We start from the raw sequence: 72089 nt of genomic DNA, 5'->3' as shown, positions 1-72089 counted from the left end.
AGTGGGAGTGCGCCCTAAGACACGTGCCTCATTGTAACAGAGGACACTGTGAGTGAGTTCAGATCCCAAACCTGCAGAAGCAGCCGTGTTAACTTCCATACGCTCACAGTGAAGCCGGCTGCAGACACACACCGCTGACAATCAGACGGACGTGCGGCGTACAAACACAGGCTGCCCACTCCTACTCCTGTCATTTCCTTGTGAGGAAACCCACAAAACAGAAACAATTTCTGTGCTTTTCTCTCGAAAGAGAAAGAAGTGACGACATTAAAGTTCTCCTGACACAGACCTCCGTAACGTCCTGAAGTCATGAACCAACTGTTGAAGATGATTGTTTTTGATGCTTTCGCTGAGTCCGTTCACTTCCAGCAGCTTCCTGTCGGCTCATATCTTTTAATCAAAACTGACTCAAAGCTGTTGATGACAGGAGAGATTTGCTTTTATACCTTATGAAGCTTTTGTTTCCACTCCAGGCGACACACCAAACTCTAACCGACGCGCCGCAGCGGAGAGATGGATTGTTACTGTATCTCAAGTTAATCAAGTGCTTTTTAAGGGTGAATATCGACTTCGAGGAGGTCGCCGCACCTTCAGTGAATCCCCCGAGGAAACGTTTCAGAGTAAACAAACATAACGGGGGCAGTTATCAGACTGAACCAGAGGGCGCGTCGGCAGCAGAAGATACCGCCGAATCGATCCCAAACATTTGCCTCGCTCACCATCTCCTGATCCTTTCCTCTCCGTCTGCTCCCCGAGGAGATCTAACAGGATTATATTTGGTTTATATTTGCTTCAGCGCTCGGGCTCTGCCGGTTTATTGATCGGCGTGCTGCAGTTTCTCTGGCTTTCACAGTGTTTACACCATTTTATGACGAGATTCACTGATTCAAACTTATTCTGAATGTGAAAATTGTTCGCGTTAATGAAACCGATGTCGTCAACCAGGAAGTGCAAGAGAACACCAGAAAACGATTTTAACCAAAAACAATTGCTTTAACCAACACAAGGTGACGGTTAAGCATTTTTACCTGGGCCTCGGCGAATGCTTCTTGCTGCCTATACGTCATCACGCCGTAACACGTCACACGCATTGATGACGTCATGGCGATGCGTGGCTTTGTTTCCAGATCTTTCCGTAGACCTCGGAGTTTTTGTGCGTCTTGTCGACTGTTTTTGAATCTTTTCATCGACCAAATCTGCAGTAAACACTCCACCTCCGCATCACACCAACGTGAACCTTTCACCGCCATTGTTTGAAATGTCCGCGCATGGTCCCTCCTTCTTTTTTCTACGTCCCAACAGGCGCACAGGAAATGACCTCAGAACCGCCGTAGGCCTCGTGCTCGTACACGTGCGCACGTTCGTGCTCGTACACGTGCAAACGTGCTTTACTAAAGCCCACCTCTCCCAAACTGGCCTTGGCCAGCAAGCGTGCCGCTCCTAGACGTGGTACGGTTGTCAAGGAACCAGACTTTAGCCGTGAAACCTGTGTGGGCACAGTACGGAGGCACAGTGGGAGTTTTTAATTATTATTATTAATCCATGACAGATAATCACTGGAACCAGAAAGGAATTGTTCCATTTCAATAGACACCAATTCTTCTGAGCACAGGTCACTCAACAGATCCTCTCACTCAAGCTGCGTCTCACTCGAGTCTTTTATATCCGATAATAGATGCACAAACACCAGGTTGATGCCCAATAAAACACCACTACTTTACAACATATCCTAGTTTTACTGTTTCTGAAGGCACGTTTTCTCCGTAGTTGCTTTGTAGTTATTGATCTGTATTGTGTTTCTCCTCGTTCCTGTAGGTTTTCTTAGGGGAAACATTTATTCATCGTCACCCGGGCAGACAGTTTGGCTTCTTTGCTGCTCGACGCTTTGAAATGCTTCAATCAGACGTAACTTGTAAAGACAGTAGACACACGAGCGTGACGCTGACGTGACGTCTGCGGTCTAGACGCGGGGTTTAGAGGCAGCCCTGCTCACGATGACGTGGGTTAAATGTGAATTATACCCAGACTCCTTCATCCTCTTCTCCTCTTCTTCCTGTCATCCCTCCACCTCACTTTCTGCATCTAATTCCTGTCGTCTTTAAGGTACAGTTTTCCTCCGAACCCCTCTCTCCTTCCATCTCTTTCCGTGCTCTCCCTCCTTCCTCTCCTCTGATTTGTAATTAATCCCCTCCTCTGCCTACGCCTATCTCTGGAGGGATTTGTGAGGAATCCTTTAATTACCTCGTGCTTACCAAAACCACTTAAAAACTAAACTTTTTACCCCCGATAACGACCTCGACTAATAGGAGCGTACCTCAGAGGGAAGTCTGGAAGGACATTTGGATTTATGCACTTCACACTGAAGCGTGAGCGTCAGTTAACATTAGCTGTCTGACGTTTAAGGCTTCGAACTCTCCCGGGAAGTAAAGCATTCACAAAACTTCACATTCTTCTCTCATCTGTGGGGTTTTTCGTCTGTTTGAATAATTTACGGCTTGAATGGAACAAGCTTAAAGAAAAGAAGGGATACGTGTGTATTTAAAGGGTAATGATGCAGCAGGTGCACCAATCACCGCAGTCATGCTGACTGACATTTCACCGCAGTGATTTGCACCCACAGAACGCAGGCTGGTGGATTATGACCCACCCAGAGGATTATGCATTCACACGAATACACACTACCATTATCTCAGACACCGGGGGGGGGGGGGGGGGGGTTCACAGCTTGTGGGGGTGAGGAGGGTGTTCATGTCAGAAATATGTCAGCCTGATGAGAGTGTAACAAGTGTCAAATCACTGATATGCTCCCACTACATAAGCCTTCTAGATCACTATGGTCGCACTCACACTGTCCGTCCGTCCCGTGCCCAAACAGGTTTTACGGGTAAAGTCTGGTTCGTTTGACCAGTGTGAGTGCAACCGTACCGCGCCTAGCTGCGACCAGCTTGCCGTCCACGGCCCGTTTGGGAGAGGTGGGCTTTTGTAAAGCACGTTTGCACATGTACGAGCACGAGCGTGCGCACGTGTACGAGCACGAGCGTGCGCACGTGTACGAGCACGAGGCCTACGGTGGTTCTGAGGTCATTTCCTGTGCGCCTGTTGGGACATAGAAAAAAGAAGGAGGGACCATGCGCGGACATTTAAAACAATGGCGGTGAAAGGTTCACGTTGGTGTGATGCGGAGGTGGAGTGTTTACTGCAGATTTGGTCACAAAAGCCACGCATCGCCATGACGTCATCAATGCGTGTGACGTGTTACGGCGTGATGACGTATAGGCAGCAAGAAGCATTCTCCGAGGCCCAGGTAGTGTGAGTACAAACGGGCCTGGAGGGGGGACAAGGACCCTAAAGCACGGGGCACGGGACGGAGGCACAGTGGGAGGGCGCCCTTTACAGCACTTACACCCCTGATGCAAGCTGTGTCTCACTGTGAGAGAAACTGGAAGTTATTTTATTTATGGATCAAATATGCTACGTTTTTAAAAGTTGTCACACAGAAATTAAAACATTTTCATTCATTAAGATGCATCAATATATACTTTTTCTAATTGCATCGTATAACTCTGAATCAGAAGGGAATTGTGACGTGGATCCGGCTGTTCAGTCTGACCTAACACCCTTTCAAAATAAGAGTTCCGGGTCCAAACGATTCATTGAAACAAAACAGACAACAGCGGCTGAACATGGGATTACCTAGGATCACCTCTTTCATCAGTTAGACTCTTTTTCATTGATAATGGGGCACTGCGGCGTTGTAGAAATACGTGTCTCGGACCCAGAAATCATATTTTGAAAGGGCGTAACGTCACGCCTTAACAGCGGGATAGAGATTCACACCCTAGCGCCACCATGAGGTCGACATTTTTGCTCTGGAATTAAATATCTCAAAATATTAGATTAATGCATCTCCACTTTTCAAATGTCCCTACTTTCCACAGTGTCCTCTGAAGGTAATCACCTCCCTGTGGTCCTTACAAAGATAGAAAGAAAGAGCACACACACACACACACACACACACACACACACACACACACACACACACACACACACACACACACACCTGTTGCTTAATGACCACTGACATAAAAGGATTAATCAACTGATGTTCAGATGAAAGCTTACTATATAATTACTGTTACGGTGTGTGTGTGTGTGTGTGTGTGTGTGCGTGTGTGTGTGTGTGAACAGCTCTTGGCCTGTGCTATTTTAAACAGCAGAAGACAGATGGGGCAAAGATAAATTGGATGGTTGGACAGAACTCGCTGTGGGCGAATCAGATAAGTACAATATATGACTCTCTCTCTCTGTCTCTCTCTCCCTCTGTCTCTCTCTGTCTCTCTCTCTCTCTCTCTCTCTGTCTCTCTCTCTCTCTCTCTGTCTCTCTCTCTCTCTCTCTCTCTCTCTCTCTTTCTCTCTCTCTCTCTCTCTCTCTCCTCCCAAATTTTCATCATCAGTTCCAGCTTTGTTCGTGTGCTGCTCCAAATTAAATTGAAAATGACTCATTGCTAATGAAGCAAAGCAGAAGCAGGTTATTCTTATAGTTATAGTTATATAAATATATATATATATATATATATATATATATATATATATTTATAGTTATATAGTTATAATTAAGGACATTGTGGTGTTTTTGATGCAGAGGAAAATGTAGAAACTGTCAGTGACTCAGTCCTTTTGTGCTGAATAAACTCCAGTCACAGCTGTAAACACAAATTAAGAGAGAGACGGTTTGATCGTCACTAAAATGAGACAACGAACCGTTTCCACCAGAGCAGATATTTGGGCTTTAGCTGGAAACAATGCTAGTTAGCTAACGTAGCATCCAGACTCCTGGGACTGATCTAACGTCATTCATTCATTCATTCATTTTCAACCTCTTGTCCCTGTCGGGGTCGCGGGGGGGGCTGGAGCCGATCCCAGCTGACATCGGGCGTGAGGCGGGGTCCACCCTGGACAGGACGCCAGTCTATCACAGGACACATAGAGACGAACAGAGACAGACAACCATTCACACCTACGGGTGATTTAGAGTCATCAATGAACCGAACACCTGCACGTCTTTGGACTGTGGGAGGAAACCGGAGAACCCGGAGAAAACCCACGCAGACACGGGGACAACATGCAAACTCCACACAGAAGGGCCCCAGCAGGGATGCGAACCTTGAACCTTCTTGCTGTGAGGCGACAGTGCTAACCACGACACCATCGTATAGCCACTATATTGTAAAATAGCAAAGGCGTTTAAATCTTTAAATCGTGCAACACACCAGCCTTTAAAGTAAACATTAACATTAACCACCACACCAAACAATTCAACAAACAGCGGATCCATACAGCGTAGCTAACCGTTCAGCCACCAAATCTGTCTCTTGAGAGCGGCTGAACCTTTCCTCAACCTTTCCCTGTAACACAGACGATGCTTCAACTTAGTCAAATGTCATAAAACTGCTGCTTCTCTGGAGAGTCGATGTGTTGACCAAGGAGAAGGAGAAGCCAAGAGATAAAACTACATATACGAGAGAGACGACTGAAGCATCGTGTGTTATTAAACCGCTCTATAAATGTGCAGAATAAGGGGGTGAATGTTGGATAAACAGGTTTTAGAGTGACCATGTTTCTGCAGTATTTCCCGGCTTCTCCCGCTAACCCACTTTATTTAGTGGATGTAAATGTGTGTGGTGCCGTTGCCTCGGGAGCGATGCTGGTTCAGGGACATCAAAGACCTCGGGGCTGAAACAGGAGCGCTGCGCTGTGAAGACGGCCAGTGATTCAGCAAAAACCGAAAAGGCTGAATAATGATTCTAGAAGTTTTTCTCATCATCCCTGCCCGTTAAACCCATAACTCCAGTTTGCTGAGTTTTAATTGAGGTCATCAGTACACGAGGTAACCCCCGGCTACAGACGTGATTTGAAATGAGAGGTTGATTAGATCGAGCAATTGTATATTTATCTATACGACGATTCACCATGACGTCACAACAGTAATAAATGGTCTCCGATGGCACCACTAGTAAACAAACCCTCCGTGTCATTTGACCCCATTGAGAAAACAGAGTAAATGGCTTCAATGACTGGGTGAGCTGCACTGAAGTGGAAGTAGAATTCATTTACACACTTCTATGGGCGCACTCACACTGTCCTTCCGCACCGGGCCAAAACAGGTTTTTCAGCTAAAGCCTAGTGCGTTTGACCAGTGTGAGTGCAACCACTCCGTGCATAACTGCGGCCAGCTGGCCGTCCACAGCCCGTCTGAGAGAGGTGGGCTTTAGTAAAGCACGTTTGCACGTGTATGAGCACGAGCGTGCGCACGTGTACGAGCGCGAGGCCTACAGCGGTTCTGAGGTAATTTCCTGTGCGCCTGTTGGGACGTAGAAAAAAGAAGGAGGGACCATGCGCGGACATTTCAAACAATGGCGGTGAAAGGTTCACGTTGGTGTGATGCGGAGGTGGAGTGTTTACTGCAGATTTGGTCGATGAAAAGATTCAAAAACAGTCGACAAGACGCACAAAAACTCAGAGGTCTACGGAAAGATCTGGAAACAAAGCCACGCATCGCCATGACGTCATCAATGCGTGTGACGTGTTACGGCGTGATGACGTATAGGCAGCAAGAAGCATTCTCCGAGGCCCAGGTAGTGTGAGTACAAACGGGCCTGGAGGGGGGGACAAGGACCCTAAAGCACGGGGCGCGGGACGGAGGCACAGTGTGAGTGCGCCCTAAGGGTCTACAAGTGAAATTTCATATTAGTTAATGGGCATTTACATGTCTAATTAGTAAACGAAAGTGACGTTGATGAGAGAAAGCAGTCAGAACGTTTGGGCGACGCTCGGCCTGAGCGGCTCAGGTGGGGGTTTACATTCAAAATGGAAATTAAGAAGACTTTAAGCTTTAGTTTGGAGCTGTTAAAGCACGCGCTTTTATTGTGAAGGACTGAAGTTTGGTCTCGGATGCTTGGACAACATTGACGTTAATGTGGACAACCAGCAGCTCCCAGTGTTTACGGTGGCGAGGAGATTGGGGGGTCCGACTGGGGTCGAGGTTCACTAACTACGTTGTTGCTGCTTTGGTTTGTGTGTAGGGACTCTTCTCATGCTGCCGCAGAGGTTTGCTGTTATTTTCAGCAGCATTAGTGGTTAAAAAAGACCTTTGAATGCCTTCACCGTACTGCCCCAACTAATCACTATTAGCCACGTCCGACTGTTAGCTAATCTAATGGATTTCTCCGTCTCGGTGGCTTATTGGATGCATGTAAAAGACCTTCGGATGATTTTGCACCGTAAACAATGACCAATGCTAGGGAGAGGACCCTCTTGGGGAGCCGTCCATCGTTATATACAGTCTGTGGTAAAGACTCTTATTACTGTATGCTTAAACATGTAAAAAGTCCCGTTGGCGGTTAGAACCAGCACTATTTTGACCACATCTCCATGGTACGAAATGTTGCCTCACGTTTTCCCTGTGTACACGACGATGTACCGTATTTGTTGTTTACTCTGGAGGACCCGTTTGAGCCTTTGGTGTACAGAATATGAAATAATAACAGCAGAAATGAAGTTCTTTACCCATAAATTGTCTTAATTTATCCACTTGAATGAATAAAACTCTTACACACGTGGAAAATGTTCTTTTTACTTTAATTCAAAAACAAGGAGACAAAAAAAAACCTGTTTCACAGTCGACATAGAAAAGAAACAAGACCGTCAACATCGAACATCAAATTCCAAAGTAGACACTAGTTTTAAAAACACACACACACACACACACACACACACACCTCCAGACTAAGTTGTTGGTGGATGCAAAGTCAGGTCAGCAGAAAGGTGCGGATGGTGTTCACGTCACTGCAACAGCAACAGAACGACACACAGAGAGCGGCGACACCATCTGATACAGATCCTTTAAAAGACCTGCAGGGCGACAAAGACCAGATGGTTCTTACTCACACCGCTACGGAGCAAAGTCAGCTTCTGTTGCTTTCAGATCCTGGGTTTAACTTCTGTGGTTTTGTGGATAATTATAATAATAATAATAGTAATTCCTGGGGTTGGGGCCAATCAGTTTGTTTACAGTATGATACAAAAGAGCAGCGACACGAGCAGCAAGTGTTTAAACCTAAATGATACGTTCATCTCTCAGAGTGCGCCCCCTTGCGTTCAACGTAGGAACTGCCGCTCTTTACAGGTGAATCGAAACGCCACCGAGATGGGGGAAAAGTTCATGTTTTTCAGTCATAATGCATAATTTATCGTACCAGATAATAATTAATTCCATAAATGAATGTAATAAAAGAACTCTCCACTTCAACTTCGCTTCGATTTAGGTGTTGTTGTCTATGCTAAACATGTCTTTTAGAAAAATACTCAAATCCACAATGTGTTAAACTAGCTGGACTAGTTAATTTGTCAACACACGGAGCAACAGGACTGACTGAAATAGCCTCTAAGTTACTACTTCCAAAATCTGCTGCAAACATTGGACTTTTCTGACGTACTCGAGACAAATTTTGGACCGAAAAAACCCCAAAAAACATCCCCTTGATTGTGTTCATGTTGTCTGTTCTCTCTTTGGAAAGAGGGCGTTCGTGGCTCTGTCGACAGATAACAAAGCACTAAAGATCAAAGATTAACACGTTATATCTGGTGTGTTTAACGTAGAAAAGGAACAGAGGTGTAAAAAGGATAAAGGTTGAGGTCTTATGGGCGTTTCATGTTAAACTAATAAGTGATTAGAGATGCAGAAGTCTGGAACCAGCCTGCAATTTTCTGTTGTTGATTGATTAAATGGGAAAATGAAATATATAAATGTTTAGTGTGCCAGTCCCAGCTGTAAACAACCCCCGGTTTTACCAAAAGTAGTGAGAGAGACAACATGTTGGTACGACATCCCGGTCTGTGCGCTGTAAACATCCATGAGACGGTGCAGCGGTGCACAAACACAGACCTGTTAAAGTCCAAAATAGATTTTGTTTACTGTCGCTCCACTTGGATATTTGAGCTTCGCTGCGCAGAACGTTGTCTGAGCAGTTTGTTTTTCCATCCACCTGCTGAAGGGGGAGCGTCTCTCTGTGCTCACGTGTGCTTAAATCTGAGTTTAAGACACGAGAGCACAGTTTGTGACATCACAATTAGTGTAGGTTTCAGATTCACCTCCAACTGGTTTTAATCGTTTGACCCAGCTTGTCGCCACATTTCCAGAACTCTTTAAATTCCATAATGGAGAGAAATAAGGCCTGAAAATACAGCTCAGATCATCAAATAACGAACCCAGCATGCTCTCATTCCCAGGGCGCCGTTTTGTCACAGTCCTTGGCGTTTGATGGATGAAACGAACACTGAAAACCAATCAGATTAGATCAGAATTAAATGCAATGAACTAAATGGTAAATGGACCCGGGTTTCTTGCCTTTCCCATCTTCTAACCAGTCAAAGCACTTTCATAGAGCACGCCACGTTCATCCATTTACACGCCAGCCTGTTCGGCAGGAAGAAAATGTTGGCATTGTGTGTTTCTGCCAAATACAGATACGTTAATATTTAATGTTTTTGGCGACCTTTAACTCCCCGTAACATGCCGGGCTTTCAACTGACTCCAATGTAAAATTATCAAAGCTCTGGATCTACCGGTCAATCTTCGCTCCTACCCTCACCTGTGGTCATGAAAGCTGGGTCAGGACCCAAAGAACCAGGTCGCGGGTACAAGCGGCCGAAATGTGTTTCCTCAGGAGGGGTCTGGAGTCTCCCTTAGAGAGAGGGGGAGAAGTTCAGCATCCGTGAGGAACTCGGAGTAGAGCCGCTGCTCCTTTGCGTTGAAAGGAGCCAGTTGAGGTGGTTCAGGATCATCTGGTAAGGATGAACCCTGGGCGCCTCCCTAGGGAGGTGTTCCAGGCACGTCCAGCTGGGAGAAGGCCTCGGGGAAGACCCAGGACCAGGTGGAGAGATTAGATCTCCACACTGGCCTGGGAATGCCTCAGGATCCCCCAGTTAGAGCTGGTTAATGTGGCCCGGGAAAGGGAAGTTTGGGGTCCCCTGCTAAAGCTGCTGCCCCCTACGACCCGACCCCGGATAAGATGAGATGAGATGAGATGAGATGAGATATCACACGTTCAGAGCAAGTGCTCCAGAAGTCAGGTGACGTTGTATGGAGGTCGGGGCTCATGGTTGGGACAATCACACACATGACTTACACCCAGGAGACCACGGTTCGTGTCCCGTTGGTGTCCCATCCTATGTGACAGTTAAACTTTATTAACAGATTTTTTTTATCCCAAACTACGATCTTTTCCTGAACTGTGTTGTTTTGAAGCCTAAACCTAAGTCACAGTGGGGAACATGAAGACTTCATGGAAGCTACAGAGAAGGGCGTGTTCTTTCTACAGGAAGTGGCTGTTCATTGGAGGAACCGTGCGACCAGGGGGCGGAGGAGTCAACTCGTGAATGAATTAGAACCAGTACGGGAGTGATTGACAGTCCAAAGCCTGAACCAAGGACCACCTCATCAACATCCTGAACCAATCACAACAACACAATGAACTTTATTGCTGTATAAATGCGTTGTGAAGGCGGGGCTCTGGGCTCTTTCTGGACCATCGGTCGCAGCAACAGCTTGGATAAAAGCAGGAGGACTGGGATTTCGGATCCCACAGAGACCCCCTTTGGCCAAGCAGAAGGTTCTTTGCTGTTTTTATAATAAAGGCTTTAAAATATAAGAAGTAGTCTGGATTTCCTTGAGTAAGAACACGACATAACATAAACAGTTTTGGTTTGAATCGTGTGTTTAAGAAGTGTCCGTGAAACCTTGATATTTAAGATACTGCTGGTTTGTAGAAACCTACTATGCCAACGTTTTTTTCTGGCGACTGGCTTGCACACACACATTAAGAGTCTCGCCAGGATCTAATCTAATCCTCATCCATACATCGATGGCACAACCTTCAGCAGCACTTTGGTTCAGTGTTAAGTCCAAGGACACTTCGATCCTCTGATCAGTGGAGCACCTGCTCTACCTCCTAAGTCTCCAGGGCCTCAGCCTCCCAAAGTTCATGTAGGGAGGAGGTGGGAGTGCATGGACGAGTCAAACGGACACAGGACTTTCACCCAGGAGACCGCCGTTCATGCCCTGCAGGAACGTTACAAACGCACTTATTTGGACCCCACCCACAATCTTGTTCTGACTCTAACCAGGTGGTGTTGTCGCCTAAACCTAATCACAGAGCAGTGACCATAGTGGAGCGTTAGTGTTTTACACGCAGGGCTCAGGAGTGCGTTGACAAGTGCCCTGACAAAAGTGCTGTATGTGATGAGTCGTGATGAGGACGGCCTGCAGCACCAGACTCTTCTGTCTCATTATGTAAACACGGGTTGTGACTCAGCAGGTAGAAGAAGAAAATGCATCACGACTAAATGTTGCTGTTCGGCTAAAAGCAGCCACCTGCTGAGCTAATATTTCTCTCCCTTCATTACTGTTGTTCGTGAGCCATTACCTCCTGTTTCACCTGCTGCTGCTGGAAATAACAGCTGTGGGTGACGATAAATAACCTCCCCACTGCTCAATTTGGCTGAAATTTTTTTTTTCTCCCACTAACAAGAAAGCGTACAGCAGTCATCTTTCATGGACTCTTAATAGACCCGGAGCTCGGCATCAACGTGAAGACTTAAGACGTTTGTATGATTTATGATAAACCTCTCACATGCTGGATCCTGTAAATGGAAAAGTAACATGTTGGCAGTGAACTTCTACCCATCATTTAGAGGAAACATCAGAGAACATAATCTTCATTACGTTCCACTTCTACTCCACATTCATTTACACCTCTGTCCGTCTTGTTGCCTTCGGTCGGCAATGTTCTCTCATTATGGTATTTGTGGAGAGATCGATGGACGCACAGGAACCACTTTCCCTGCTCTTATGAAAGACACATCTATAAAACTGTTGATATGAAACAAGGTCCATTATCCGACCTGTCGGGGTCGCTGGGTCGCTCAAATCATTCATTCATCTTCAGCCTCTTGTCCCTGTTGGGGTCGCGGGGGGCTGGAGCCGATCCCAGCTGACATCGGGCGTGAGGCGGGGTACACCCTGGACAGGACGCCAGTCTATCACAGGACACATAGAGACGAACAGAGACAGACAACCATTCACACCTACGGGTGATTTAGAGTCACCAATGAACCGAACACCTGCACGTCTTTGGACTGTGGGAGGAAACCGGAGAACCCGGAGAAAACCCACGCAGACACGGGGACAACATGCAAACTCCACACAGAAGGGCCCCACTGCCCCATGCTAACCACCACACCACCGTGTTGTCATTATTATTATTCGTATGATAAATTTTGTATTTGAAATCTTTAATGCAGGACTTTTTCGATGCAGCTGCCCCACGGCTGAAGCTGGATCATATAAATATTTGGAGGAGTTTTATTAACAAATCAGTACCGATAAAACTGCACATTTTAATGTTAATTGTGCCCGCTGAGTTTGAAAGAACAAGAGGCCTCAGTCATCCCACCATCTACGAGATAAAAAGGTCTTCTTCACACGAGCATTGAAGCGTTTATGTGCATATGAGGAAGTTTTAACTTTAAACTTTTCAGGAGCGTACCCATCAGACCCTTATCCTTAAAAGGGTCCTATGTTCTGTCTGTTATTTTTTCCACATCAGTTTGATGTTCCACAATTCCACGGCAAATAGGCTCATGTAGACTCTAACCCTTGGACCAGTCCCAGCCTGGTCCTGGTCCTGGTCCAGTCTCAGCCTGGTCCTGGTCCTGGTCCAGTCCCAGCCTGGTCCTGGTCCAGTCTCAGCCTGGTCCTGGTCCTGGTCCAGTCCCAGCCTGGTCAGATGCGTACATGAACTGATGAAGCCTCTTGGATGAGAGGTGAAACGTCTTCCTGACAAATAACCAAGTCCAGTTGCTTTGGACTGAAACTGCTTTGAAGAGAACGACGACCTGGACAAATGAGAACATTCACAGGCCTAACCCTACCCCCCCAACCCCAACAAGATGCGGATTTCAATCAGCGAAGGCCGAGGCTTATGCGCCCGGGGAACACACAGGGATGACCCCAGCTTTTCTAATGTGAATCTCCAAAATGTTCATGAAAAAACATTTATGTAAAGACGACTCGTAACGCGCCAACGAACGCGGCAATCCTCAAGTAAAGGAAGTGAAGATGAAGACTGCTAGCAAACAAACAAAACTTAATAAGATAATGATATAAAAGTTCAAATCTAACCGTACAAGAAACCTGTACAGGGCGTCTTTGATTCATGTAAATTTGATGAGTGAGCGCAGAGCGAATTTGTGCTGCGTCCACTCAACTTTTTCCTTCGATTTTGCCGTCAAACAGCTTTTATAATTCAGCCTGAAGCACTTTAAGGGCGCACTCACACTGTCCTTCCGCACCGCTCCCCGTGCTTTAGGGTACTTGTCCCCCCCTCCAGGCCCGTTTGTACTCACACTACCTGGGCCTCGGAGAATGCTTCTTGCTGCCTATACGTCATCACGCCGTAACACGTCACACGCATTGATGACGTCATGGCGATGCGTGGCTTTGTTTCCAAATCTTTCCGTAGAGCTCGGAGTTTTTGTGCGTCTTGTCGACTGTTTTTGAAACTTTTCATCGACCAAATCTGCAGTAAACACTCCACCTCCGCATCACACCAACGTGAACCTTTCACCGCCATTGTTGTTGTTGTTAAATGTCCGCGCATGGTCCCTCCTTCTTTTTTCTATGTCCGAACAGGCGCACATAAACGACGTCAGAACTGCCGTAGGCATCGTGCTCGTAGACGTGCGCACCCTCATGCTCGTACATGTGCAAACGCGCTTTACTAAAGCCCACCTCTCTCAGGCGGGCCATGGAGAGCCCGCTGGCCGCAGTTATGCGCGGAGCGGTTGCACTCACACTGGTCAAACGCACTAGGCTTTAGACGAAAAACCGGTTTTGGCCCGGTGCGGAAGGACAGTGTGAGTGCACCCTAACACATCCACCGTTCAGGTCTACCTTCATGCACGAATCCTGCAGCGCATTTATTTTAAACCCATATTAAAACAAGTGGCAACCAACTACCAAACGTTTTGTTACAACGTGAAAAACTGAAGAAAGAAGCTTAATGTTCCTGGAAAACAACTATGCTCTGGAAGTGTGTGTGTGTGTGTGTGTGTGTGTGTGTGTGTGTGTGTGTGTGTGTGTGTGTGTGTGTGTGTGTGTGTGTGTGTGTGTGTGTGTGAGGAGAGACTTTTACAGTGGAAACATCTGTAGTAAATCCTCTTCATTTCCTTCTATCGTAATCTCGTTTTACAATCTTCACACTGCATCACTTTTAAATAACCTGTCTTTTTAAACCTCAACAGTCAAATACATTTATTCACATATACATCTGCACAAAATACAAATATAGATCTATTTACGTCGTCTCTCTGGAGAATATGTATCCTTGTTATTTTCAACAGAAAACACAGCAGCAGCAGCAGCAGGAGCCTTTTTCCTGCCCATGTACATTTGGCAGCTTCTGTCGGAGTCTGCAGTCCCCCGTGTGTCAGGCTCATCCTGGCTCTCCCTCCTCGACTCCGAACATCTGATAAAGTGGCAAAAATCCAGCCTAATCTGTGCTGATCCACCCAAAGGTATGATGGGAGGTAGAGGACTGGTGATTGGTGACGGGGAGGAATGGCAGGGCAGCTGAGGACGCTGCAAAGAGTCTACAAAATCTTTTTCTACCATTTTGTCCAAAGACTTTCAGTTTGTTCTGTCACAGAAAGTCTCGTATCCTCCACATGGACCGTCCTTCCACTCTCAACAAGTAAACAACTAGGCTCTGACACCTTTAGGGATTCGAATCCATGAAACAAGCACTGGTTGACATAATCTGGGGTTGTTGTAATAAGGAACTCGCTAAAGCTAGACACACGCTGTACTTGATTTTGGAAATGTTTAAGCCTAACTCGTACTTTACGAGTTAAGCGTCAAAGCTTGCGGTTTATGTGCTCACACCGCACGTGACATATATAAAATAAAATGTCCCATTCTGGCTCTCGACAATAAAAAGGTTTGTTGGAAAACGCTGAGGCAGGTAGAAGTAGTAGGTAGTTTTCTAGCGAAGGTCTCTGACACCACGTAAGTGTCGGCTTTGAGCTTTTACCTCTCCCATATCTTCCCCACATGGTTACACCTTTGTTCATCACTTGTTGTCTCCTGCAAGATCTATTGTTTTGAACAACCAACAACCAAGCTTTGTACATCCCTTTGACGTGTCGTGTCGTCACGACACTTTGAGACACTCTTCGCGCAGGTGCAGTGAGAAAAAAAGGCACTGACCGTGGAACATCGACTTGTAGCTTTTGGACGGACGACCGAAATGTCTGTTGGAAATTCCTCCAAACGTCCGATGGGCTGCCAGAAGCAGTTGGTCAGGCTATGATCCGACAAACTATGCCTGGCGAAGTGAGTCGTGCGGTTCAGTGTACGCCCAGCTTGACTTGATCTAGACCCTGTTCATGAGGAATGGATCTGAGGACTCAGGATGCACTGAAATAAAAACACTGTACCTTCAATTTTCTTGACAGGCTGGGGAACCTAATGTTTCTGGAAAGTCCTGACTGGGAGGCACTTTGTCTTTGGCACTTTAACCCTCAAACCTTTGACCGTTTGTCAGTATGATGTGACCACAGAAGGTTCAGTTCTTATCTCCTCTTTGAGTCTCACAGGATCGACCTTCACACACAGCTCTCGTCCTTGTCTCCGTGTCTTTTGTCGTGCCTACGCTTCTCTGTTTTCTGTCCAGGTAAAGAGAAGTCCTTCACCTTGCCACTAGAGTGCACCACTCCGTTTCGTAGCTTCCCGATGTCGCCCAGCGGCAGCTGAGTGGAGCTGTACGCAATCGGCGGGATGGTGTTCACCAGTATGAGCTGCAGAGGCTTCTTCTCCGGCTGGTACTGGCAGCGAACGTAGCGCAGGAACGCTGCTCGGTACGTTTTATTAAACAGTGTGTAGACCAGCGGGTTCACTGCGGAGGACAAATATCCGACCCACACGAAAACGTTCAGCAGACCCCCCATGAGTCCTGCGTCGCACACCGCCGGGTCACACACCACCACCAGCACGTTGGTGATGAAAAACGGGCACCACATGACCACAAAGAGAAAAAACACCACCCCGAGGACTTTGGACGCCTTCTGCTCATTGCTGATGGATTGCATGGTGCGCCGTCCAAACAGCGAGCCAGAGACGCTCCCGCGGGTGCCGCCCAGGCCGCCGCTGCTTCCTCTACCCCCGGCCTCGCGGCTTATCGAACGTCTGAAGAGCTTCTCGGAGGACAGCGAGGTTTGCGGTAAGAAGCTCAAGGTGAACGTCGTGCTCCACTTGGGCCGAGGCACCAGCTGGTCCAAGCAGAGCGTGGCTTCGTTCTGCAGGGCTCTGATGGTCAGGAAGTAGGTGACGACCATGATGGTGAGGGGCACGAAGAAGGCCACGAAGGAGCCGACCAGCACAAAGTTGTTATCTGTCAGCAGGCAGCTGCCATCTTTGAAGACTTTGGAGTGGTCTCTGAGTCCCAGCACAGGGATGGGCATGGAGATCCCTGCAGAGAGGAAGGAAGCAGCACAGAGAGGAGAAGATTACACACCCATCTCTGACTCACGTACGTGTGTGGTGGCTCAAACTGACAGCTGGTTTATGTCAGAGGTTAATGTGCCGGGAACCGCCTCAGGTACGTCCCGTGAAACAACATGACCTATTTTTTCACACGTCTTTAGTCTTAGTTGTTAGAAAGAACACAAGAGAGGTGTGTTATTAGTGAGATATTAGACATTTATGAAACATATTTGCATCAATCAGCTGCAAGTAGCAAAAAACAAGAGAACAAACACACAAATAGTGACTCACTCTAAAGGCCTTTACACAAAAATGCAGATTGCACTCGTGCAAAAATTCATACCAGTGATGTGCTCTTTTATTGTGAAAGGGAAGAACAGGAGGTCTGGGTCTGGTATGCGCTCAGAGGAGTTAAGTTTACTGTCTTCCATTTTGTTTTCTAAACCTCGTGCTGCAAAAATTCACCTTGTTGACCTTGTTACAGAGAAAAATTGTCGCCCTATCTCTGCGTAATATTTGCGTTCTTTGTGAAAGTACTCATGACAAAAGGAACATCAGGCATGAGGCGGGGTCCACCCTGGACAGGACGCCAGTCTATCACAGGACACATAGAGACGAACAGAGACAGACAACCATTCACACCTACGGGTGATTTAGAGTCATCAATGAACCGAACACCTGCCCGTCTTTGGACTGTGGGAGGAAACCGGAGAACCCGGAGAAAACCCACGCAGACACGGGGACAACATGCAAACTCCACACAGAAGGGACCCAGCTGGGATTCAAACCAGGAACCTTCTCGCTGTGAGGCGACAGTGCTAACAACCAATCACACTGCACATCAAAGTCCCTTTTGTAGACTAATTAGACATGACCACTGTAGATTATAGATTTGTGTGTAAGTGTGTAAATGAATTGCACTTGGACTTCAGTGGCAATCGCCCCGAAAGCAGCGCGTTATATGCTGCTTATCATTTATTCTTAATTCAGCATTTTTGTTTCTGTTGCAGTTTTGTCGTTTCTCTCTCCGTCCTTCTGCGCTCACAGTTTATCAGGAAACTAATGAAAAGTGAAGGTAAGATAGCCGTAAGTACACCCTCCGTATCAACAGGAACTGGGCAGGAGACGATAGCCGAGCAATCTCCCTCACACCGCGCTCTCATTACCTGCTCCTAACACACACGGGGAGGCAGAGATGGAGATAGAGGCAGAGCCGGGAGACGAGGAAGAAGAGGAGGAGGGTGCGGAGGTTGGAGATTGACAGGCGCAGTGAGGGCGGGCAGAAATCGTTGCTGCACGTCGGGAGAAGGAGCGTCAGAGACAGATAACTCTCATTAAGCCGGGATGGTTTGACAGGAAAGCAGCTGTGTGGTTCCAGTCTTTAAAACCATAAAAGACGTATTTCTTCGTCCTCCTCTGGCCTGTTTCACACTGAAGAGGCAAATGCTCAGGTTTCCAACTATCTGCTCACATCATTGTGTGTGTGTATATAATTATTTGCATCTTTGTGCAGCCACCATAGACGTATTATTAGACTTAAAATGGTCCTATTCAGTCCAATTGCTCGAGTGCCAACAAAGCGTCTGGTGTGTCCAGGTTTACTGCTGTGATATGTGACCCAGTGCATATGTGCACAGGTGTCTTGCCGGCACTTTCATATTGACCCAAAGTGTGCACACACTGAAAAAGGCAGTTCATTATTTATTATAGTCTGCTTATCAAGCAATCTCTAGGACTTCTTATCACTCTGGTACTTTTTATCTCACTATTAGTGTGAAAGTGTCAGACTTTGCAACAAACGTGTCTGCTACAACACTTTGAAAAACAAGTGCACACGTTGGCACAAGATCTGCTTAAAGGCTCATTTATGCTCTACGTTAGATACGCATACAGATGGAGCCTTCTGCCCGTACTTTGCGTGCATTGCGTCTGTATTTCTGCACGTATCCCGTAAGCTTGCATTGCAGCACCACCTGAAATCGTGGGGGCAGTGTCGGGCACTGGACACAATAAAGTGGTGTGAATTTCAGGAGCGAGCGAGTCGTTGAAGCCCCGACGGACATCCTGAAATACCGAAAGGTCGTCACTTTGTCTCATCCTTCATTCAGGAATCCACCGCAATTCCACTCTCGACTGGAGGAAACACTGAACAGCAGCCAGTTAACACGATGCACGGCAAACGCTTTACATGGACGAAAGCTAAAGACACATGAATCTTAAAGAGATATGAAATCTGCTGTTATTCAAACTCCACGGTGACGAGATTCAGAGTGAAACCAGGCTGTGACTGTGAGGGTCAGTGTGTGTTTAAGTTTTATCCACCTGCAGTCTTTACATGTTCTGAGACTTTGCACGAGACCTAAAGAGACAGAAAATATAATGAGTCGGCTTCACTTCCTGCTGATTAAGTGTTATTAGTCGAGGTGGCGTTATTGATGGAGCGCCTGGATTCGCTGCGTTCTCCAGATAAACCGCCCCAAGCATCCGTCACTTCTGCAGAGTCCACAGATCGATCAAACAAAAGCTGCTCTCTGTCAGTGCGCTGGTCGTCCTCCCTGCCTCCCTGACGGCAGCTCTCTGCTCTCAACGCATGAAATCAGAGACGGAGGAGAAGGAACTTGACAGAAGTGGGAGGGAAGATGAAAGAGGATCAAGTGAGAGAAAAACAAGAGGGGAGGGAGACGCCGCAGACACAAAGGCAGAGACAGATTAAGACTTTCGGTGTCATTTCAGAGGAAAGCTGCAGCCTGAGAACTTTTTAATTCAGAAGAGAAACCGACTCAAAGGTTTTTTTTTATCACACTGCAGCCTCGTTGTAAAAGCTGCGATTTATTACAGACTGTATAAAATATGGAGGTAGTCTCTGTGACGTCACCCGTATGTTCAGGACACCATCTTGACTCCAAACATGAGCAGGTGGAGCTGAGGCGAAAGAAGCCTACGGTCACCTGTCACTCAGGGCGCACTCACACTGTCCATCCGTACCGTGTCCCAGCACGTTGCACTGCTAAAGTCTGGTTCCTTTGACCAGTGTGAGTGCAACCGTACCACGTCGAGGAGCAGCACGGTTGTCGTCCACGGCCGTTTGGGAGAGGTGGGCTTTAGTAAAGCACGTTTGCACATGTACGAGCACGAGCGTGCGCACGTGTACGAGCACGAGGCCTACGGCGGTTCTGAGGTCATTTCCTGTGCGCCTGTTGGGACGTAGAAAAAAGAAGGAGGGAGCATGCGCGGACATTTCAAACAATGGCGGTGAAAGGTTCACGTTGGTGTGATGCGGAGGTGGAGTGTTTACTGCAGATTTGGTCGATGAAAAGATTCAAAAACAGTCGACAAGACGCACAAAAACTCAGAGGTCTACGGAAAGATCTGGAAACAAAGCCACGCATCGCCATGACGTCATCAATTCGTGTGACGTGTTACGGATTTCTCGGGTGTGAGAGACAGAATAAAAGTATTTTAGTCCTGGAGTACTGAAGCCGTCTGGATCAGTGCGTCTGCAGTGTCGACGTAACCGTGTCGTCAGCTGTGAAAGGAATGGATCAGTTTTCATAAAAAGGGATAGAAGCAGCATTAACAATTACACACACACACACACACACACACACACACACACACACACACACACACACACACACACACACACACACAGCCGGTGTGATTATCAGACTGTGGGGGTTCAGATCACAGCAGCAGCTCTGGACGGATTAAAGCCGGAACCGACGACGCTGCTGCACCACGCTGCTGCACCACGCTGCTGCACCACGCTGCACCACCACGCTGCACCATCACGCTGCACCACCACGCTCCACCACGCTGCACCACCACGCTGCTCCACCACGCTGCACCACCACGCTGCACCATCACGCTCCACCACGCTGCTCCACCACGCTGCTCCATGCTCCACCACGCTGCACCATCACGCTGCACCACCACGCTGCACCGCGCTGCATCTGCATCTTTTTACTGTTTTTTCCAATTGCTTAAACGAAATTGTGCAAACTAAGCTGTTTTTTAGTTATAAAGTTATAAATATAAGTGGTAATTGATATATTTATTATATTAGTTATAAATTAAAATTATAATAATCATTATAAACAATATAATACTACTAATTATGGACAAGGGACAACATTTAATGTTAAAAATGTAGATTAAATTATAAATGTTCATTGTTTGTTTCTCCTTTAAATTATTTTTTAATGTGTTTTTTCTTTATTTTTGTCTGCTTGAAATGATTTGATCCTTTTTTCTTTATTATTCTGATTTATTTTGTTTTGTTTCCTGTTTTAATTTCACTTAAATATTCAAAATAAACATTTGTATCCATCCAAACCTCCGGTGGGTGATCCCAGTCCTGCTGCTGACGGGGCAGAAAACGTTAAATAAATAAATAAATACTTTCCAGTGTGAATATTCTCTATATTCAGAACATTTCCACAGCTTCAGCTCTCTGTCAGACGGCGTTCCTCTCCCCGGCCTCATGAAGGATCCTGTCGTCTCCACAGTGAACTCGTTTCCCCGTCACTGTCAGAATCACTCACTTTGATTTCCTCGTGTGTGTTTGTTCCGTAAACCGCGGAAAGTCTGAATCACACAGCGGCTCTTTCACTGTAATACGGCACAGTTGGACGTGTGTGTGTGTGTGCGTGTGTGTGTGTGTGTGTGTGTGTGTGTGTCCAACCGATTGGTCTCATTCCAGTTTCTGGATGAGACATTTTAACACTCCTGCTGAGAAACAACACAAACACAGACACACACACATACACACAAACACACACACACACACATACACACAAACACACACACACATACACACAAACACACACACACACACATACACACAAACACACACACACACACATACACACAAACACACACACACATATACACAAACAGACACACACACACACACACATACACGCACACACACGCACGCAAACACACACACACAGTGACAGTGTTGGAAGACGTGTTCAGAGAGTTAAAGGGACAGTTTCACCCCAAAACCAAAAGCCCTTATTTTCCCTTTACCTGCAGACACGGGCGTATCCTGAGCCCATGGGCCCCTGGGCACAGACCAGTTAGAGGCCCCCGCACCGAGGAACAGAACACTCAGACTCAAAGAGTCGACTTTTAGTGGTTTTGTGGTCATTTTGTTTCTCTTTATGGTCATTTTACCTACATTTTTAGTCATTTGCATCTTTTTCTTATAGTTTTGCATCTATTTTTAGTCATTTTGCATCTTTTTATGGTGGTTTTGCATCTATTTTTAGTCATTTTGCATCTTTTTGTGGTGGTTTTGCATCTATTTTTAGTCATTTTGCATCTTTTTATGGTGGTTTTGCATCTATTTTTAGTCATTTTGCATATTTTTGTGGTGGTTTTGCATCTATTTTTAGTCATTTTGCATCTTTTTGTGCTGGTTTTGCATCTATTTTTACTCATTTTGCATCTTTTTGTGGTGGTTTTGCATCTGTTTTTAGTCATTTGCATCTTTTTCTTATAGTTTTGCATCTATTTTTAGTCATTTTTCATCTTTTTGTGGTGGTTTTGCATCTATTTGTAGTCATTTTGCATCTTTTTCTTATAGTTTTGCATCTATTTGTAGTCATTTTGCATCTTTTTGTGGTGGTTTTGCATCTATTTGTAGTCATTTTGCATCTTTTTATGGTGGTTTTGCATCTATTTTTAGTCATTTTGCATATTTTTGTGGTGGTTTTGCATCTATTTTTAGTCATTTTGCATCTTTTTGTGCTGGTTTTGCATCTATTTTTACTCATTTTGCATCTTTTTGTGGTGGTTTTGCATCTATTTTTAGTCATTTTGCATCTTTTTCTGGTAGTTTTGCATCTATTTTTAGTCATTTGCATTTTTTCCCCAGTGGTTTTGCATCTATTGTTAGTGAACTTGCCTTTTACAGTATGGCGTTGTTTTGTCTCTCTCAGGTAATTTTCTATCTGCTTTCTATTTTCAATCATTTAGCATCTCTTCGAGGTCGCTTTGCATCCCTGTAGTCATTGTTGTGTCTCTTCGTGGTCATTCTTGGTCGTTTCTGTGTTCACTTGTGGTCATTTAGCATCTCTTTGTGATCGTTTTGTGTTTTTTTTATGAGTCAGGGCCCTGAGTTAATGGGCCCTGGGCCTGTGCCCAGCAGGCATCCATCCATCCATCCATCCATGCCTGTAGGTGAATATCATCAGCAACACTGACTTAAAGTACCACAATAAAAGTCCTCATTACACAGTTTTATGTTATAGAATATAATATTCTGTAGTATTTTAATGAAATAGTGTAATCATTTTAGATACTGTCGGGTAGAATACTGCTGCTTCATGTCCCCGTGGTGTTTTTCTGTGTGTCAGATAAATGTATGTAATGAAGTGCAGTGAAAAGAACGACATTTCCCTCTGAGATGAAGTGGAAAATGACAATAGTTCACCTGTAGTTTGCTCCGTTTGACTCAAACCTCGTATATCAGTGGTAAACCCGTCCGCTGGGCGACCTGCGGCGGTGTTCATCAACAGTGTTTCTGCAGTTTTCTGTCCACACTGGAAGACGGGTGAGTCTCCACTGCAGCGGCCATAACGTGCGAGGTCCCATTTCCATCCGCTGCTGCTGCGTGAACGTTAGTGTGATACATATGAAGAGCTCATCTCATCTCATCTTCATCCGCTTATCCAGGGTCGGGTCGCGGGGGCAGCAGCTTTAGCAGGGGACCCCAAACTTCCCTTTCCCGGGCCACATTAACCAGCTCTAACTGGGGGATCCTGAGGCGTTCCCAGGCCAGTGTGGAGATCTAATCTCTCCACCTGGTCCTGGGTCTTCCCTGAGGCCTCCTCCCAGCTGGACGTGCCTGGAACACCTCCCTAGGGAGACGCCCAGGGTTCATCCTTACCAGATGATCCTGAACCACCTCAACTGGCTCCTTTCAACGCAAAGGAGCAGCGGCTCTACTCCGAGTTCCTCACGGATGCTGAACTTCTCCCCCTCTCTCTAAGGGAGACTCCAGACCCCCTCCTGAGGAAACACATTTCGGCCACATATGAAGAGCTGCTGGAGCTAATCCCAGCTCCGGTCACTTTCATGTATTCACGGTCTCCTCGTCCCTCCACACACGTTCAATCTGCGTCTGCTTTGACTTTCACACCTCGGTTTTCTCCCTGTGGAGTCGAAGTACTTAAAGAGTTTCAACGTTCAATAAATAAACTTGTTTCAGACGTCAAACTCTGTTCCCGTCTTCACTCCCTGGTGTTTGTTTGTGCTTTCCTTCTTTTTGTCATCCCTTGTTTTAAATGAACTGGTGTAAACTCTGCAGCAGGATGAAGTGAGAATAAAGACGCAGACGTCGAAAAGTGGGAACAAGCTTCGCAGGAAATGGTTTGTAATGACTGTAGTTTGTGTCTGAATCCACTCCAGTGAATCGATGTTTGTGTTGTTCATGTTCAGAAAGCAGCGCTGCAGATCCACAACAGTGTTCACACTCCTGTCTTCATGCGTCCTGAACGTAACAATGCCACCTCTTCTGTCCCAGTATCGATTCAGATGAAGTGACGGTGTGCAGCATGAATGCTGATGAACGACTGTTGCATGGATGCTGATCAAACTCGGCTCTTCGTTCACGTTCCCCTCAGGACGGACTGGAATAACTTTGGTGATCTTTGGACTTTTCATCCAGCGTATCATCACGACAACATTTTAATATATATACATATACATGATGACATCAATCAGCCTAAGAAGCAAAAAAAGTATTTATTCAAATTAAAAAATGGGGCGGCATGGTGGTGTGGTGGTTAGCACTGTTGCCTCACAGCAAAGGGGTTCCTGGTTATAATCCTGACTGGGGCTCTTCTGCGTGGAGTTTGCGTGTTTTCCTCGTATCTGCGTGGGTTCTCTCCGGGTTCCTCCCACAGTCCAAAGACGTGCAGGTGAAAGCTAATGACGACTCTAAAATGCCCTAAAAAGACTTCCATAGATGGTTCTCCCTCAACACTTCCAGGTCTAAACTACAAAACTACAAGGTGCTATAAAAATAAACACAGAGGGGAGGGAGTCAGTGAGAGAGGGAGAAGAGGAACAGTGGGATTAAAGTAATATACGTACAACGCAAAGGGTAAAGGGAAGGGAACAAGGCTCCAGCCCCCCGTGACCCCCCCTCAAATATTGTTAGAAACATTTAGGATGTTGTAATTACACAATTAAATAAAATATATGACGTGTTACCATCATTTTTACAGTTTAAAGATGTTAAATGTTACATTTCTGTATTCACATATGTGAAAAGTTCTTAAAGTGCAGCAGGGAAGTGAAGTAAGAGTGTGTGTGTGTGTGTGTGTGTGTGAGTGTGGGTGTGTGTGTGTGTGAGCATCTCCAAAATTACATAATCAATACTGAAATGTGTGTTTCATCACAAATGTGCTTCTCTATGCCACACACACACACACACACACACACACACCCACACTCACACACACACACACACACACACACACACACACACACACACACACACACACACACACCCACACTCACACACACACTTCCAGTACCAGCATGCATTGATGCGTGCCACTGTGTGCATGAACACTCCCACTCCTCCTCTGTGCAACAATGTGTAAATCCTTTACGCGGCGTCCAATCAGATCAGAGCGTGACCACGACTCACTGAGCCGGCTTGACTCAACGCCAGCCGCCACGCTCCCACCCGGAAACATCATCAGCGCTCCTTTCCCCCTCACCTCACGACCAACCGAGGAGGAAACCCAAGTGTGTGGGTGTGTGTGTGTGTGTGAATAATAAAGAACAGATAATCTCATGGGGCTCGTGGGTGGTGTTGTGCGCGTGGCGTAACGCTGCACTGAGGCCTGAGGGCGGGACCTGCTGCCAGCCACGGTGACATCACAACACGTGATGCAGCTGCGTTCAGTATATTCAGATTATTTACAGAAACGTGAAAAAACCAACAATGTACCGGTTCAAATCTGTGTGGGAGCATGGAAGCAAACGCTCGCAGCGATGGTTAAATCCGCTCTTTACGCAGAGAAGGAATGAAATGAACACGCCAGAGACCCGAGTTACTAAAATCTAAAACAACAAACCTGCGTCCTGACACCAGGAACCCGAAAGTGAATGTCAGCAGCTGCCTGCTGCACCAGCTCCACCTGCTGCACCAGCTCCACCTGCTGCACCAGCTCCACCTGCTCTACCTGCTCCACCTACTCTACCTGCTCCACCTGTTGCCTGATCCACCAGCTCCACCTGCTCAACCTGCTGCACCAGCTCCACCTGCTGCACCAGCTCCACCTGCTCTACCTGCTCCACCTACTCTACCTGCTCCACCTGTTGCCTGCTCCGCCTGCTCCACCTGCTACAAACTCCACCTGCTCCGCCGGCTTTACCTGCAGCACCAGCTCCACCTGCTGCCTACTCTACCTGCTCCACCTGTTGCCTGATCCACCAGCTCCACCTGCTCCACCTGCTGCCTGCTCCACCTGCTGCACCTGCTCCACCAGCTCCATCAGCTCCACCTGCTCCACCAGCTCCATCAGCTCCACCTGCTGCACCTGCTGCACCAGCTCTACTTGCTCTACCTGCTGCACCAGCTCCACCTGCTCCACCTGCTCCACCTGCTGCACCAGCTCCACTTGCTCTACCTGCTCCACCTGCTGCACCAGCTCCACTTGCTCTACCTGCTGCACCTGCCCCACCTGCCCCCCTGTGACTGCCAACAAAGTGCCATTGAAGCTGAACACAATGGCTCCTTCCAGCGTGTGTAATTGGACTCACTGTAGCGCTGCTCTGCGACTTCACAGGTTCATTATAACCTGGACTGTGTAATTATCTGCTACAGTGTTCATTCATTGGTTGTAATCGGCCTTTTTTCCCCGCGTACAGCTTTGATGTCATCCTCACATATCAGAGGAGGACGGATCTGTGTGTCTTCTTCTTTAGCTCCGTCGTGTTGAGACGTACGGACACAAATAACCGACCCGTTCCTTCCTCCACCCTGACGCGTGACTGTTCTTTGAATTAGGTTCAGCCGATTAGGAGCAAACAAACCGAACGTCTGCTGGATTAGTTCATTAACATTAGAAAGGACTGGCGGTGAGGAGAATACAGTCTCCAACTGTTTCCGTCCTTAAAGTTATAATCCGTTAATTGTGTTCAGTTCCTCTCTATCACAGTGAGTTAAAACAATGACCCACTAATGAAAGCGCTTGTGTTCGCTGCCTTGCGGAGAAAAACCATCTGAGTGTCTGCGGAGACTTTCCCGCGCTAAAATCAAATGCTCCGCACAGTTAGTGACGCTTTCTACGTCGTTCCCCTTCTCTCTCCTGTCAGTGTGGAGCAAGTGAAGGCGTCACGACACATCACACCGCATTAAGCCGCATCATGTCTCATCACGACACATCACACCGCATTAAGTCGCATCACGTCACATTAAGTCCCATCACGTCGCATCAGACCACATCACGTCGCATCACGTCTCTTCACGTCGCATCACGTCGCATCACGTCACATTAAGTCCCATCACGTCGCATCAGACCACATCACGTCTCTTCACGTCGCATCACGTCGCATCACGTCACATCAAGTCGCATCACGTCGCATCAGACCACATCACGTCGCATCACGTTGCATCCTGTCGCATCAAGCCACATCCCGCCGCATCAAGCTGCATCATGTCGCATCACGTCCCATCATGCCGCATCACGTTGCATTAAGCCACATCCCGTCACATCACATCGCAATCTCGCATCACATCGCATCATGTCGCATCACATCGCATCCCGTCACATCAAGCCGCATCACGTTGCATTAAGCCACATCACGTCACATCACATCGCAATCTCGCATCACATCGCATCATGTCGCATCACATCGCATCAAGCAGCATCGCGTCTCATCACGTCGCATCATGTTGCATCGCGTCTCATCACGTCGCATCACGTCGCATCACATCGCATCACGTCACATCAAGTCGCATCACGTCTCATCACGTCGCATCACGTTGCATCATGTCACATCACGTCGCATCACGTCTCATCACGTCGCATCATGTTGCATCGCGTCTCATCACGTTGCATCATGTCTCATCACGTCACATCACGTCGCATCAAGCAGCATCGCGTCTCATCACGTCGCATCATGTTGCATCGCGTCTCATCACGTCGCATCATGTCACATCAAGTCGCATCACGTCTCATCACGTTGCATCATGCAGCTGAGAACCGCCGATCTACCCACGCCATACACTCGACACTGTTCTGATTCCACAGGAGCTCCGACAGAGGAAGTCCCGGTTAAATGAACAGAGTCTACTGGGAAACATCTGCTCCTTCTAAAGTATCATTTATGATATTTACTCAGAGAGACACTTGATTTGATTTGACATAATTCGGTATTAAAGTGGTTTTAACGTATCATCATGACGTAAACGTTGATTGCACAGTGTTATGGCTTCAGAAAAATGTCCCCACTAGCGTTTTTATTTGTCCTCTCTCAGCTTTTGCTTTGTCGTCCACCAGCTACGATCAACCGGGAAAATGATGCCTCAGTTTACGGCACAAAGAAGAGGAAAGCGCTTGAGGTGCGCCCGTACTTATGAAGGTATTAAACAATAACACGGAGGCTTCGCAGCGCTCAGGACTGGGGTGTTTTATTAAAGTGCGTTAAGACTTTCATGACTCTTTATTTGTGCAGGGTTTGCCGACTTTAGGTGAATCTATTTTACTGCTGACGGGTGATTTATTTAAAAAAAAGGGACGTGACGCTTTATTCCTCGACGGCCGTATCTTCACACATCAGTCATTATTTTCATTGTCACATTTATTGGTGTGTTTCCTGACGGTCAGAAGAGATTCTCCGTATGCGACGCACAATGAAACTCAAATGACCCCGAAGTGTTTCTTCTCCAGTTCACCATGAAATATCGATCTGGCTTAAATCTCCTCTCATCTGATCGTTGCAGCTCTCCTTAATTCTCAATCAATGGATCTTTACAGCTCAGTCCACTCTCTGGTATTGACCATCGGGCTTCAGACCACATCACCCCCCCTCATATGTGACCGGTGGGTTCAGAAGGGGATTATCGTCTACACCCACAGTGTAAAAGGTTTAAAAACAGTCAGGTTAGTTGAGGTTTGCATTGTACGTTTCTGTAATCTCAACGTTTCTGAACCGCTTCCTGTCGCCCTGATACAACGAGGTCTGTATCTCAGGGCGCACTCACACTGTCCTTCCACACCACGGCCCCTGCTTTAGGGTCCTTGTCCCCCCCTCCAGGCCCGTTTGTACTCACACTACCTGGGCCTCGGAGAATGCTTCTTGCTGTCCATACCTCATCACGCCGTAACACGTCACACGCATTGATTGACGTCATCAGCTCTTGAGTGACAGCTAGCCTCTGGCCTTCACTTCTCCTTGGAGGTAAAAGTCAGTCAGATGGATGTACGCCCCTTCCACATGTCCTTTTTTTGGTCAGAGAAAATGAGGCGGAGTCAAAGTCTGACAAGATGGAGACTCCCGTAGGCGAGGACGACTGGATCGAGTTGAGAGAACGGACCTGACGGAGACGCTACGTCTGTTTTTATACGGTCTGTGGTAAAAACTACAAATCAGTTGTGGATCCCACAGGCAGCCAGATGATGTCTCTATGTTTGGTTCAGCTGCAGCATTTTGAACGTGCTGGAGACGTGAGATTGATTTCTGGGTGAGAAACATGAATGACCTTCTCTGAAGCTGCCTGATATTAGAAAAACTACCAATGACTTTTGACCCGTTCCTCGAAAATCAAGTCACTGACGAAGAACCTTCTCTTGGCCACGGGCTTTATATCAGATCAGAAGTCACCTCAAACGTGTTAGGGAAGATTACATACGCCGCTCCCCCCAACATCACATACATGCCCTTTTTGGTCAGAGGAAATGAGGCGGAGTCAAAGTCTGACAAGATGGAGACTCCCGTAGGTGAGGATGACTGGATCAAGTTGAGAGAACGGACCACGCCTGGTATACTATGTACAGTCCTACAGTCTCTATACAGTCGACAGTCTATGCTCCTAGTGCTCGTTTTGAGGTTATTTTCCAATTCTGATTGTTATGCATCTATTTTCAGTTGTTTTGCATGTTTTTGTGTTTTTTTTTTTTTTCTTTGTCATTATTTCTGGGTCCCTTGCAGTTGTTATGTGCACGTTTTGTCAATTTTGTGTCTATTTTCGGTCTTTTAGTGTCGTTTGTGGTCAATTTCAGTCTCTTTTTGATCGTTTTTGTTTTTTTTTCAGTAACATTTTGGGATTCTGGGCCCCCGGGCCTGTGCCCTTTAGTCCCGTTCAGTAATCCATCCATGTAGCCAGCAGATGTTAGCTTAGCTTAGCATGAAGGCTGGAAACAGTCCAACCACATGAAAGTGACGTTACACTATAAGGTGACATTTCTTCACTTCTCATCTTGTAGATTTGATGTTTGCATCTCCCCTTTAATCCTGTGAGATCAGGATAACTGAGTCACCTCGGCTGTAAACCATTAACAATAACATTAATGAGCTGAAATGCTTCTGCCATTTATTCCCTGGATAAAATCGGAGGCTGGGCGCGCTGCCACCTGGATAAAAATAAGCTTTTCCACCATTTCTCATCTTAATTAGCTTAGTGTGAAAGCACGTCAGCCAACGACGGGGAAAACAGACCCGTTAGGACGGATAAGTGGAAAGGTTTTGCGATAATTCGGCTTGAATCAAACAACAACTGATGGTTTGTTTGTGCAGCTTTCCAACTGAAATATTATCGTCTGAAAGTGAAATACATTTCCACGTTGTTCTTCATTTCCCTCCTTCCTCTTTGTGTTGATACTGTGAGGAGCTAATGTGCACTCCGCTGGTCGCCGCATAACTACCCCCATTGTCCGCAGCCCCATCATTACATTTCCTGCTCATCTGGCTCCATTGATCTGAGCAGCTGGACACCAGCCAGCCAGCCAGAAGCAAATTATCAGATTGTTCCCTCGCCTCCATAAAAATGATACGGAGTCATAAACATCGCATTTGTCTTGAACAGGAGAAAATTATATCCCCTGAGCGGCTGACTCCCCTCCCACGCACTCTTTAACCGCAGCCTCTCAACTTTATATTTCAATAAACCAGAACCGCTCTGATTTTCATCCATCTGCAAAGAGGAGAGCGTTTCACTGAAGGAGGACGTCAGAGATGGACCGCTTCACCCTCCACCGCCAAACACACACGCCGTCGTTATTTTCAGAGCCTCGATTCGCCTCCACATTCAAACCAAATCAACATTTTTGTCCGTTTCAATTCAAAATTCAACAATATTTCACATCATTCAGCTGTTTTCAGGTGTATTGTCAAATACTTTGGGATGCGGCAGTAGCGCAGTCCATAGGTTCAAGTCGCTGTGTGGACCATGTATGGCTGGAGAGGTGCACAATAGCAATAGCGTTGGGCGTTGCTGGTTGCCAGGGTTGTCTGTTGTTGGGTGCAGCTACTGTAGGCTGGCACTGGGTGAAATGGAGTTAGCCAATCCTGCAGCTGCTTGGGAGCCTCAGTGAAGGGGGTGTTCTTTGTCCCAGCAGCTGAGTGAGCGGAGACGGGCAACAACCAGAGTCACTATAGGCCGAGCATTCACTCCATGGACTGAGAGAAAGGAGAGGAACGCCATTCAAACGCACGCCCACATGGCTACGCTGCTCCTTGATGCTAACATCACTTTCATCTGCACTTAGCTGGAACGGCTAACGCTAACGGCTAACGCTAACTGTCAGTCAAACTCCTCTAATCCTTGTTTTGATGCTGTGGTTTTCTGGAGGGGACGGGTTCAAACAGGCTCAAACAGACTCCGGTCTCCTGGAGCTGCTGGGCCGGATCTGACCAACCTGGCAACCGCACTGCTGGACTTATTTTTTGTTGTTGGGACTATGATCTTGAGACACCTATATGACGGTGTTCTGCTCATTCTCCATATTCAACCTTTGGACCAGCTGACTCACTAAGACTAAGACTTGAAGAAAGTTTGTGAACTAGTGACATTGAAGCCACACACAACCCATAATGCAACACTCTCCGGTATGTTCCCTGGATGTTTAACAGCGTAAAGATTCATAAAAAAGCATCTGATGTTTGAATATTACAAAAGTTTAGAAATCGATCACAAAGACACAAACATGTCACTAGTTTCCACGTGTGTGTGTGTTTTCTCCGTGTGTGCTCTTACCCACTGAGATGGTCCACACCGCCATGATCTTGATGCGGGCCTTGGTGTGGGAGTTGAAGCGGCTGTGGTGGATCGGGTTTCGTATGCCGATGTATCGATCCAGAGAGATGGCGCACAGGTGCATGATGGACGCCGTGGAGAAGAGGACGTCCAGGTAGATCCAGATGGGACAAAGGTCAGAGGGCAGCGGCCACCCGTAATCTGCAGAGGGGAGTAGAAGATTGTTAGGGCTCATTTATGCTCTACGAGCGAGTGTTTCTGTACGTATCCTGCAAACTTGCGGACCAGAGGTTAAGTACCACTAGAAATCGTGGGGGCAGTGTCGGGCACCGGACACAAAAAGTGGCGTGAATTTCAGGAGCGAGCGAGTCATCGAAGCCCCGACGGACATCCTGAAACACTGAAAGAGACGTTCATTTTGTCTCATCTGTCAAACCAATGTGTTGAACTCTCCGTCCACACTCTGGGACGTCTTTAGTGTCTCACAGACCACCGCCGTCTACAACGCTGCCCGCCATTTTGCCTCCTTCTCAACAGACGCAGGATCTTTATCTCCTCCATCGTCGCCATGTTTGTTGTTGTCAACCTTTATTGGAGTAACTTTTGAATCTGAGCGACGCCCTCTAGAGGATGTTTTGGTCAACGTTCAGTCCAAAGAAAAGGTCGCATAAAAGCATGAGAACGAGGCTAACGTACGTCTCTATTTACGCGCAAAATGGAGCTGAAATGAACCTTTCGTGAACTCATCAACAACCCTTTCAAAAGGCCGACTGTAGAGTTAAAAAAAACTCTTTCTTTTAGGCGTAATGAGGCTGTTCAGAGAGCGAGAGAGACGCTCAGGACGAAGCACTTAGTGAACGATACAAAGGGCATCGAAAGTGCAGCCAAAGCTTTTACCTTGTTAACTTATGTCCACACATGACACATAACGCTTGTGATGTTGTAGAGAGCTCCAACTGTGTGTAGGGAGGAGGTCGGAGAGGATGGATGAGTCAAACAAGCACAGGACCGGAGGCCAAAAGACCAAAAGTGAAGACTTTCTGCTAGTTCTAATCAGCGAACAAGAGATTGATTCATGTTTTCTTGCACCAACATCAACGAAACAACATCAACGTAAAACTGAACACAGTCACACACGGTCATCACCGCAGCTCTCACTCAGGAGCTCATCAATCATCACAAATGACTCCAACCAACAAAATAGTTTCCAATTCCTTTTCTGTCAATCGACCGATTGATTAATTGACGAAAGTGTTTCAGTAAAATGCCTCCGGACACTTTTTCAAATTGCAGCTAAACAGAAGCAAACGTGTGTTTCTGAAAACACTTTATGTGGGAAAGAGTCAACGCGGTGACAGAATATCCAGTCACATTTGATCAGCGCTGTCAGAACGGACCTGCAGACTTAAACCCGCCTCACATTAGATAAACGGCTGTGATTGGTCCGTACAGGTGTAAATCTGTCTGTGTGGGAGAGGGGCCGGACCTATCTGCCTGAACAAATGAAAGTGAGTTTGGTAGATTCATCTGGGGAACTGTTTGTAAAAGAACCTAAAATTTGCACTGAAATTGAGTTCTTGAGTAAAAGTACTTGAACACAGATCAGAAGTAAAAGGAAGTCTGAAACCGTAACGAGTCACTAACTTCCTGTGTTTTTAGCTTTGTATGATTGGACAGTTGTGTTTTTGTCTTTTTTGTTTTAATGTAACTGCAATCTGACATAAAAAGCATCAGGGGGGCCACTGTGGAGCTCGCCATGGACTCTGCAGCCTCTGAAACACTCGTTACGCAGCCACCACGCAGTCACCACGCAGTGACCACGCAGCCACCACGCATCGAACACGCAGCCACCACGCAGCCGCCACGCAGCCGCCACACAGCCACAACACAGCTACCACGCAGCCACCACGCAGCCACCAAGCAGCCAACACGCAGCGACGACATAGCCAACCCGCAGCCACCACACAGTGACCACGCAGCCGCCGCGCAGCCACCAGGCAGCGACCACGCAGCCACCACGCATCAACCACCAAGCCATCACGCAGCGACCACTGAGCCACCACGCAGCGAACACGCAGCCGCCGCGCAGCCGCCGCGCAGCCGCCGCGCAGCGATAAATGCAGCGTGACAGAGATGGAACATGACCAACAGCTTGAAACCCCTGAGAACACTCTCTAAATACCCCGCTGCTGTCTGAGCTGCAGGTGCGCGCTTGAACACACACACACCCACACACACACACACACACACACACACACACACACACACACACACACACACACACAGCAGCCATCTCCATATATATACTGCTGTAAATTGGTCTTGAAAGCACTCGGCTGCAAATGGAAATGTCTTTATACAATACCTGAATATTAAGGTGATGGTTGCAGATTGTATACATTAAGGTGAGGCGGGTTTATTTATAGAAGCCATTTCACACCAGGCGGTTCAAAGACTCAGCGCATGAAATCAGAGTACGATCGATAAAGGAACAAATAAAAAAGGATGCAACATGTCTAAGTGTCCAGTCCCATAAGGAGCTAATACACCTTGTGTGTCCTGTCAGAGGAAAGATCAAAGGTTTATCCTCTCTACGGTGGCCATTTAAGGACACTTTTCATCAGTTTTAAGGCATTTTCCACTCCTCCCCTTGTTCCCTTTCAAAATAAAAGCCCTTCTTAAAGTGTAATTCTGGCGTAAATTCCTCCCATGGTCTTTTTCAGCACTTACACTCATCAAATTAGCCGGGAGAGTTGCTAACAGCCGGACGTGGCTAACAGTGATTAGCTCGGGGCAGTACGGTGAAGGCATTCAAAGGTCTTTTTTAACCACTAATGCTGCTGAAAATAACAGCAAACCTCTGCAGCAGCATGAGAAGAGTCCCTACACACACAACAAAGCACCAATGGGCTCCTTCCACTGTAATGGACTTTACTATGAGAGGAGCTGGTACAGGGGCCAGTAGCTAAGTCTTTAAAACACTCTTTTAATAAACTCTGGCTTCACTAACTACGCTGTTGCTGCTTTGTTGTGTGTAGGGACTCTTCTCATGCTGCTGCAGAGGTTTGCTGTTATTTTCAGCAGCATTAGTGGTTAAAAAAGACCTTTGAATGCCTTCACCGTGCTGCCCCGAGCTAATCACTGTTAGCCATGTCCGGCTGTTAGCCACTCTCTCATTGCTTATTTGATGTAAGTGCCGAAAAGACCATGGGATGATTTTACGCCGGGACAACACTTAAACTGTTCATCTTGAGGTATAAATATTCGCATGCAAACATTTCATATTTTCGTTTTTATGCCTGAGGAACAACACTAGATGACTTTGAAAAAGACTTTAAAGGGTAAAGTCTGACACCGTCTCACATCTAAAGACAATATATCATAGGAGTTATTCCACATATTATACTGGGGATCTTGCAGGGTCACTAGATACCTTTTGAGATTATTTCCCATCATGCCTCTGGTGGAAATTTAAAAGTGTATGGGGGAGTGTATGATGTTACATATATTAAGAGTAGTATTATAAATATTAATTGATTATTATTGTTATTTTAGATGATTATTTTTATTTATGTGTTCTATTAGGCTACACGGTGGTGTAGTGGTTATCACTGACGCCTCACAGCAAGAAGGTTCCTGGTTTGAATCCCGGCTAGGGCCCTTCTGTGTGGAGTTTGCATGTTCTCCCCGTGTCTGCGTGGGTTTTCTCCGGGTTCTCCGGTTTCCTCCCACAGTCCAAAGACGTGCAGGTGTTCGGTTCATTGATGACTCTAAATCACCCGTAGGTGTGAATGTTTGTCTGTCTCTGTTCGTCTCTATGTGTCCTGTGATAGACGGGCGTCCTGTCCAGGGTGGACCCCGCCTCTCGCCCGATGTCCGCTGGGATCGGCTCCAGCCCCCCCGCGACCCCGACCCTGGGATAAGCGGTTGAAGATGAATGAATGAATGTATTTTATTATTTATTGCTCAGTTATCTGTTGACGAAGTTCTTGGTTTTATTTTTCCTTTTAATTAATTAATGTATTTACCTTTTCTGTATTATTCATATTTTCATTATTGCCATATATTTAAATATTTGGATGTTAAAGATAAAGATATGTTTTTAAAAAAAGATGTAAAGCGACTAAAATCAGACTCTTTGAGTTTGGGTGTCATGCTCCTGTGTGGACGGGGGTGGGGGCCCTCTTATATGTTTGTGCCCAGGGGCCCGTTGTCTCATGGTCCGCCTGTGTCTAGATCCACAACAGATCCCCCTTCCCTCTCCTCCTGGTTCTGTCGTTTCCCTCCATGAGACAGGTGAACGCCGACCCGATCAAGGCTTTTATTATTACGGAGGAGATGACTCATCCATGTTGCTCGATGTCACCATGGTCACCGCCAGACTCTCCTCCTCCTCCTCCGATTGTTTCAGCTTCCCTTCCTCCTGTACTCAACCCGTGTTTGTCCTCCGTCTCTCTCTCCTGCTCCGCCTCTTTCACCTTCCTATCCATCTGTGAATCTCTCAAATATTAAACACCCAAACAGCCTTCATGCTTCTTCTCTTTCTCTTTCATGTTTCATTCAGTCTGCTGCAGTAAAAACACACAGACCGACTGTTGAGGAGTTAAGAAGTTGTCGCAGTAACAGACAGGATATCGCTTGTAATGTAGCAGCTTTATGCAGAAATGAACCCACCTTAAAACCCCATAATGACAACGTGTAAACAACATGCATTAAAAGTGTGAAATATCACATTGACGCAAGTATTCAGACTGTAGAAACGTATCTCAGGTGTCTTCCGTTTCTCTCGATCACCTGCAGCTTCAGTGGCGTCCACCTGTGCGGCGTTCAGCTGATTGGACCTGATGAGCAAAGGACACACACCTGAGCTGCTCTATAAAGCTCCCACAGTGAGCTGGCTGCAGAGCTCAGAGACAGATCTGGGAAACTGGGCAGTGGCCTCAATACGTCCCTCAGTGTCAGACTTTGAACCGTCCTGTCCTAAAGGGACGCATCTTAGGACGCACTCACACTGTCCCTCCGTCCCGCGCCCCGTGCTTTAGGGTCCTTGTCCCCCCCTCCAGGCCCGTTTGTACTCACACTACCTGGGCCTCGGAGAATGCTTCTTGCTGCCTATACGTCATCACGCCGTAACACGTCACACGCATTGATGACGTCATGGCGATGCGTGGCTTTGCCCACCTCTCCCCCCCAAGCGGGCCATGGTCGTAGGGGCGGTACAGTTGCTTTCACACTGGTCAAACGAACTAGGCTTTACCCGTAAAACCTGTTTGGACACGGTACGGATGGACAATGTGAGTGAGACCTTAAAGGTTCAAAAGGAAAAGAAGGATTCGAAACACGATGGAAACGACATTGTTTCATGTATTAATGTGAGGAAGGGTCCAGTCTCCTTATCCCTCCTCACAGATCTCATGTTTTTTGGGGGGTGCGTCACCATTTAGACTTTTTCTTAATGTGCATCTAAACCAAGCCCCCACCACAGCAACTTCCTGTTTGATCCAATCAGGAAGCTCCAAAAGCGTCAGTTCTGAGTGTCCACTAGGGGCAGGTTTCATAACAGAGCAGTTTCTCATTGAGCCCCATGTTAAACAGGCCGTTTACACAGCATCATTAAACCTGTTTAAGGCCTGGGACAAAAAATGAGGGGCGTGGCCTCTTGAGTGACAGCTAGCCTCTGGCCCTCACTTCTCCTCGGAGGTGAACGTCAGCCAGATGGACGTACGCCCCTCCCCCCAACGTCACATACATGCCCTTTTTTGGTCAGAGGAAATGAGGCGGAGTCAAAGTCTGACAAGATGGAGACTCCTGTAGGCGAGGACGATTTGATCAAAGAGATGAACGGACCTCGAAGGAGACGCTACGTCTGTTTTTAGACAGTCTGTGGTCTGAACTAGTTGATTGAAAAACTCTTGGTTTCCAAAAATGGTTTCATCCTCTTTTCAAAAATGATAAATGATGCACAACAGTTCGTGTCAGGTTCTTTGGTGGGGCTCTAAGGGTTAAAGTAGACATGAGTGGTCACTCCACACACAGAAGTCTGAAACTGTGTCCGTATGTGACGAGTATGGAACGAGAACGTGCAGCAGCGGCTCAGAGAAGTTGAGATTCAACGTATGTGAAACCTTCAATGCCAGCTGTTAATTCTGTGGACTGGAAGCGAGGAGGATTCAAATTCCTGTCTGACTTTAAACCCTGAATGTCAGAGCGCGTACTATGATGGATCACTCGTTAAGCAAAGTCATAAAAACTAATTGGCTGCACGGATGGGAGGAAATCAATTCCGAGTTAGTGGGCTAAAACGTGCACTAACACGAGTTTGGGTGCTTGGAAGTGGCTGACGTGTGTTTGTTGTTTCCACCTAAGCAGCGGGGAGGATGCTCTGCTCTCTGTTCCCTGTTGAGACCCACAAAGACAGAAGAGAATCTCCCCTCAGGGACTGATAGAGCGCCACGTTTAATAGCTGCTCCACAAACCTCCGCCGGTGATGACCTGAAACCAGAGAGAATTATCCTTCGTGGAGAAATTCTTCCTCCCCACACTGAAACAAAACTCCCACAGGACCTGCTGAGACTTTCCTGTCGGCTGCTGCGGACAGAAACCGCTGCTGTGGCTTTACCAGTGATGAGCATAGAGGACGCTAGGGCGCCGCCTCTCAGGCTATGATTACAATAGTGTGGGCAATGAGTAGCTCATAATGCATTTTCTGCAATAAAATTAACTAAAAGCATCGACTGCACTGAAATATTTATCTTATCTCTCATCTCTGTCTCTGCTGAGCTGCTTCCGAGGAGGTCTGGGAGCGCCCATCATGTGTTGCCAGGGTCCCAAATCTGCCCTTACGCCTGCAGAAGCAACAGTGCAGGCGCATGGTAGCGTAAAGTCAATGATAACGGACCTGTGGCATTAACCAATCAGCGTCAAGTTTGGTTCACTGGCGCCTGCTAGCAGGCCTACAGCGTCATCGCGTGCACGTCTTTTGATTGGATACACGAGAGAGAGAGAGGCAGAGCTAAGCAAAGCAGACCGGAGCGGACATGTCAATGTGATTAGCGGGAAATAAGGACATTTCTAATTAGTGTAGCGCGACAAGTTGTTTTAGTTTATTCAACCCACCTTGGCTGAAGGAGGCGAAGATAACGGTTTGATCGCAGATTTGATTACAACGCCATTCTCTAGAAATACTTTTCAAGATAAGCTAGGCACTGTAAAGAGAGGCCGCCCGACCCCGACGCTAGCAAGCTTGACTCAGCAGGGAAAAGGAATTATCTGTTGTATAACTCTGTTGTACTTGACTATATGTTAAGGTGATGCAACGCCCAGTTGTACTGCGTTTTGGTCTAAATGCATAATGTGTAGAGCCATGGCATCATAATTATGGTTTTAAGAGGTGGATTGAGTCTGGCAGGGCATCGCTGCAGGCGCAGGGCTGAAATGCACGGCCCGCCACTGATAACTGATGACAAAAACATCTGCAAAGAGCCCAACGCGTTCAAAATCTCCCTCAAATCTTCCTTGAAAATATAAAAGTAAAAAGTCCAAACTCTCATGTTTCGGTGACTACACGGAGCCCTGATTAAAACCCACGCGTGAGCCGCAAAAAGACCCACATATTTAAATGTGAACTTGTGAAACTATGTCATTTACATCTGTCACACGTCAAAATGTCTCCCGAGAAGAAAGCCTATAATTGTGTCTGGAGCTGCACGAGACAGAAAGCACTCAACTGCCGCACAGAGAAAAGAAAGAAGATGACAGTGGAGATATTAAACCCTAAAAATGGCCGACAGGGTTGTTTCTTTGGTGGGGTGTGACAATGACGACACACAAAGTGGCAAAAAAATGACCATTTGTGAAGTCCCACGGCACGGCGTCTCGCACGAGTGTGATCAAGGGTTGAGGCGGCAGCTGGACAGTAGACCGCAGAGAGACGAGGGTGTGAAGAGACGAGGCGAGACAACCGGGAGTTCACGTCCAGGTGGCGCGCTGAAGCCGGGATCACACCAGCTGTGACACAAACCAGGACCTTGGGCGTAAAGTGGTGGGACAGTGGCCTCTTCCTTCCTCTTTTACCCGCCCTACTGTCGCCGCCAGAGCTCGGATCAAACTCGTTTTCGAACTCGACCCTCATTTTGATCTCAACGACACACCTGTAACGTTTCATGACTTTATCTTCCACGGTTGTGACACTACAGCAGTGAGCGCCATGATGACACACAAACTGAAAACACCAGCGTTGCTGTGGGGGCTGGTATTAAAGGATGATGGCAGCAACTTAAGATGGAAACGCTGCAGATGATTTCAAACTAAACACGAGTGAGGACTGAGAGAACGAGGCGTGACGGATGAAGACGGAAGAACGGGGAAAAGATAAAGTTGAAAAACTGTTTCTTCTACCTTGGAAACTGAGCATGTGAGCCGAGCGTCACGATCTTGGATGGAGCGCAGATTTTTTAAAACAATTGGAGCTGTAACTTTGCTCCGGACACGGATGGATTACTGAACAAAAATGACCATAAGGATGCAAAATGACCACAAAGAGATGAAAAATGATGACAAAGACACGGAAAATGATTATAAATAGATACAAAACGACCATAAAAACATGCAAAATGACTAAAAACAGACAAACAAAACAACTCAAAATGGATGTAAAATGAGCACAAAGAGAAGCAAAAGTACCACATAAGTGCACAATGACCATAAAGAGACAAATAATGATGCTAGGAATGCTAAATGATTGGAAATAGACACAAAACGACCACATAGAGACAATAAATGCTGACAAAGATACACAAAATGATTATAAAGAGATGTAAAATGAACACAGAGTGAAATAAACGACATAGAAACGTAAAATCTCTAAAAAATAGATTCAAAACCACCATAAAAAGATGCGTAATGACTAAAAACAGATGCAAAACCACCATAAAAAGATGCTAAATGACTATAATAGATGCAAAACCACCACAAAAAGATGCAAAATGTCTAAAAATAGATGCAAAACCACCACAAAAAGATGCAAAATGACTAAAAATAGATGCAAAAACACCACAAAAAGATGCACAGTGACTCAAAATAGATGCAAAACCACCACAAAAAGATGCAAAATGACTAAAAATAGATGCAAAACCACCACAAAAAGATGCAAAATGTCTAAAAATAGATGCAAAACCACCACAAAAAGATGCAAAATGTCTAAAAATAGATGCAAAACCACCACAAAAAGATGCAAAATGACTAAAAATAGATGCAAAACCACCACAAAAAGATGCAAAATGTCTAAAAATAGATGCAAAACAGTTACAAAGACATACAAAACAAGTAAAAATGGACGTAAAATGAGCAGATTTTCTTGGTCTTGGCGTGAGCACTGAGCGATATCGAGCGGAGGAGCAGAAACTCACATCGCTCCACTTTCATATTACTACTCGGTGGTATTTTTGTACCTTTTACTGCAGTAAAGGACGTGAACTCTTGCTCCGCACACACACACACACACACACACGCAGCTCCACTGTTCGCTGAACTCACGCTCGATCCCTTTGGGGAAAATGTGGTAAAATCTTTAGTTTGACTCCGTTCAGGGATTTGATTCCATTAGTGCTCGTCTCAGTTTTTATTATCTCCTCCCAGGTGATCACACTTCGTCGTCTGTGTGTGTGTGTGTGTGTGTGTGTGTGTGTGTGTATAATCTCTTATACTACTGGACAAATCAGCCTAATACTGTGCACATCTATAACTGTATGCTGAAGGACATCTACTGTAAGTCTATTTGAGGATTGTTCTCTCAACGCTGCTTCAGAAGCAAAAGGCCCCGAGGCTAAAAACAAGCCTTACCTCATCTCTCGTCGTGGCTTAAAAATTAAGTCCTGACCCCAAGTGAAGGAGTTCAAGTACCTCGGGATCATGTTCACCAGTGAGGGGACGATGGAGCGTGAGTTTGGCCGGAGAATCGGAGCAGCGGGGACGGAGCTGCAGTCGCTCTACCGCACCGTTGTGATGAACAGAGAGCTGAGGAAGACAAAGCTCTGGATCTACCCTCAGTCCTGGTTCCTACCCTCACCTGTGGTCATGAAAGCTGGGTCAGGACCCAAAGAACCAGGTCCAGGTCAGGACCCAAAGAACCAGGTCCAAGCGTGTGAAATGTGTTTCCTCAGGAGGGGGTCTGGAGTCTCCCTTAGAGAGAGGGGGAGAAGTTCAGCATCCGTGAGGAACTCGGAGTAGAGCCGCTGCTCCTTTGCGTTGAAAGGAGCCAGTTGAGGTGGTTCAGGATCATCTGGTAAGGATGAACCCTGGGCGCCTCCCTAGGGAGGTGTTCCAGGCACGTCCAGCTGGGAGGAGGCCTCGGGGAAGACCCAGGACCAGGTGGAGAGATTAGATCTCCACACTGGCCTGGGAACGCCTCAGGATCCCCCAGTTAGAGCTGGTTAATGTGGCCCGGGAAAGGGAAGTTTGGGGTCCCCTGCTAAAGCTGCTGCCCCTGAGACCTGATCCTGTATCAAAGTCCACATGATCGAGTACTTGCCACCATTGGGTTGAGATTTTTGTCATCGGTGTATCGGCTCGAGGTGTAATTAGTAATTTCTTGTATTTAAACCTGATGATGAAGGAACCGTGTTCTGAAAACGTTGTTTCTTTGATATTCAGTAAATGAGTTTGAACGTCATGCAATCGCTCTCACAAGGTCTCAAGTACTCTCGTCCTCATCCTTTCTTTCTCCGCCTGACGTTAAAAGCCCTGTAGCCGCGTGGTAAACGTTCACACGGCCCACGTCTCTAAGTGTTAATGTAATTGCTCGACAACAGCTCTGATGACTGTAATCAACACACTGAGCTGTGGCTGCAGACACAACAAAGACGCGGTAAGAGCAGCGCGGTGACAGCCAGGAGCTCCTGCCATTAAGGTTTCCACCCCCACTGACCGCTCAATGTACACATGCAGCTGAGAGACGGACGCCTCTAATGTCCAGCAGACTCCACTTAAAGCTGCATTCTCTCTAATGTCCAGCAGGAGGAGACTCCACTTAAAGCTGCATTCTCTCTAATGTCCAGCAGGAGGAGACTCCACTTAAAGCTGCATTCTCTCTAATGTCCAGCAGGAGGAGACTCCACTTAAAGCTGCATTCTCTCTGATGTCCAGCAGGAGGAGACTCCACTTAAAGCTGCGTTCTCTCTAATGTCCAGCAGGAGGAGACTCCACTTAAAGCTGCATTCTCTCTAATGTCCAGCAGGAGGAGACTCCACTTAAAGCTGCATTCTCTCTAATGTCCAGCAGGAGGAGACTCCACTTAAAGCTGCATTCTCTCTAATGTCCAGCAGGAGGAGACTCCACTTAAAGCTGCATTCTCTCTAATGTCCAGCAGGAGGAGACTCCACTTAAAGCTGCATTCTCTCTAATGTCCAGCAGGGGGAGACTCCACTTAAAGCTGCATTCTCTTTAATGTCCAGCAGGAGGAGACTCCACTTAAAGCTGCATTCTCTCTAATGTCCAGCAGGAGGAGACTCCACTTAAAGCTGCATTCTCTCTAATGTCCAGCAGGAGGAGACTCCACTTAAAGCTGCATTCTCTCTAATGTCCAGCAGGACACAGACGCTGTAGTTCCCTTAAAGGAAATCAAGTGTGTGAGGACGGTTCAGTGGATATTAATGAGTTGCTGTTTGGTAAAGAAGCTCCTCTCTGTCTCTGTAAACAAAGTGCAGCAGCCAACATCCATCGAACGCCACATTATGGAACCAGTGATAAACAGTTCCCGCTGCACACGGGCATGGAGAAGGTACATAAGCACCAAAACGCAACAAACATTACACGAGTTCAAGGCTGTGCACTAATTAAGTCATCAATGAGAACCAATTAAAACGTACAAACAGTTAAATTAACTCCGTTAATCGCCGAGAATAAAACGGGACTTGTGTTTGTTCAGACGAAATGTGAGGAAGAAAAGGTGAAGTCGTTGTTTTCTCAGTGCTAATTAGAAGAATAAGCGCTGCAGCTTGGTGATTATAGTAATAAAGTCAATATTTATGAGAACAGGAGAGAAGAGAAGCAGGAGAGGAGCCAAGGAGAAGTTGTTTGAGGAATTCAAAAGGAGAATTAATGTAGTCGACAGTTACAGAAGCAATAACACAAGCCGTCTGGGGGGGGGTGCAGGACCGGGCGGCAGAGACCCACAGAGCTGCAGGTGCATGTGAGGACCCGTGGACTGGAAGTTCAATCAACATTTAAACACATTTCTAGGTCCTTTTCACTGCTTCATCAGTGTTTAATGCCAAATCGCTTTATTTCCTTGTTTAAAATGGTCTCAAGATGCAGTTCCTTTCCAAACCGCGACCGGCGGCAAACCTATTTTTAGCCTAAATGTGATACGTCCTCTCGACCAATCAGAATCCAGTGAGCGTTCTGTGCGATCCAACATGGCGGCGATCTGAAGCGGGAGAGTTTTTTGTGTCGTCCGTCCGTTCAACATGTTCAGACTGAGTGAAAGTGAAAAAAACGACTAAAAACAAATGAAAAACACCACAAAAATGTGACAAAATTACTATAAACAGATGCAAAATACCACAAAAAGTGAAAAAAATGACTAAAAACCGATGAAAAAAACACAAAAACGATTAAAAACAGATGAAAACACCACAAAAATGTGACAAAAAGACTATAAATAGATGAAAAAACACAAAAAAGTGAAAAAATGATTATAAACTGATGAAAACTCTCGACCAATCAGAATCCAGTGAGCGTTCTATGTGATCCGACATGGCGGCGCTCTGAAGCGGGAGAGTTATTTGTGTCGTCCGTCCGTTCAACATGTTCAGACTGAGCCATAAAAAACATTTTGACAAGATAAACTGAATATTAACCAAATGTGTGGGTAAAAAGGTAAAAAATGTCATTTTCCTGAAAACTATTAAAATGGATTTAGAGCGTTTTGGGAAAGAGCTCTTCATATATAGCTAACGTTCGGCTCGCAGCGACGGAGAAACTCAGATTTTTAATGTGAAACTGCAGACTGTGGCTCAGTGGAAGAGTGGGTCGTCCTCCATTCGAGATTGGCGGTTCCATCCCCACCTCCCCCGGTCCACATGTCGAAGTGTCCTTGGGCAAGACACTGAACCCTGAATTGCTCCCGTGCTGCACATGGGTGTGTAAATGTGGTGTGAATGGTCAGATTAGATGGTCTGTAGATGTCCACTGCCATCAGTGTGAACGTCTGTGTGAACGGGTGAATGTGACCAACACTGTGAAAGCTCCTTGAGTAGTCAGAAGACCAGAAAGGCGCTTTATAAGTACGAGTCCTTTCACCATTTACCATAAAAACCTCCTGAACTCTGAACACTGAAGGAATCCCATCCTAAGAGAAGCTGACTGTATAAAGACAACATCTCCCATGATCCCACGCTGCTCCACCACGTCACCAAACTGTCTTTTTGATTGAGCGACCCCCTGGAGATGGAAAACGTCACATTGCGTGTTTGATAAAGTGTGTTATATAACACGTTAGCTGCTGTATGAGCTGCACGCTTGTCTCCAGTCTTCATCTGTTACCCTCCTCCTCGCCGCTCTGATTCTGCCGTTTCCTTCCACGCCTCGACCTTTTTGCCCCGCTGTCTCACATCTGGCCAGCTGAGCCCCATAATGACTCTGCCCTTTTATTTGCATCTGTTTCATTTTGTTCCGTCTGGTCACGGGAGAGGAGGGCTGATGTGAACGGCTCTGCTTTTGTAAAAAACTTTTTTTAATCACGCTGCTTTGTGCTTCGCTCTGGAGCTCAGAGACACACACAGAGAAATCTCCTCTATCTCGTGCAGTTGAGCACAAAACTTGGGTCTCTCTATCCCTTCTTCATCCTCTCTTCTGTAAAGAGAGGGTTGTTTTTGCTGCGGGTGACTGCCTCATCATCGAGGCGTCCGTAAAAACCAGCGTCTGAGGACTTTTTCCACTGTTGTATAAGACTTTTTTTCCAGCCGTCCTGCTTTTCGGAGTAAAATGTGAGCTGAGACTAATAAAGGCTAAACTGTGTCCAGAGCTTTAACTATAAAAGACTCCAGGGGAACGTTAAGCAGGATTTACTCAGCCCTCTTTGATCTATTTGACCTTTTCTGCTGCTATGATGGTAAATGGACTTCTGACTACTCAAGGTGCTTTCACAGTGTTTGTCAGGGCGCACTCACACTGTCCTTCTGTACCGGGCCAAAACCAGTTTTTCAGATAAAGCCTAGTACGTTTAAGCAGTGTGCGTGCACCCGTTCAGCGCATAACTGCTACTACAGCGGTAGCGGTATGTGCGCCTGTTCGGACATAGAAAAAAGAAGGAGGGACCATGCGCGGACAACACAACAACAATGGCGGTGAAAGGTTCACGTTGGTGTGATGCGGAGGTGGAGTGTTTACTGCAGATTTGGTCGATGAAAAGATTCAAAAACAGTCGACAAGACGCACAAAAACTCTGAGGTCTACAGAAAGATCTGGAAACAAAGCCACACACACGCGATCAATGCGTGTGACGTGTTACGGCGTGATGACGTATAGGCAGCAAGAAGCATTCTCCGAGGCCCAGGTAGTGTGAGTACAAACGGGCCTGGAGGGGGGGACAAGGACCCTAAAGCACGGGGCACGGGACGCGGTGCGGAAGGACAGTGTGTGTGCGCCCTCAGAATTCACCCGTTCACACTGATGGTAGTGGACATCTACAGACCATCTAATCTAACCATTCACACCACGTTCAAACACCCATGTGCAGCACAGGGAGCAATGCGGGGTTCTTTGCCCAAGGACACTTCAACATGGGGATTGCACCGCCGATCTATCAAATGGAGGATGACCCACACTCCCACTAATCCACAACCGCCATGATGGCGATGACATGTATTTTGGAGGATGCCGTTTGTGTTGCATTAGTTTGAGCTCACTGAAGATGTTTTCTCATGAAATCCAGACAATGTCATGACATTGAAGCACACAGAGAGAGATTCTCCGTGTGGTTGGTGCAGGCGAGGGGTGGCGCCCGGGTGGAGCGGGACGGGAGACAGCAGACGCGACGGCCCTCATTCCCTGTTCATACATATTTGATTTGTTTTTTATTTATCTGGAACAATCAACATCAAATCAGATAAAATGACAAAGATAAAACGCAAACAGATGAATCAAGCAGATTCCATCAATGAGATAAAAACTGATGCGTTTGAGAAGGAGCAGGCAGGAGCTAAGTGCTCACATACAGTAGTTAGTATTACAGAGGAAATAAATAAAGCTCCAGCAGGGGACCCCAAACTTCCCTTTCCCGGGCCACATTAACCAGCTCTAACTGGGGGATCCTGAGGCGTTCCCAGGCCAGTGTGGAGATCTAATCTCTGCACCTGGTCCTGGGTCTTCCCCGAGGCCTCCTCCCAGCTGGACGTGCCTGGAACACCTCCCTAGGGAGGCGCCCAGGGTTCATCCTTACCAGATGATCCTGAACCACCTCAACTGGCTCCTTTCAACGCAAAGGAGCAGCGGCTCTACTCCGAGTTCCTCACGGATGCTGAACTTCTCCCCCTCTCTCTAAGGGAGACTCCAGACCCCCTCCTGAGGAAACACATTTCAGCCGCTTGTACCCGTGACCTCATTCTTTGGGTCCTGACCCAGCTTTCATGACCACAGGTGAGGGTAGGAACCAGGACTGAGCGGTGGATCCAGAGCTTTGCCTTCCTCAGCTCTCTTTTCGTCACAGCGGTGCGGTAGAGCGACTGCAGCTCCGCCCCCTTTGCTCCGATTCTCCGGCCAAACTCACGCTCCATCGTCCCCTCACTCGTGAACAAGATCCTGAGGTACTTGAACTCCTTCACTTGGGGTCAGGACTCATTCCCTACCTTCCTACTTTCTGTTTTGGTCAAATATATGATCAGTAACAAACTGTATTTATTACTGTAGAAATTAAGAAGGCAATCAGGCGACGTGGTATAAGAGCGATAAAATCCACGTAGGGTTCTGGGTGGAGGATGGGTCCCAAAACACCTTTCACCTGGAGGACCTTTTTGTCGCCTAAACGTGACCGTTGCGATCCACCTCCAGTCTAAATGATACTTAAGGTTAAGGATAATCAATATGTCAATAAATCAGAATACTATTACACTCCTGGTCGTCAGCAGGAGCAGCACAGGCCACAGCAGCGGCTAAACAAAGAAAAGTGCACAAGACGCCACAGCCTTTGGACTGACAGGTGATGGAGAGAATAAATAAAACCAGCTTTCCTTTGTTTGGCTTCATATGAGACTATTTGCTTCTGAATAAGTCCACAAACACAATACTTAAAGGGAGATGTGGGTCGCACAGAACAAAACCCAACCTGAGAGCTTTGAAGCGTAAATGTTTCTGTTTCTTCTGTCTGTCGTTCGTCCTCTGAGAGGAACGTTAACAAAACGGGAGACAGTGAGGAGAAGAAGTAGGCAGGAGTGATGGACAGATGAGGGTTAGAGCCTTCAAAGGAAAGAAAGAGAGGAGACAATCACCGGCTGACTGACATCAAAAGCGCAGAGAGACGAAGAGGAGGGAGAAAATGAGCTCCCAACTTGAGAAAAATCAATATGACACAGTTATTTGTGTGTCTCTGAAGAGCAGAGGTGGGACTGAAACAGGAACAGAGATCAGAGCTGGCAAATCGGAGGACTCTGCAGCCTTTCACCGAGCTCAGACTGGAATACTCTGTTCCCAACGTTCCCTTTTCTTTTTCAGCGTTGCCTCTAGTGACCAAAGCAACCAAAGGCTGAGAGGCTTTACAGCGAGAGCCATTGATTACCGAGCAACTGAAGGACAAAAGCCCCGTCCACAGTGGAGAGAGCGGAGGTTGAAAACAAATTGTTTAAGTGTGTGAAGAAGTCTCCAAGTGCACATCAAACACATCCACTTAAATGTATGTCCAGCGCACCTACGGGAGTTGAGTAATGAAGCTCACTGCACGCTCTGTCCATACCCATGTAAACACCTTACCCCGGGTAAAATCAGAGTTTTCATACCGCGGTTTACAGACCCAGAGAACTCCTTCAGTAACTAGAGTATTCATGCATGTAAACAGCAAGAGTAATATTGGATTATATGGTTTCCCCCCTCATGGCCCAATTGTTGAAAGATGCGTGCTAAAATGTGCCCTGGGAGCAAAAATGTGTGCCAAAGTGTCCTCTAGGAGCCAAAACGTGTGTTAAAGTGCCCTCTAGGAATCAAAACGTGTGTTGAAGTGCCCTCTAGGAACCAAAATGCATGCTAAAGTGCCCTCTAGGAACCATAATACGTGCTTAAGTGCCCTCTAGGAGCCAAAACGCATGCTAAAATGCCCCCTAGAAGCCAAACCTTGTACTTAAGTGCCCTTTAAGGTGCCAAAACGTGTGCAAAAGTTTCCTCTAGGAGCCAAAACATGTGCAAAAGTGCCCCCCTGGGAGCCAAAACGAGTGCTTAAGTGCCCTCTAGGAACAAAAATGCATGCTAAAGTGCCCTCTTGGAAGCCAAAACGAGTGCTAAAGTGCAAACTAAGGAGCCAAAACGTGTGCTAAAGTGCCCTCTAGGAGCCAAAACATGTGCTTAAGTGCCCTCCAGGAGCCAAAATGCGTGCTAAAGTGCCCTCTAGGAGCCAAAATGTGTGCTAAAGTGCCCTCTAAGGAGCCAAAACATGTGCTATAGAGCTCTCTAGGAACCAAAATGCGTGCTAAAGTGCCCTCTAAGGAGCCAAAACAAGTGCTTAAGTGCCCTCTAGGAACCAAAATGCATGCTAAAGTGTCCTCTAGGAGCCAAAACGTGTGCTAAAGTCCCCTTTTTGGAAGCCAAAACGTCTGCAAAAGTGTCCTCTAGGAGCCAAAACATGTGTTAAAGTGTCCTCTAGGAGCCAAAACGTGTGCTGAAGTTCCCTCTAGGAACTAAAACGTGTGTTGAAGTGCCCTCTAAGGAGCCAAAACATGTGCTAAAGTGCCCTCTAAGGACCCAAAACGTGTGCTGTTTCTGTCGTAACTCTGTCCAAAAGTCGACCAGCTATACATTGGTGGAGCGCCACCTACTGAACCAGAGGTCGAGTGACTCTTACTTTTCTGATGAGCCGTCCTGACGTATGTCCCTCTCTGCTCTGTGGTAGTTTTGTGGCATATTTCTAAATCTATGATTCTTTCAAGGCAAATTGCATCAAGAATGACTTTAAACCAACACACATGAGGGTTTCAGAGGATTTGTATTTCAGCTGAGCGACCTTCCAAAACAATAAATAAGGAAAAAGAATAAAACACTTTCTTTTGTTATGAGTTCCCAGTTCCCAGTTCAAGTTCTCCACCAATTAACCAAAGTTAAAAGTTTCTCTCTGAAGGACGCGGTCACTTCTGTGCCTCCTAAACGTTTCACACTGCGGTACATTTTTACTCAGTGAGATTATTTCCTGCCTCCCGAAGCAGCTCTGCCACTGACAAATGTTGACGTTCACCAATAACAAATGTGATAAACTACCAGAGCTTAGAGTCTAAATGTGCTGTGTGCTGACCTGAGTCAGTCTGACACACTGAGGCGTGCCGTCACCTTAAAAATGAACGACTGTGCCATCGATCTCTTTGGGGAACATGAACGTGGCTCTTAAATTTCTCCACGGGTGCAGATTCTAGTCAAGTGAAGCCCTGAGTTGTTCAGGCTCTTTAAACCAGTGGAAAGAGCGTCGGCAGGATTGCGTAACGGTGAGAAAGCGCATCAGTCTGTCGAGTTTGTTCTGACAGCTCATCTCTGGGGGAGTGCACGACAAAAACAAGGCGAGGACGGGGAGAGACAAACCAGAACTCCACGGTACGGAAGATCCTTCCCTCTGTATTCACCAGGGAATCGAGCTCTTTGTCCACACGGCTTTGGTGGTTCGGCTAATCCCAGATCTCCCCAGACACTTGAAATGCTTATTTTTAGATTTGGATCCCTCTAAATCGTTGGTGTGCCACCTGACAAGGCTGCTAAGCTGCTAAGCGACATGCTCAATATGCTCCGTCAGATCAGATTCATGACTGTACTTCCTCACCGAGTAAATTACAGCGAGTCAGACAACAGAAGGTGTCATAATGTGAAGACGACGCGTTCTGGGAGGATAAAAGGTCGACAACTCAGAGGATTACTAAAGTTATCACAAGTCATACTGAGGGGAACATGAAGCTCGAGGTCTTCTCACAGCTAAAGGAAATGAAAATACAGAATTAATGGTTCGTCATTATGATATTCAGCGCTCACTGGATCGGTTCGCAGCCGAGTGTGAAGCGGCTGGGATGAGGATCAGCACCTCTAAATCTGAGGCTGTGGCTCTCAGCAGGACACCGGTGGATTGTTACTCCAGGTAGGGAATGAGTCCTGACCCCAAGTTAAGGAGTTCAAGTACCTCGGGATCTTGTTCACGAGTGAGGGGACGATGGAGCGTGAGTTTGGCCAGAGAATCGGAGCAGCGGGGGCGGAGCTGCAGTCGCTCTACTGCACCGTTGTGACCAAAAGAGAGCTGAGGAAGGCAAAGCTCTGGATCTACCCTCAGTCCTGGTTCCTACCCTCACCTGTGGTCGTGAAAGCTGGGTCAGGACCCAAAGAACCAGGTCCAGGTCCAAGCGTGTGAAATGTGTTTCCTCAGGAGGGGGTCTGGAGTCTCCCTTAGAGAGAGGGGGAGAAGTTCAGCATCCGTGAGGAACTCGGAGTAGAGCCGCTGCTCCTTTGCGTTGAAAGGAGCCAGTTGAGGTGGTTCAGGATCATCTGGTAAGGATGAACCCTGGGCGCCTCCCTAGGGAGGTGTTCCAGGCACGTCCAGCTGGGAGGAGGCCTCGGGGAAGACCCAGGACCAGGTGGAGAGATTAGATCTCCACACTGGCCTGGGAACGCCTCAGGATCCCCCAGTTAGAGCTGGTTAATGTGGCCCGGGAAAGGGAAGTTTGGGGTCCCCTGCTAAAGCTGCTGCCCCTGAGATCTGATCCAGGAGAAGCGTAGCCATGTGGGCGTGCGTTTGAATGGCGTTCCTCTCCTTTCTCTCAGTCCATGGAGTGAATGCTCGGCCTATAGTGACTCTGGTTGTTGCCCGTCTCCGCTCACTCAGCTGCTGGGACAAAGAACGACCCCTTCACTGAGGCTCCCAAGCAGCTGCACGATTAGCTAACTCCATTTCACCCAGTGCCAGCCTACAGTAGCTGCACCCAACAACAGACAACCCTGGCAACCAGCAACGCCCAACGCTATTGGCTGCTACCATGGAAACAACGGGACAGGAAGTCAGTGTAAAACCTGGAAAAATGTTTTAAATATTAAATATATTAATATATAGTTTTTATGTAAAAGCAATACTTTCATTCTGTGCCCTGTAAAACGCCCCGTGGGTGTATTTTTCTTTAAAATATAGCTTTTAATAAAGATTCTACATATTTAACCTTTAATCTTAGAGACGTGGACAGAAACTGCAGCGGGTCAGAGGCCGACGCTAGCTTCAACCACCTGCTTGTTCTTTTAGTGCTGCATCTCCAGTCGTCTTAACCAGCTCAATATCCTCTTAATATGAAATATTAAAGAGACCTTTTAAAGCGGTTTTATGGGTAAGATATTAACATCTCCGCAGTGGCTGAGCAGAAACAGCCTCTTTCAGCTCCCGTGTCCCTTCGTTCTGTTGCTGTTTGAACCGCAGAGCCCTTACTGTAGTTTATATCCAGACACTGCGAACAGAGGGATGATCCCACTTTAACCTTTTTTTATCCCCGTCATATTATAATGTCACGCATCGCCTAATATACGAAGTTGTGCCTAAAACGGCCACCTGTGAGCTCAGCTGTTATTTCATGCTCGAGCGCCCTGTTAATGATCCCGTCTTCAAACTGCAAACTAATCCGTGACCTCACCCGTAACCACGTCACCTCAGCTCTGGATCTCCCCCCCCCCGTGAATCATCTTCTCCGTGACTCACAGGACTTTTTTTTGTTTCCTCACCAAAGACGTTCGATTTCAGGATCAAGGAATTCTGTCACGGGAACATTTGAACAGAACGGAGACGTGGTTGAGTCTTATTATCATTATTATAACACCTGTGATCCTCCCTCGACCTGAAACAACGCTGTTTGCCCTCTTGACTTAGGGCGCACTCACACTGTCCAACCGTACCGTGCCCAAACAGGGTTTTACGGGTAAAGTCTAGTTCCTTTGACCAGTGTGAGTGCAACCGTACCACGTCTAGGAGCGGCACGCTTGCCGTCCACGGCCCGTTTGGGAGAGGTGGGCTTTAGTAAAGCACGTTTGCACGTGTACGAGCACGAGCGTGCGCGTGTGTACGAGCACGAGGCCTACGGCGGTTCTGAGGTCATTTCCTGTGCGACTGTTGGGACGTAGAAAAAAGAAGGAGGGACCATGCGCAGACATTTCAAACAATGGCGGCGAAAGGTTCACGTTGGTGTGATGCGGAGGTGGAGTGTTTACTGCAGATTTGGTCGATGAAAAGATTCAAAAACAGTCGACAAGACGCACAAAAACTCTGAGGTCTACGGAAAGATCTGGAAACAAAGCCACGCATCGCCATGACGTCATCAATGCGTGTGACGTGTTACGGCGTGATGACGTATAGGCAGCAAGAAGCATTCTCCGAGGCCCAGGTAGTGTGAGTCCAAAAGGGCCTGGAGGGGGGGACAAGGACCCTAAAGCACGGGGCACGGGACGGAGGCACAGTGGGAGGGCGCCCGCAGTGAATGAATGTGAAGCACCGCGGCCGCTTGGCAACATGAGAAAATAAGTGTTTGTGTTTGCTGTCGTCGTGGCTAATAACTCCTTTTGTCTTCTCATAAAAGAGCAGGAGAGGCGAGTAATAAGCAGCGGAGGTCGTTCTCCTGGAGGCGCTCTTCCCCTCTGACTAATTTACCGCAGCTCCTTCTCTTACTAATGAATTTGCTTCTCAGGGCTTAAAGCTCCTCGTGTGAGCAGCGGCTCGTGACATTTCCAGAGACGCAGAGGGACGCTCGGCAGGGCGAGGATCGGTTTGAAATGGGCAAGAGTTGAAGGACGGTGGAAGGTGTGTGTGTGTGTGTGTGTGTGTTTCAGACAGATAAACAGAGAAAACGAGGGCCAGCAGCGGAGTAACAGGAGTGTTCAGATACAGAGCAGAGCTGCAGGTCCTCGTGTCAGAGCTCCTGACTGTAAATTCAAAGCCTGGCTTCAGTCGAAGGGTTTCAAGGATGGGAATGTTAAGTGTGTTTGTCAGCAGCACCACTTTGTTCAGACTGAATCAACTATTTAGATGAACCGCTACTACACACGTTCATGTTCTCCAGACAACCTTCCTCGTGATTGACAGGTCGCGACAGGGTGGAGGTTTGCCGATACATATACACGCCACTGTGGACGTTAAAATAGCCATGAGCTGGTTTTTGAGAGGTGTCTGTGTTGAAGTTGTTCTCAGATCTGAGAGTCGTTGTTTCTAGCGGCCTCTGTGGCTGTAAGATGTAACTGCAGGAGAGCCTCCATCTTCTCACGTTCATGGTCACCGTGTGTGTTGACTGTTTTTTTTGCTCTTTTGTAAACTTTATTGACACACATTCACCTCTCTGCTCTGTCGTCTATATGTTCCCCTCTTAAATCCACACACACACACACACACACACACACGTTCCTATTAACCTTCTGCCCTTACTACAAGCCTGACTCAGAAGTTGGGAATTCCAGATTTCGGATTACAAGTGAATGCAGCATAACCGTTAGTGACGAGCTCCAGCGACAGACCAACGGCTGTCAGCAGCGTCACCAACATGGCGGCGTTTTTCCATTTAGAGCAGGAACGTCTCCACAGACACACAGATGTGAACACTCAGCAAAGAGGCAACGAGTGCTTTCATTAGTCACATGATCAATCACCATTGTTTTAACTCACTCTGTGAACTGAACAGACAATTAACGAGATGAAAATGTTCTGGAGTACGACTTTAAAGTCTCTGGACTTTGAACTTCTCACAGTGTGTTTCACTCTTCACTGGAACATCGTGGTGGAGTGAAAATGTCTCGATCAGCGTTCGGTTGCCAGCTTGTGACTGAGGACGTTCAGCCGGCTCTGTGTCACTGTGGTGAACGATTCCAGCGACCGCAGCTCGCAGCTCATCCGCCAGTTATCGTCCACCAGCTGAAAAACCTGCAGTTTCCCTATTTAGCATTAGCTTAGCACAGCATCACCGAAACAACACCGGAGCAAAGTGAGACGCTGCTTAGCGCTCCTACCCAGGACCCCAAATATGGTCCTGTCGGGTTTGAAAAAAGAATCAATGCAAGTCAACAAAACAACAGGTGACGTCACAGTAGCTACGTCCATCTCTGTTATACAGTCTAAAGCCGTATTCAGACGGGACTAGTTGAATGTGGGGACGTGGGTTGAGGTCATGTTCCTAGAGGTTTCAGTCCCGTCTGAATGCTCCACGCCAGTAATTATTCTGGAGAATGTCAGTAAAAAGTCCCTCAGGTCAAACTGATCCCGTCTGAATACGACTCTCTGTAAAAGACGTGTTTATATTCTGTCACATCCTGTAAATACAGGGTTTCCGCATGTTTCTGAGCGTGAAGACGCACTTTTTAAGATCATCCGTTCTGTCCTTTAGTTTCTTGTTTAGTTCATTTTGTGATATTAGGAAGCTACGTAGCACGCACATGGGGACAGGGACCCCTCCCTCCTCTGGGTGAATACAGAGATTACTTAACATCTTGACAGTGGCGTGCACAGACTTTTTGAGGGGCAGGGGTGAAAAGGAAAAAAAGGGCACCTGTAGTGCATCCTCGCCACTGAAGAGGGCACTTTAACGCACGCTTCAGCTCCTGGAGGGCACTTTAATGTGCGTTTTAGCTCCTAGAGGACACTTTTGCACACGTTTTGGCTCCTAGAGGGCACTTTTGCACACGTTTTAGCTCCTAGAGAACACTTAAACGAGCGTTTTAGCTCCTAGAGGGCACTTTAACGCGCGTTTTAGCTCCTAGAGGGCACTTTAGCACACGTTTTAGCTCCTAGAGGACACTTTAATGTGCATTTTAGCTCCTAGAGGGCACTTTAGCACACGTTTTAGCTCCTAGAGGACACTTTAATGTGCATTTTAGCTCCTAGAGGGCACTTTAGCACACATTTTAGCTCCTAGAGGACACTTTAACGCGCGTTTTAGCTCCTTGAGGGCACTTTAACGCACGTTTTAGCTCCTAGAGGGCACTTTAGCACACGTTTTAGCTCCTAGAGGGCACTTTAACGCGCGCTTCAGCTCCTAGAGGGCACTTTAACGCACGTTGTAGCTCCTAGATGGCACTTAAACACACGCCTTTCAACAATTGGGCCATGAGGGGGTGCACCCCCCTGTGCATGCCCCTGCGTCCTGAGGTTAGACTCTTTGACCCTCATTAAACTAGTCCCGTCTGAGTAGGGCTTATGTGTAGCAGACATCCAGGCATTTCACACCACACACACTCTACATACTATGCTGTTTGAACGCACTATACTCAGTTGTACGTGAGGGTGTGATTTTGAACTTTATGTAAATAGTAAAGATTTGTGCAAACACGAGCAAATGACAACAGCCCCTAACCTTCTCCAATGTTTCTCCTTGGTTTTATTTCTGCAAATCAGGCTTCAACAACTGAAAGCGACAAACCAGACAGACTGATGGGGGATTCCTCCTGTTGTCAGATCTTGTGGTGTGTGTGTGTGTGTGTGTGTGTGTGTGTGTGACCCCCCCCCTTTCAACAGTCAGTCGTGTAGTGTGAAAACAGTTACAAGAGTCATGATTACGAGACAGCAAGCTGTGGAGTGTGAACTTTAATCTGCAGATCTTCTCGTGCCATGACCGCTTCTTCTTCTTTCATTTCATTTCACATGCAGATATTTTTGATGCGCATCGTCCCGTGGCCCCCTTTCATCCGTCCGGGTACATCACCGGTGTCTCTGTGCACTGAAGCAGCACTCACGTCAACACGTCACAGTCACCTCCACCTGCCCGCAGAGTCATGCAGGTCCTGAGGTTGTGTGGCCGCAGTTCAAACACCTGAGCTAAAGGCTTTCTCTGATCTTCCTGCTGTCATGATCGCTCTCTTCTGCAGAGAGTGGCGCCTCAAACATGCAGGCAGGTGCCGTTTGTTTCCTCAGCTAACAATTCAACTCGAGTCAGCAGCACACCAAATGTCAACCTAATAAAGCCCGATATCAGCGTCACTCAATGCTTACCGTAGAGAATGGTCACCATGGAGACCGGCATGACCAGGATGCCTAGGAGCATGTCAGCGACCGCCAGTGACATCAAAAAATAGTTAGTGGCGTTCTGCAGCTTCTTCTCCAGAGACACCGCCAGGATCACCAGGATGTTGCCCATGACCGTGACGGCGATGACGAGTAAAATCAGCAGCGCCGCCCAGTTCTTCTCCGCCGCCATCTCTTGCGAAGGACACGGAGGCCCGTAAATCCCGCCGCCCTCCTCTCCGCCGTAAACTCCCCCGACGTCACGGTAAGACCAGTTCCCAAACTGCACGTCAATGACGCTACGGGCCGCGTCGTTCACGCGACACCCCGAGTTTGTCGATGTCGCGTTATTGCTCCGCAGGGTGCTTTCCTCGAATCCACGTGGAGACCAGGTGTTGGCCTCCAGAGTGGTGACGGCTCTGACCATGTTGGAGATCAACTGTGACACATTGCCGCCACGCGGGTTCATGGTGTCGCCTCGGTAACGTGCGTCACAGCCGGAGACGCCTCAGGACTGCTGCCTGGAAAAATGGGTCAGAGCGGAGACAGAAGAGGGGGAAGTCTCATCATCATCTACTCGCTCTCCGTTTCCGTTCCCCAGGTGAACGCCGTAAATACAGCACCATTTATCACTCCAGTAATGAATTGTGTCGGTGAGCCGTCCGTTATTTACTCCGTCCTCTCAGGGGGGAAACTGTCAGAAAGGATCAACAGATGATCTCCGCACCGGAGGGGAAACAAAAATAGCAGGCTGCTGAATTCAGCGCAGCAGAAAAAAGGAGCAACTGTTCGATCTCCAAGGACGACGGCGGATGGGTGAAATTAAAAGGGGCTCGGTTAAATACGCGCCCGGAAAAACAAACAGAAAGAAGCGCTCCCCCTGGGAAATACTCCGCACCTCACATGCTTTCAGTCACTCTTTCCAGCCCAGTCCAACTCTTCTCATCTTCTGATTTATAGAATCCATTTGAAGTTGGAGCGACGGGCTCACAGTTGCAGGTTTCTCCTCCTTGAAGTCCGCACTCATGATAAAAACATGAGGCCCGTCGGGGAGTCTCGCAAATCTGAATTTCCTCTCTCCCCAAGTGTGTTTCCTTTTCAAACACACAAAGTCTTTGATTCTCAGGAAGCAAACAGCTGAGCGTGTGAGTGTGCAGAAGTACACCTGCGTGAAGGTGGGTTCACCCCGCGCTACGTACCTGCGCAGATGTGACTAACACGCGTGTCCCTGCCATTACGTCTCAACTAACCCCTGCACCTGCGAGAGCGCGTCAGAGATGGATGATGAACGTGACGATATCTGACAAGGACGCCAACTTTCTTCTCTCTTTGGCGATAAGAAAGTCCCGACTCGTGGTAAAAAACGACTCCATAAACAATGTCGGCCCTCCGGAGATCTTTTAAATACTCTCTTAATTTGCCGGCTTCCTGCTGGCACGAGCCCTCGGTGGAAAATGTCAGTCACTCTCCACGGACCCGGCTTCCTTCAGCTCCGCAGATCTCCAAACCACGTGGGATATTTCCACGTCTTCCCTAAAGGAAAGGGAAAAAGAAAGGGGGGTCTCCTGCTGCTTGTGTAAAGAGGCTCCATGTGGATTTCCACATTGACTCAGTGAGTTGTTGAGTCGTCTTCAGTGACGATCAGGAGCTGAATGATTCTCAGCTTTCCTCTCCTCACATTCAGCCTCTCTCTCTCTCTCTCTCTCTCTCTGCAGCTCTCTCACTCCTCTCTCTCTCTCTCTCTCTTTACCCAGGGTCTCTCTCCCTCGTACCGTATTGGCTCTCTCTCCGTCTTAAGCGTCTCTCGTTCTCTCACATTCATTGCATCCTTTCTCTCTTCTTTTTAGCTGAATTAAGTCCTGTTCTCTCTGTTCTGTGTCTCCACCTCACCCCTTAAGTCCACTGCACTCTCTGAACCTCTCCTGTATCTCCCTCTCTGTCTCTCCGGTCCAGTTCAACCCAAATCGAATGCACATTTTGACCAGATTTACAAAAAATGACACCGCATGTTTGTGTCTAATCACTACTGCTGGAGCAACTGCCTCATGATTGTGCTGTTGCAGGACACATGCAACAAAAATGTCTATTACTAGTCCGTCAATACTGAGTGAATGCAGTGTTGTTGGATGCTTTTACATCAATATATTAAAGGTTGAATATGGAGAATCAGCAGAACACCGCCATCTAGTGTCCTAAGATTGTAGTCGCAACAACAAAAAATAAGTCCAGCAGTCGGGTTGCCAGGTTGGTCAGACCCAGCCCAGTAGCCTCCAGGAGACCGGAGTCTGTTTGAGCCTGTTTGAACCCGTCCCCTCCAGAAAATCACAGCATCAAAACAAGGATTAGAGGAGTTTGACTGACAGTTAGAACCGCAGCTATTTGGGCGCGCGTTTTAATGGCTTTCTACGTGACCGGGGAACATCCGACCCTTTTCTGAAAACAGGGTCTGATGTTCCCTGGTCTGTTATTTATAATATGTCTATGTAGTCCCTAACACTACCCCCTAACCCTGACCATAACCGTAACCTCCAAATAAGCAGAGGGATGACCCCTGTGTTAGCTAGCTAGCTAATTATCACCGCATTTTCAAAACACACTGATGTTACACAGCTTGAAAGCTCGTACTGAGTAATAGTTGACATTAGCTGAGTATCAAAACTGTTATTTTAAACGTATACAGTTCCCTACCAACACTGCAACAACACTGCAATGTCCCGTATGTATGTATAGACTGCCGCGGGCGCCACTGTGCCCACATTCATAAAGCCGAAGAGGTGCACAATCTTGGATAAGTCATTGCCAGGAATGATTGTGTCCCTACTTTCATTCTCCGTGGTGTCAGCAGTACAGAGAGCAAGTAAGGAGGACGTGACAGTGTCCATGATAAACGCGGCAGGTCTTTACCGTGGGTTAGACTGCGCGGTGCAGGCACGTCATTATGGCAGCAAGTGCGGTGCAGTGAGTAAAGAGCAGAGGGATTTCTGGCAGGACAGTTGTTTATGAGTGTTATTTGGCAGCCTTCCGGTCGGCTCCGTGAGCAGCTGCTCCGTGAGCGATGCAATTCTTTTGGAATAAAGTAGCTGAAATTACATTAGGGATATAACTTCACCCACTCCACAATGGATGCAGTGGTTGGAGTTGCACTTAGACGGAGGGTTGTGCTGTTGTGGGTACAGGAGGGCGTGTCACAGGCTGACAGCTGCTCTGACTCATCGGGCTCATACAGTAGGACACCACTGGTTTCATTTTATCTTATATGAGAAGAGCAAAAATAAGAAAACAACGGTGAATCCCAGAAACCAACGATACGACAAAAGGTGTTAATGATTAACTCTTAACCCACAATGAGGATTTTGGTGAATCAATACTGTCAGTGATTCATTCATTCATTCATCTTCTGCCTCTTGTCCCTGTCGGGGTCGCGCGGGGCTGGAGCCGATCCCAGTTTCCTGAACAGGAGCGCCCGTGACGACGTCAACGCTTTTCTGAAAGGTTAAGAGATTTTGGGGCCTTCCTTATGTTCCCCAGGTCCTCACATTGGACCCTTGTTTGGGGGGAAGAAATGTTCCACTGTGGCATAAGCCTTCGTTGACTTAGTTCAGCATTTTGTTACGATTAGGGTCAGGGTTAGGGTCATGGTTAGAGGGTAGTGTTAGGGTCTACATAGGCTTATTAGCCGTGGAATTCGGCACTGATCGTGGAAAAAATAACAGATATAAAGGTATACTCCAGAGATTTTCATCTAGAAACACTCGGAGCAGCAGCACAAAATAGGCGCTCGGAAGAAAGACCTTTCTCTCTGCGGCCGCATGCGCTCTCTCCTCATTGGGAACAACTGAAAAACACTATGTTTACGCCATAATACGCACAAATATAAGAGAACACTTGCTTGTGCGTCGCTTCTTGCATTAATGGTGCGTTCCAGTTCTACTCCGAAAGTCGGGATTTACGATCGCCGAGTCGGAACTTTCAACTGGAACAGCGTCGATCCACACAACCCCTGAGTTGACATGTAAAGATGGCTGCTCCGGCTGCAAACAGTAAGAAGAAGCTCCTGTAACAATCCTAAGTTACCTTCTGTGGCGTAGTGTTTCCTCTTCATCCACCGTGCAGGTCGCAGAAGAGCCGCACATTTGTCCAGAAGTTGTTAATTTTCGGACAAGACAAGCGTGAGAGTAACTTTCGTATATGTAGCCATCTTGTTTCCTCTTTCGCTTTTGTCCGTTGGCTACTTCTTTCCGACATTGCGACTGAAACGATGATTACTCGGGTGTGACGTCATTCCGTCATTCAGCTTCGACCCCTGAGGTAAATGGGACGCAACGTGAGTCTAATGTAGAACCGCAGAAGAGGCTATAATGGGGTAATGTGAGGGCGTCCGTCCCCTGCCATTGGAAAATCATCCCTGTTGAGACAACACTGTCACAAATGAGCCTGTGTGTGTGTGTGTGTGTGTGTGTGTGTGTGTGTGTGTGTGCAGAGAGCGTGATCAGAGGATGTCATGTACCTGATGGTGGAGCTGCAGGTCATTTCCCAGACGGGGTCGTAGATGTCCACGGCGCCCTCTTCGGACACGGCGCTCTGGATGAGTACGCTGTACGGGAACAGCATTAACTTAATCCTGAAACACAGTACACAGTCATACTTATACTCAAGTAAAATGTTATTTCCAAAACAATTTCACCATGTAATTGTACTCGACTGACAATAAAGATATCAGGTGCAACTTTCTCTGTCTCCATAAAAACTGCTTTACACGAGGAGCCGAGGACGAACGCTTCCCTTCTTCATCTTCCTGACATGAATCCTGAAACCGTGTATTATTGCTTTTTTAAATTCAGTTTAGTGCGTATATGTATGTTCTCCCTCTGTGACGTTAAATAAATAAAAGTGTGACTCAGGCTGAGTGATTTGTCAGACTGAGTCTCTCTCATGCTCAGTCACAGGGGTAATTACTGTCTCCCCCGTTCACTCGCCGGGTCTCAGAGTGTCTCTTACGCTCTCCGTCGTTTACTGAATCTCCTTCTCTCTCTCTCTCTCTCTATCTGCGTCTCTTTCTCTCTCTCTGTCTTCTGAGTTGTCTCCACACATGCACCGCAAACCGCAACATATCCTAACATTACCTCCCGCGGAGCTGTACGAGAGAACGCAAATACCTGAATCAATCATTCGCATCCCGGCTGGGGCCCTTCTGTGTGGCGTTTGCGTGTTCTCCCCGTGTCTGTGTGGGTTTTCTCCGGGTTCTCCGGTTTCCTCCCACAGTCCAAAGACGTGCAGGTGTTCGGTTCATTGATGACTCTAAATCACCCGTAGGTGTGAATGGTTGTCTGTCTCTGTACGTCTCTATGTGTCCTGTGATAGACTGGCGTCCTGTCCAGGGTGGACCCCGCCTCACGCCCGATGTCAGCTGGGATCGGCTCCAGCACCCCCCGCGACCCCGACCCCGGGATAAGCGGTTGAAGATGAATGAATGAATGAATGAAATCATTAAAGGGAGTTCACCCTGCAGCTCCTGATTCCAGGTCTGACTCACACAGGGCTCTGCAACCCACAGCTCTTGGGCCGCATGCTGCTCTTCAGCCCCTTATCAGCGGCTCCCTGTAGCTTTCCCAAAAAATTATATAAACAGCGTGTAAATAACGTGGTTTTTTTTGCACAGTGGACAAAGGAAAACATTTGATCTTGGAGTGAAATATTAGGTGAAACTAAAATATGCGTCACATCCTCGGTGTATGGCCCAGCGTGTTTACCTGCAGGTGCTAATGTGGAGTTGGTGACCGGCCCTGCTGCTGGATAAACCCCCCCAAAAAAACATTAGCGAAGGAAAATAGTGTTTCGTGGACACATTAATATCCTTTCACATGATGGTGGCTCACCTGTATGTTTGATATGTGGTGAGAAATTAGCGAACAACCACACTTGTAGGACAGGCAACAATGACAGGTAACCGTAATTTTATATACAACTTTATCAGCTGTGACATTGAATCTGTTTTGCGGCTCCAGACAAATTGTATCTGGTGGAAGAGGAGGCAAAATGGCTCTTTGGTAGTAAAGGTCGCAGACAACCGGACTAACCCATAAGCCATGTGTGTATTCATGTGTGTATTCACGGAGAGCGAGTGCACGTATTGATGACGTTTTGGGTCAATCTTAGATGATAGATCCCACCCACTACACAGCGAATTTCAGCCTCTCCCATCAGGCCGTAGGTACAAAATGGCCGCCTGCAGAACTAAAAGATACAGAGGGGGTTACTTATTGACTGCACAGCATCTTAATGTATTTATATATGTATTACTTATCCTGGTTTAGCTGCGAGAATCTGTTAGGATGACTTTTATTCTGTATTTGATCCCCTGAAATATACACATATATGTATATATCAGAGATTTAACCATGTCTCTATGTCTGGAGCACTGTTGCCACTGTTACGTCAATGTCTTCTTGTTTTTTGTCAATGTCATCAATGTCGAGGGCGACTGTTGCTCAGAGAAAGAGTCGGTCGTCCTCCATTCGAGAGATTGGCGGTTCGATCCCCACCTCCCCCGGTCCACATGTCGAAGTGTTCTTGGGCAAGACACTGAACCACAAATTGCTCCTCGTGCTGCTCATGGGTGTGTAAATGTGGTGTGAATGGTTAGATTAGATGGTCTGTAGATGTCCACTGCATCAGTGTGAATGTGACAAACACTGTGAAAGCACCTTGAGTAGTCAGAAGACTAGAAAGGCGCTTTATAAGCACAAGTCCGTTTACCATTAATGATGTGTGTGTGTGTTTGTGTGTAAGCCACTGCCACTACCTACTCTTTTTACCTGCAACCAAATCTACCAATAAAAGTGACCTCACCTCATAAAAAGACTCATATTCTGTGCATTAATGGGGAGAACGTCTCTCATCAAAGAGACGGCGACAGATCGACAGTAACAGAGAACAAGAGCACAGGATCTAACACACACACACACACACACACACACTTTTAGCTTCCTGCCCCTTTTTTAATACTCTTCACTCTTGCAGACAGTGAGGATCGAGTCCAGACATGTTTTAAGAACAAACCCTTGACTGTAACTTTGTTGATTTTCATATATTTGGACTCCGTCTGAAGGATTACACGCTCTCATTTTTAAAAGGACTCCTTCAGCCTCCGGCACACACAGTCTCTTTCAAAGCCTCCGTCTCTCTCTGTTCCTGGAGAGCCGACGTTTTGTTTCCTTTCACCAGGATATAAACGGTCAAACCTGTTTCATTGTTACACTGACAGTCAATAATTGATCATCTCTCCTGTTTTCCAGGACGCTGTTGAGGACGTCGTCGTGACTCGCAACGTCCTTGAAACCGCAAACGCAAATATGCATTTTGCAAACAATTCACACGACATCTATGAGCATTTCCTGCCAGATTTTATGTTTGTACCATTAGAAAGAAGAAACACAGAATGACTCACAGTTGAATCAATACTCCGGCTGATTTACTGAAGCACCATTGCATTACAGTAATGAGGTGCACATAATAAAACTGCTCTAGAGCATCACAGTCTGATGCTGCAGGCGGCTACAGGGGGTCCAAAACTATTGTTTCATTAATCCCTTTTGTCTTCAGTCCTTCCACCATCTGAAAGTTTAGATCTGTATGATTCATTTCTATTAAAAAAGATCAAATCTACCGTATTCTCCGCACTATAAGTTGCACCTAAAAACCTTAAAATGTCTCAAAAGCCGACAGTGCGCCTTATAATCCGGTGCTCCTTATATATGGACCAATATTGAGCCACAACAGGTCTCCAACTACGGTGAGCAGCCGCCGACTCTATTTTCCCCCGTAGAAGAAGTAACGCGCGGTGCATGTTGAGATATACGACTGTGTGAAGCGTGCCGTTTCATTTCCATGTGTGTGTTTGTGTAAAGAGCCCAAAATGGCTCCTGTTAAGAGACACGCTTACGACGCAGAGTTTACACTCAAGGCGATTAGTCACGCAGTAGAACACGGGAATAGAGCAGCAGCCAGAGAGTTGAACATGAACCAATCAATGGTGCCGAAGTGGAGGAAGCAACAAGACGACCTGCGCCAAGTAAAGAAGAGTAAACAGAGTTTAGAGGGAACAGAGCGAGACGGCTGCAGCTGGAGGACAAACTCCAACAGTGGGTTGTTGAATAGAGAGCAGCGAGTAGAAGAGTCCGTACCATCACTATTCAACTGAAGGCAACAGAGCTAGCACGCCAACTTAACATCAATGAGTTTAGAGGCGGTCCTTAACGTAACCCCAGCCTCGACTGTAGCGTCTGTTCTATGCGCCTTATAGTGTGGTGCGCCTTATAGTGCGGAAAATACGGTAATTGGCGCTAAGAGCCCGCTGACGTCGTGCTGCCGGATGCCCAGGCTGCGTCGCTGGGCTCCTCTGGAGAGAAGGGGGGGCATCGGGAGAACCAGGACCAGAATCATTTATTGACATTATTTCCTTGACTCTGCAGCAAGGCAAGTTTATTTGTATAGCACATTTCCGCAACAAGGTTATTCAAAGTGCTTTACGTGATATTAATCATAAATGCTTTATTTTTGGATAGTGCACATTAATGAACATCGATCTTTGAACGTCTCTGTAAACATGCAGGATTATAGCAAAGCATCCATAATGAAGAAATAAAGAAATAAAATACAAATACAACAGACAGCAGAACATTAAAAAGCATTGGATAGAAACGCATTTAAAGACATTTAAATATAATTCAATTTTATTTTATTTATGGCACCGAATCACAACAAAAGTTATCCCAAGACCAAACTCTGTGACTTATAATTCATTTAAAATCCATAAAAACAAGAATAGCAAAGTCGAGCAATCGTTCAATTATAAAACATTAAAAGTTTAGGAAAGAAAAACGTAGAAAATGACATTTATATTTACATAGACTTGCATTTTCCAAGCATAGCTTGATTTGGCATCGCAAGCCACCCATGACTGGATCCCATAATTTGCTGGCTTGCTTTTTTTCTATCGCTGGTGAGATGAACAGGTAGAACGTAGGGATAATGTCATGGGCATGAGAAACGGCATACCTTGTGGGTCCTGGGGTCATCTTCATGACGTTCTGTTCTGCATACGCTCATACGCGTATGACAGGCATGGTCCTCATACGCTGCTGAGGACCGTGTCATCTTGCCAAGTCTCTCTTCCAGCTTCGGGGTTTTCTTCTTCTTCTGAAGGTGATTCCTCATGCTCTGGGTTGTATTCCTCCCCATCTTCTTCTTCTGGTACATCCTCCACTTCCTCTTCTGAATCACAGTTGTCTCGCTCTAGAGCCTCTTCAGCGTTGTAACGCACACTCACGGCTTCAGCACAGACAGAGTTCGGGGCCCTGTCGTCTGCAGCACCTTTATAATCTCTGCAGTCTGCGATAACACCTGTGCGTTGTTTACGTCTGCTACTGTCTCGTTCACGTCTGCTACTCATTGATCTGAGACTGATCAAAGGCACAGCGGTCCGCGAGAAGACCACGTCATTTGTCTCGTTTACGTCTGCTACTGTCTTGTTACGTCTGCTACTGTCTCGTTCACGTCTGCTACTCACTGATCTGAGACTGATCAAAGGCACAGCCGTCCGTGAGAAGACCACATGATCTGTCTTGTTTACGTCTGCGACTGATTAAAACAACTCAAACATTGTAACATTCAGTGGTTTGTAAATAACTCTGTGACCTTGAGTTCAACTCTTTGTGCCTCACGGGTCATTTTGACCCCAGGACGACCTTTGTACCTTTTTTTGTACAGCGTACATGGAAATGTGAATAAAAGCAACATTTCACTTTTTCTACTGTTGTTTAACAGTTCAAGTTAAAAAAATATCATTTAGGGGATTTTTTGTTTTGGTTTTCAACACAGTGGCGAAGACAACAGGAGGGTTAAGGTGTCAGTGAAAATGCTGAGGACACACACACACACACACACACACACACGCGCACACACACACACAAGCACACACTCACGCATGCACACACACACACACGCACGCGCACTCACACACACGCACTTACACAGATACGCGCAAGCACGCACACAAGCACGCAAACACGCACTTACACACAAACCAGACACACACGCACGCACGCACTCACATGCACGCACAAACACACACAAGCACGCAAACACGCACACCCACACACGCACACACTCACACACACGCACACACTCACGAATGCACACCCACAAACACACACACACACACACACCTACACACACGCACACACTCACACATGCACACACACACGCACACACACGCACTCACACACGCACGCACACACACACACACATGCAAACACACCACACGCACACACACACACACACACACACACACACACACACACACAGTGGGTACAGTACGTTTGTATGCGTTGGCAAACTTTTGCTCGCTCCCTGAACCTGACGGAGTTTTTGAGCTCAGCTGCAGAGAAACTGTTTTTGTAATATCGACCCGACATATTAATTTTGTTTGCACTGTTTCTCATTAACACGGATTCAGACTTTATTCAAACGCTGCTGAATCGGTGCAGTGTCTCCTGTTAAAGAGGCGATTTAACGAGTTCTCATAAACGCTGGAGAGTGAACGGTAAATGTTGTTGTGGGATGTTAAAATATAGTTTTAATAAACAACAAATGACGAGTCTGTGTCCTGCACTGAAGCGTTGTGTGTGTGTAGGGTTGTTGAGCTGTGCAGGTTTCCTGGGGTCTGTGCTGAACCACACATGAATAACTTTTCTGTTTGATGGTTCGATATGCAGCCACGGGCAGCGGCTCGATGCCTGCAGGCGAACTTTACCGCTCAGCTCATGTGTCCTGAATCCTCAAAACCAATCACCTGAGCTCATCAGGAGGACAGTTGTTTGATGAAAGGCTCGACGCTGCAGTCACACCGCGGAGCGACGTTCCCCAGAAACAGCTGGAGGTCGCTGACGACTCACAGCACCGACCGTTAACACACTCGCTGTGTTCTCCCTCCTCTGTCTGCTTTCCTCTGGTGTTTTATCCAATAGAAGTTTTTCAAACGGGAAAATAAATCCCTGCGAGCTAACACACTCGTTAGCTTAGCTCGGTAGCTAACTGGACGATAAGTTCATTCATTCATTAATTCATCTTCAGCCTCTCGGGGGGGGGCAGTAGCTCAGTCGATAGGTGACTTGGCTGGGAACCGTAGGGTCTGCTGGTTCAAGTCCCTGTGTGGACCATGTATGGAGCATGGACTGGTGGCTGGAGAGGTGCCAGTTCATCTGGGCACTGCCCAACTGCTCGGGGCGCCGGTCACTGGCAGCCCCCTCGCTCTAACATCTCTCCTTAATTGCATGTATAGAGGTGTGTGTATTTCGGGCCTGTGTGTGTGTGTGTGTGTGTGTGTGTGTGTAACATGATTAATAATAAGAGTGAAAATTTCCCCGTTGATGGATAAATAAAGTAATTCTTCTTCTTCTTCTTCTTGTCCCTGTCGCTGATCCCATCTGACATCGGGCGTGAGGCGGGGTCCACCCTGGACAGGACGCCAGTCTATCACAGGACACATAGAGACAAACAGAGACAGACAACCATTCACACTAGTCTAGCTTAGTGGAAATAACGTTGTTGTTGTTTTTTTTTTTTATCCCTTCCCCTTCTCCTCCATCCGCGTTGCTCCTTGTCTTTTGCCAGGTAGCATCAGAGTTACTCCGGTTGTTCCACTGTCTAGGGCTTTTATTGTGAAAGGTTGGTAGAAGGTAGCGAAGGTCTAATGCTGCTGCTGACGATGTGGAAGGAATTGCCGTCATGGTTCAGACTACAAAGCCTCCGTCCACAGGCACAACTCAACTGCTTCCATTGAGAGACGTCATCCTCCTGAGAGATCGTACCCGGGGGTCGACAGAGAGCGAGGCTTACAGGGAACCAATCTCAACACTGGTGCTGTCGTTATTCTATAGCCATTACATTGTGCAATCAACATTTACGTCATAATAACAAGTTCAACAAGAAAAGTGATCTATTGCCACTTTAATGGGTGTGTTTGCCTTCATTATACTGTATGTGTGTGTGAGGCTTCAGTGTAAGCAGAGGTAATACCCCCAAGAACAAACACATTCCCTCTCACACACACACACACACACACACACACACACACACACACACACACACACACACACACTCTCTGTCACAGTTAGAAGATGAGTTAACAAACAGCAGGACCTGTTAACACTGAGCTGACACCACCAAAGTCCATAATGCGTCCCGAGCCACAGTGACGGCACTGATCCGCTCGGCTGTCGTCTCACCGTCACTAAACTCACCTGCGGCTCCACGAGGAGCAGCAGATGGAGGTGAAGCCCGAGGGAACTGATCAAAGAGCGACCGAAAGATCAGCTGTGTTTGTCCAAACTCACAGAACACATTCAGTGTGTGGACACAGATGACTCAGAGGAGGAATCCCGTTTTCCTCCGCGTCCAAGTCGCAGAATGAATCATCACAAAGGATTTTGATGATTTCCATCGCTGCGTTATTTCACCTTGTCTTGCACCTTATTCGTAACATAAGTCTGGTTATTTCTTTTTGGCTCCAACAGATGTCAGATTTGAGTTTTGTCACATGTGGCATGGATGAATCCAATCAGCATACCAGAATAAACTGCGTCACAGCGGTCTTGAACAGGTGTCACTGTGTGTGGTGAATATTTACCAAAACATATTCAGGCATAAACAGACCAAACATGAGCGCTGCAGCATGGTCTGGCTGGCTCTTTATGTCATTTTAGGTCCCTTTCACTAACAAGACCACACCACTCTACGATATTGGAGAAGTTTAATTGGAATAGCCGGGGAATGCAAGAAGGTGGGGTGAGGGTGCGTTTAGGTGGGATAGGGGGGGCGGGGGGGGGGGTGATGAGGGTCGATCGCCAGGGATGAAGGACGTGGGACGCTCATCGGGGTTAGGCCTTTGTAATAAGACAGCAGCTCACTAGTCCACACTACAAGAGGCTTCTGGACATGAACCCGGGGGGGTTTGATGAAGCAGCACACATCAAAGCCTAACCCCACTCTGAGCCACACTCCCGGGGCAGGTGTGACATCATACACTCCTGAACATCGATCGTCGGGGATGAAGGCCCGGGGTCGATCGTTAGGGATGAAGAACGTGGGTCGATGGTCGGGGATGAAGGACGTGGGTCGATCGTCAGGGATGAAGGACTTGGGTCGATCGTCGGGGATGAAGGCCGGGGGTCAAACGTCGGGGATGAAGAACGTGGGTCGAACGTCGGGGATGAAGAACGTGGGTCGAACGTCGGGGATGAAGGACGTGGGTCAATCGCCGAGGATGAAGGACGTAGTTCGATCGTCGGGGATGAAGAACTTGGGTCGATCGTCGGGGATGGAGGACGTGGGTCGAACGTCGGGGATAAAGGACGTAGGTCGATCGCCGAGGATGAAGGACGTAGTTCGATCGTCGGGGATGAAGAACTTGGGTCGATCGTCTGGGATGAATGACGTGGGTCTATCGTCGGGGATGAAGGTCGTGGGTCGATCGTCGGGGATGAAGGCCGGGGGTCGATCGTCGGGGATGAAGGACGTGGATCGATCGTCGGGGATGAAGGCCGGGAGGTCGATCGTCCGGGATGAAGGACGTGGGTCGATCGTAGGGGATGAAGGACGTGGGTCGATGGCCGGGGATGAAGGACGTGGGTCGATGGCCGGGGATGAAGGACGTGCGTCGATCATCGGGGATGAAGAACGTGGGTCAACCGTCGAGGATGAAGGCTGGGAGTCGACCGTCTTTGCAGTCATCTTGCGTCCCTCTGTGGGGGTTTTGCGTCCACTTTTCGTTGTTTTGCACCTTTTTTGTTGTGTTTTTGCATTTCTTTGTGGTCATATTGAGTCATTTATGTTTTTTTGGTTCTTTAAGTGTCTATTTTAAGTTATTTTGCATCTCTTTGCAATACGTTTGGGTCAGTTTGTGGTCGTTTTGCATCTACTGTTTGTCATTGTACCTGTCTTTGCAGTCATTTTGCACCCCTCTGTGGGGCTTTGCATCCACGTTTAGTTGTTTTGCACCTTTTTGTGGTGTTTTTGCATTTCTCTGTGGTCATTTTGAGTCAATTGTAGATGGTCTGTGTATATAACTTTAGGTCTCTTTGTCTCGTTTTGGCACGTGAGCTTCATCGAGCAGTGCTCAGGATTTAAACCTGCACTGCACATCCGGTGAGCAAGATTGGAACATGGTGTAAATGTAAAATGGGTGGTTTTCTTTGACTTTATCTGATTAGGTGAGTAAAAATTGTCACGATCAGCTTATTTTGTGAGAAAATCGTGCGTCTTCTATCTACTTGCTGAAGACCTCGTCCCCGTAACACCCGGGGTGTTTCGTGGTAAAGTACATACGTGTCCACTGTGCTGGATGTATCAGTATAATTATCCTCACCATTAACATGACACGGTACTTCCAACATCATGTTTCACATCAGTAATCAGTTCTCTTTTACTTTGTGAGAGAATTTAATTAAAGCAGAAATGAAAAGAAGCCGTGCGATGGAGCGATGGGACACTTGTACTCGATATTGTTTCTTTCTGCTCGAGAGAGAAATTGGGACGCAGGTTCACTCGTGTTCCTGTTCCTCCTTTATACCACATCATGTTTCATAATTATATTTGTGCCTGAGTGGTTTTATTCTATGTTTTAATTAGGCCGGCATGTTGATGGGCTGTCTGAATGAGCTTTGTTAACAACGAGGAACCAAATGAGAAACAAAAAGAAGCAGCAAATCCGAGTGTGAAGCTGCGCAGCAACCGCCCTGACAACCGCCCTGACAACCGCCCTGACAACCGCCTACCTTCAACAGTGTTTCCTTAAAAAGCAAAGTGTTTTTAAAAAGCTCTTAGGCCGCACATGAAGGACATCTCCGTGCAGCGGCAAGAGAAAGCGCCGTTAGGAAGGAGGGATAAAGAGAATCACAGTGCAGCGTGGTGCATTTCAGACGGCGGCCCTCGGTGACCAGCAGCTGCGGCAGGAGACGGTGAAAAAGACAGTGAAGTTCAGCTGTTGGAGCTTTGGACACTGGAGAGACACCAGGAGTTAATGT

General features: G+C 47.1%; 1 protein-coding gene across 1 annotated transcript; it reads right to left on the bottom strand.

Annotated features, from left to right (window-relative positions):
• Positions 1-15723: 15723 nt before the first annotated feature.
• Positions 15724-57475, bottom strand: htr2aa (5-hydroxytryptamine (serotonin) receptor 2A-a; the record flags this gene model as incomplete). Its single annotated transcript, XM_083921962.1, has 3 exons — positions 15724-16586; positions 31827-32027; positions 56995-57475. The coding sequence occupies 3 exons, from the start codon at positions 57473-57475 to the stop codon at positions 15724-15726; spliced, it is 1545 nt and encodes a 514-aa protein (XP_083778088.1).
• Positions 57476-72089: the final 14614 nt, after the last annotated feature.

This window comes from Echiichthys vipera (genome assembly GCF_963691815.1).
Source record: "Echiichthys vipera genome assembly, chromosome: 10".
In the NCBI taxonomy this organism is placed as follows: Eukaryota; Metazoa; Chordata; class Actinopteri; order Perciformes; family Trachinidae; genus Echiichthys; species Echiichthys vipera.
This window is presented reverse-complemented; position numbering and strand designations above follow the sequence as displayed.